Here is a 72,089-nt window from a genome sequence, read left to right as displayed (position 1 = left end):
AAAGCCCTCGCAGGTAGTCACGTAACCGAGGCACGTTCTTGCACTGGGAGGATGTCTGAAAATCGGTTTTGTACAACTGACTTTGCCTGTGGAGGGATCTGCGCAGCACTTGACCCCCCCAAAAAAGAAATCTGACCGTATATTGGCTTAAGGGCTCACGGCAGTAACGCTGGCGCTCCGATGCCATCATGGGATATCTTATGAGAGAAAATAAGACAGTTTGAAGCTGTCCGTATTGGTGCTGCCTTTCATTTTTCTTTTGTAGAGAAGAATTTGGCAGACACAAAAGAAATACTGCGCGTAATAATAATAATAATAATAATAATAATAATAATAATAATAATAATAATAATAATAATAATAATAATAATAATAATAATAATAATAATAATAATAATAATAATAATAATAATAATAATAATAATAATAATGTCAATAATCAATCAATCAATCAATCAATCAATCAATCTTTATTTTTCGGTGCCCAGGAACAACCCAAAGGTCTTTGTGCTGGTACACCATTCACACGCACAAAATGTAAATTTGTCTTCCACAAAGGAAGACACTCAGGGGAGGTAATGCAGCAGTCAAATCGATAGAAAAAAAGACATAAACTAGGCGTGACAGCAAGCATGAAGCAAAAAAGTGAAAACAAGAAAACAGCGAGAACAGCGGTAAATGAAAACAGCTAGAACAGGCAACAGACATATAAACAACTAATGAAACAATAAACGAAGAGAATGAACACAAGATCGACCGATAACAGCCAAGTACAGCATATAGCAAAATACAAACAAGAATAAAGCCAATACTAATATGAACGAATAAGAAACCTCTCAAATACAAGCTAGAAATACAATCATACACAATAAGAAATGTAATTAGTGAACGCGTTACAGACAATCAGGCGTGAGTACACAGTATTAAAGAAGTAACATTAATGAAAACAAGTAGACGTGATGAACAATTAAGGAGAAAAAAAAACAATATAATACCAGTGCAAATGCACAAGTGTAGTAAAGTCAAAATGCATGAAAGGGGAAGTTATGTATGAGAAAAAGAGTGCTCAAAGTGGAACGTCACGGACATCCAATATAAAAGAAGGGAGACAATTTTCGAATATATCAAGGTGAGGACAAAGAGAATTGAACAACTTTTGCATTCTGTCCAGAGGGGAGAGGTAGTGCAGGAGCGCAGAAACTTGGAATGGTCTGAATTCCCTTATCCTCTTTCGCGGTACACGCAAAAGGATACGCGCTAGGAGCTGAGGGCATAGAATGTGACCATGAAGAAGTTTATACAAGAAAATTATATCTGCCCTCACGCGACGGCAGCTAAGAGAAGGAAGCTGCAGTGAGTTACTCCGCCTGGGACGAGAGCTGGAAGTTTTGCAAGAAAACCGATGTTGAAATATGCGTAAAAACTTTAGCTGAACTCTGTCGATTTTTTCACAGTTCGACTGGCAAGTGCCGTTCCAAACAACAGACGCATATTCCAAAAGCGGCAAGCATATGGAGAGGTAGAGCTTTAAGAAAGGAAGTGGGGCTCGAAACTCTCTCGAAAGCCTGCAGATGAAGCCAAGTGTACGCATAGCCCGCAGAGCAATGTGTAATAATAATAATAATAATAATAATAATAATAATAATAATAATAATAATAATAATAATAATAATAATAATAATAATAATAATAATAATAATAATAATAATAATAATAATAATAATGTTAATAATGTTAATAATAATAATAATAATAATTGGTTTTGGCGAAAAGGAAATGGCGCAGTGTCTGTCTCATATAGGTGCGGACACCTGAACCGCACTGTAAGGGAAGAGATAATGGAGGGAGTACAAGAAGAAAGGAAGAGAGAGGTGGCGTAGTGGAGGGTTCCGAATTAATTTCGACCACCCGGGGATTTTAAGGGTTTTTGCCTTTTTACGTCCCTTCGGGAGTAGAGAATATATTCAGAATATTCAGCGCAGGAATTGCTTGGAGTCAGATAAACTTAATTTATATGTTATTACTTAGTCGCCAATGCAAGTAATTGGAATGAAATGTGGCTTACTCAATGAAGCCAACTTAGGACTTTGGAGTACGAGTAGATACCTTGAACTGAATGCTGTATATGGGCTTGTGTTTGCACGAATACGATTTTAGCACTTAATTATAGGATGTAATTTATAGATACCAATTCCGTACTCTGTATAATGCTTTCCACTCACGTCTTCGCGAATGTCCGGACCCCGTAGAGTATCTGTTACGGGTCCATTGGACATTTTTGGAAATGTGGTGGAGAGTTTGAAGGATGCTTCACTCCCGCCACCGGTTGGCCCGGTATTGCACTGCCTCCGGGATCGGCATTGTCTTTAGCGCGTATTTACTATCCTGTATTTCTCTCCCATCTTTCAACTCTCCTACTATCTGCACGTGGTAGCGATTGTGGCTCGTCTTGAGCCAGTGAGCAGGCCTGTGCTCTTTCCTTTTCTTTCTTCCTGGCAACAACAGACAGACAGACGTTCTGGTGTTCGAGAAACCGGTTCCCATTGCAGGAAGAGGTAATTTTATATTTCTTGTTGATATTGTCTTTTTTCTACAACTAATAATAGCTAATAATAACTAATCATAATTTTATATTTCTTGTTGATATTGTCATTTTTCTACAACTAATAATAGCACTACCATGCATGGGCTATTACAGAGAATCAGTTGCCATTATAAAGACTTGCTTCATCCACGTCGAACCGAGCCCTCTTGTAGAGGGCGATTTTGTTCCCTTTGTGTAGAAACAGAGAAAAAGTTTTATCATAGATAATATGCTTACGAGAAGACTGAATCCTCAATTTCTTGTTGCCGATATTTGCACCATCAAATTTCCTACCATGGTAACCATTCCCTTGCAATAAAATAAGCCCCGACGTCAACGCTAAGGAAACCAATTCCCCGGCTGCAGCGCCTTCCTTAGTCCAATCTTGCTACATTGTGTTCTTGTTAACTAATGTTGGTCTGAATAAAGTTTATGCAACCCTTACGACTACGAAATTGGAGTAGGCTGTACCAAGCCTACGACTAATCGCAATGAAGGTATAGATGTGTCAATAGTTGTTATAAACGTTTCGTTTTGCTAGGTACTACAATCTTGCCCTGACAACCTCCTGGGAAACTCAGCGCTATCGTAACCACAATAGCAAAAACCACTGGTCTGGCCAACTTATATCGTAGCCACGTGACACTGATTGTTCCCAAAATATCAGAAATTGCTGCATTATTATTATTCTTATGTTTTAATCTGGCCGTTTCTTCAGGACCTAAAAGAAACAATTCCACCAATATCTTAACATGTGGAGGCCGTTCTTTGCCAACAAATGCCCAGAAATCTATACGATCGCTTAGTTTACGAAAGCAATAAAAAATCTAGAACAAATCCAGATAACTTGGCCCCTTCCAAATATATTATATTATGGCGGTTTCAGATCAGTTTTCGTTCTAGTTTTTTAAATGAGCTCGCTGAAGTTGCTCTGATCAGTTAAAACTTCTCTAGACGGAAGAGAAGAAAGGGAATTTTAATGAAAGACAGGCGGAGAGGTCGGCCGGTGGTAACAGGGCCCTGGCCTGCTACTCCACACAGGGGAAAGGGAAGAGGAGGAAAAGGAAAGTGTGAATGAAGTTCTCTAGACGGAGACCACTAGGCGGCATATATGTTTGTGACCACACAAAACGATTAGACAAAAGTGCTTTTCCCATTTATTTTCTAACTTCGAATTTATTAAAATAACTTGTGCCACATTTGCTTCAGAATTACATGAAAGGAAGAACCCAAGCAGTGAGCGTTTCATGCTTGCATTCTAAGAAAATGCGAACTAACATAAGTGTGGCTTTAGAGATCATACCTCTTCCACTTTTGTTTATCATTAATGTTAAGGACATGCACAGTTATACTAGTTGCATACATTACGGTTATGAAGCAAGGATAATCAACTGCAAAAAGTGTTTAAATAGCGTATTTTCTGAACTCAGTGACGACTGAAGTTGCTTGCTGGTATGGCGTCATGTTACTCCATTCTATATAGACACGTCAAAAGAAAAAACTAGAGATACTTAGATCCCAACAACACTGAACTGCTCCTATTCCTTCAATCGTTCCCTTTCGTGCCTAAGCAATACTACAGTGGGTAATAACTATGATAAAAATCGCTCGTTGTTTGTTCCATTGTTTGTTGGCATCTGACCTAGCGCGAGCACTTCGTCCCGCGGCATTGTCCGCTCATCGCTGTCGTCTATCTATTACAAATTATTAAACATTCTCTGTAGTTTTTAGTAATTGAACATCCAATTACTTGTGCTTTGAGCTCGATTGTAATCACAAATTTATTCCACACAGTAAACGCAAACAATGATTTATTATTGAATGCGAAGCCTTTTGAGAGCATGCCGTACGTTCACACAAAACGCAGTGCTTACTTTATATTTGGCCCCTTCCTTTGGATATAAAGTAATCAAAATCATTAAATTTAAAAAGAAGCATAAAATATTTTTCATCACCCACCCATCAGTTCAGGCATTCATGTACTGGCAAACTCTGTGCTGAGGCGCCGCTTACGCAATCCACTTTCACACTCTGCACATTTTACCAAGAAACCAATAAGGGTTTGATCTTTTAGTTCACACTGTCAAAATGTCCAAAATATTGTCAGAGATTAGAAGACGGCTTGGTGGGTAGTGCATCGGCACGGAGCACTCACGCTAGGCGCACCGCCATTAAATCATTTAATCGCCATCTGTCATGTAGTCCTCTCTTCACAGCATGCCGTCACGTAAGAATATTACTGAAATATAAGCCTCAATCAGCGCCGAAATTTGCGAAAGCCAATCTTGCTATCTTATTGGAAGCAGATAAACAAATCACTTTGGGAAACTGTTTCCTCAATGTCGCTTGCTAAACACTGAAGCCATCAGGCTTGCTTCTAACCAAAATTCCTCTAACGATGTTTCAAAAACTATGGCAAAACAGGAATCTTATTTTTGTCTATCGCCTTCTGAACACCCTTCCTTTGGATATTATGTCATCAAAATCATTTGAATTTAAAAAGAAGCATAAAATATTTTCATCACTTGGGTTCTTAGTACATTTTCATAATTATTGTGTTGTTTGGTACAACACTATGCGTTGCTCATTACTGAGTCTCTAACAAAGCACTTGCTTCTATTTCCTGTATTACTGTCTCCTTTACAAATGTGTTTATCAGAACCTATTTTGTTTACCAGGTTTGTAAAATTTTTCTTCATGTCGGTAAAAGTATTCTGTTCCAGAAATTACTTGTTTGGCCCTTTGTTCCGTTACATTGGTCGCAATTTCTGTGTTGCAGTATTCTCATACATTTTTGATTCAAACATCTTATGTCATTTTTTATTTCTCCTAAAGCAAGCTCATAACAGTCCACTCTGAGACGTCCTTTTGTGTATTAGATTGCTCGAAGACTTCAGCATGCTTACAAATATGAATTATGTTTATTGATTCTGAAGTATAACTGAGTTGTGATGTGCTTCCCTGATGCTCGCACATATTCTTTATTATACTAATAGCATTGAGGCTTTAGCTAGCATATTTATAAAACTTCCTTTATATACGCTTCGGCATAATCGACAAAAATTCTTTTTTCCCGAGTGTAACGAGAAAGTTTTTGCTATGCATTAAATGCAACATTTCACAAGATGGCAAACACTTCTTGATAGGATTTTTGAACACACAGCGCCTGTGGCACCGTCATCAGGTAAATATCTGCTCGGGTGTTCGTGGAAGAAAACTGGAACTGCTGCTTCACTGGGTTCGCAACTGCATTATAAGAAATTGGCAATTTTATCCAGAAGCCGTGAATATTTGATGCACTTTCGATTACGACGTGTTCTCGAGAATGTATTAAATTTACAATAAAGAAACTTAATTTAGTAGAAGGCACTGGAGCGTAACACAAGTCGATGCCACAACATTTGACATGTTTTTAGGTTCAATTTATTTCGGCGAGACGCATTAGTACTATGCAAAAGACAGGACAATTTTCCTTTTCCTTGGTGCGTGAAACCTGTTGCAGGATTCGTGGGCAAAATTTGTTATGTTGATACTACGCTTCGAGCCAATGGTAGAGAAGTATGGAACAAAAATGCAGAATAATTAGATCTGTTACCAAGTGCAAAGCTCAATTTACAACAAATTGCCGTCTCTTCTAAACTTTGATGTTCATTTCTTGTCACACAAATATGATTGCCAATTCCTATACTTGCCACTTAATGTCTAACAGTTCAGAGGTTAGCTGCTCACAGCAGCATCTCTGTCTATTTGTGCGTATAATACTGTTGCGGACTTAAGGAGCTTGCAGTATTCTTCTATGTTTAGACCTGCTCATAAAGCCGCTAATTTTCTTTGATTGTGACAATATATTAATAACGCGCACAGTTCCCAGACATATGAATTGCACGTGAAGTTGATGCAGGAGAAATGCTGCGCTGATCGTTTTCTGCGTTTTGCCGTTAACATCTAGTCTTTCATATTTCCTCTCAACGGAAGAACATTCGTTAAGTTTTATGTACTTCTAAGAGAGTATCATTCGTTCGAGTTGAGAGTGACAAAGAAGCAATATATTTTCATGCAAGCTTGAATTATGCTCACAAAGCTTTCCAAAAGGCTCGCCTGCACTGGTACTTCGATTCTAACTTCTACTGGTGGGTAACTGACAACACTTTCCGTTAGAGGTTTAGTGAATACCATGTACAAACTGGTCAAATTGCATGGATTTGTTCGAGCCTAATTTTTAACTCCCTGGAAATTTTTCATATATTACTTCATAACACTTTTCCTGTGCCCTTTTTAATCTATGCGAAGCATTGTCCGAAAAGGGAAAGGTATCTCTGGTTAAAAGCAAAATCATTAGCACGACTGTGCCGAATTCTTTGCACCATCCTTATGCTAATATATACACTTAATAATGAAGTCTATTGCTCACATGTTCTAGAAAAAATTGTATTAGCTCACTCTTAATATATTACAGGCCACGTGACGTTTACAATATACTGCGAGTGCAACGTGATAGTGGTGGAGATGCAGACATGAGATGCTGTGTCCCCGGACCCCTTCTAGAATCCGAATCAGCTCATCCAGCGCCGACAAGCTCCCACCTGTCTTCACTCCAGTAGACCGCAGAAGCCGCCTTCTGAGACTGGCTCCTTAGTCTCCTAGTTAGGTACCCTACTCGAAGAGGCTCCTAGTATCCACCGCCTAAGCCACATTCTCTGGCGCAGGTAAATACACCTCACTTAACACTCAATTGCAACTGACTTAACGGCAACCACTTTCTCTGGCGCCGCTCTTGAAGATGTCGAAAACTGGCTTGGCAGTTTGAGAATATGCTGAATGTTTAGTTTAAGCTGGAAGACACCGCTAAGACATACTTCAAAAGCAGAGGCCGATCTTCAATGCTTGGATAACTTGCACCAGCGGGTGCGGGACATGTTTGCTAGCACGGACTGCAGAGTTCACGCACGCCATTTTCTGCAATCCAGAATACAAAAGCCAAAAACGGTATCACAATGTTCACCAGGGAGACGAGGTGTCTTTTTCGGTGCACTGACGTCACATGACGTTGGATAGATGTATATATGGAAAATGATAAACCCTCTGGGACCACCCTTTGAAACGGGGTGATGGCAATTGCCACCATAATTGACATTTGGTTTCATTAATTTTTTTCTTTATAGTTCTTTAACGGTGCATAAATGTACTTTATATTCGTGATTTCATTAAATACGTTTCAATACTATATTTCTAGCAGTATGTCACCCGTCTCATTTTTATCTTCCAATAGCTTTTTACTAACTTCCACTGCAGATTCATTCATATCACCATTTCTACCTCTAAACCCAAGGGCCTTAGGGAGAATTACTGTGCCTGCATCGACATGCGGATAGATACGAGGACATTCGAGAATAAGATGTTAAATTGGTTTTGCAGCTTTACCACTCACAGATCATGTGTCTTCTGGGCTATATTTTTTTTCTGTAGCTGCGCGTTCTAAGACACCCTAATCTAGCTTGAAAGAGTAGGAGACTTCCTCTTAATTATCATATAACTATTCCTCCCTGATCTGCCGTTATCAATTTCGGTGTATTTCTATACGTCTGCGTCTTTTCCATTTAACTAATCCAGTGTTTACATTCTGAGTTTTTACTTGTCGGTTAAAACTCTACTTCTCGTATTTGTGTCGTGCACACTTATTTGCTAGTTTCCAAGCCCTTTTCCTCGGTTGTGAGTCAGTGCTCTTTCTGTACAGTATTTGTATACCTTAGCTGGCCACCTGTTAACGTCCAATTTCCTCAGGCGTTGTCAAAAATATTTTACTCCCACCTTTCCCTGCTTCCAACGATGCCCAGCCTATATCGCCCTTTACTGCTTCCAGTAGCCCACGAAAAATACATTACTCCAGTCTCACACGGCAAATTGGCTCTACGAGAGCGTGAAAAGTTCAAAGACGGTAAACACATATTATTAACAGGGACGGTGGTTAGCACAGGCTCCGAACTTGCTTCTGAATTGAAAAATTGTGAACTCGCAATTTGTTGAATGATGGGTAAGTTTATCACTTGAACAGGGCAGCAGCCAGTTGCAGAGAACGAAACTTGCAAGCTGTGGGTTTCATACACCTCTGTTTCTCTGCTGTGTTGGTCGCTGTCCTTTCTTTCAAGCCAGTGTAGCTCAGTGGCCACGGCGTTCGGCTCCTGAGCACAAACTCACCTGACCAAATCTCTGCCGCACCTGCTGCAAGTAACGCGAAGCCACCCGTGCTCTGCACGATTCCATTGAACAGCAGAGAGACGTAGGTTGCCGAAATAGTGCGGGGCTCTCTAGAATACGGTGTTTGAAAAACCGCATGCATCTTTGGGAAGTTAAAGCACGGAAACCATGCAGCGCTCTACTCCGTTTTAATTTCACCGCCACTTATATAGGTGTGACACTGGCAGTGACGCCAAGACAGGGCGACGATTTCTCTCCTCCAACCCCGTTTCCCGGGAAACGCACAGACGACCGCATTTCGACGAGTATCATCGCAATAAAATCAATCGCCATGAAGCACATTCGTGTTAGGTTTCTTGAATTTATTGTGGCGTGTTGGTAGGTGTCGCAGATATACGCCTCACGAAACAGTTTTCAAGATTACGACTTTTAAACGGAGTTCTTTACCAACGAAAATAAAAGGAAATAAAGAGGCTTCCGTGAGTAGGAGAAAGTGCACGAAAAAACAAAACGCTCTTCATCCACTTATTTCTGCAGCAGCACCGAACTGAGACTACTTTCTTGCGGAAAGAACGCAGGTCGCTGCCATAAGGCAAAGCACGTAGCCCGGTTGAGCAGAGCGCAGTAGTGGCGTTCACCCGACCTCAAGGAACTGCCGTATCGGCCTTTGCGAAGGCCATTCCTGGCCCCCATTAAACGTTTTATTGGCTTCTCCTCACTTGGCTTCTCCCGTCCTGGTTTGGAAGGGAGGTAAATAACGGCAGCTGGAATTGCGTGTTTGGAATTATACGGTACTATCTAGAGTCAGTAGCCACGATAAATGCAGCAGTTCCGAGAGCAAGTGGTATGAGAGTGGCTGTGCCTGATAAAAAAAAACGGCGTAAATTGCAATTTAATATGTTTTCAGACACTGTTATCTCGGGCTTGGACGGGGCAGGTGGATACAAGACTTATTCTTTATAGCGGAGTCACCGAACAAAAAGATGTTTGTGTGATTATCTTTTCTCTGTAGATGGAACTGGCCTTCACCACTGTTTTGACAGCATCATCGTCATCAGCCTGACTATGCTCACTGCAGTAAAAAAATCATCTCTCATACCTCTCCAATTAACCCTGCCCTGTGCTAGCTGCGGCCACGTTACCAACCGAACTTCTTTATCTCATCCGCTCACCTAACTTTCTGTTGCCCACGCTACGCTTGCCTTCCCTTCGTTACCCTTGGTTACCCTTGGTTGGTTACCCAGTCAGTTACCCTTAACGTCCAATTGTTATCTTGCCATCGCATTACATGCCCTGCAGACGCCCATTTTTTTCTTGATTTCGACTAGGATTTCGTTAACCTGCGTTTGTTCTCTCATCCACTCCCGCCCGCTTCCTTTTCTACATCTTTACACTTATCATTCTCCTTTCCGTAGCTCGCCGCGTTGCCGCTAATTTAAGTTAAACCTTTTCTCGTTCCCCTCAACTTTTCTGCCCCGTAGGTGAGTACGGTTAAGATAAAGCTGTATATACATTTTCCTCAAGGGACACGGGTAAACTGTTATTCGTGATCTGAGAGAACCTGCCAAATGTGCTCCACCCCATCTTAACCTTCTAAATATTTCACTATCGTTATCCACATCTGCGGTCACTACCTGCACTAAGTCGGAACATTCGCCACTTCCAACTCCGCGCTACTAATCGTTAACTGTTGTTCCCTTCCGAGACAGGTATTATTATGGCTTTCTGTGTATTTGACTGTTTTAACACTGCCATACTAATCAGACATCCCTGTCAGAAGCTACAACGCAGGGGTTAGTATTATCCTCTATTGTACTCTACTCGTAAATATGTTCAAAACTGCGAAAGAAAAAAATGCACATACGAACCCTCAAACATTAGCACGAAGGACTGCACGTCCACTGCTTCTGTTCTTCATAATTAGGCTGTGCAAACTATGTTTTTTGTGAAAAGAGAAGACAATTACGCAATAGCGAAGAATACACTACTGCAACTCGCCAAGCTGCCCATCTTTCTGGGGAAGTCAAGTAATCTTCGAGAGGAAAGTGAATAGCCTCTAAAACTATTTAAAGGAGGCTTGAAACAAGAAAATGAAGGAGGCGATAGCTCTACAACTTCTTCTGGCAAGCTTCCACTACGCGCAAAGGTCAGCGAATAGCATTATTCAAAACTATGAAGAGCACTATTTGACACCGCCTAGGCCAAATGCCTCAAGGCGTTATGAATTCCGGTTGACAGAGATAGATATCAGTACGCTACGGCGTATAATAGCATGGTGTAGTTGAGAACAAGCGAAGCTCATCGATCTGAGCTCAGATTGCATCTAAAACGAATCTTAACGGACGTGGGAGTTAGTTACCAAGAATAGTGTAAAACTGCTGAACTGCCGAAAAGATTCTGAACCTCATTTACACTCATGTTAAAAAGCATTGAAGCTTATTCCGACCTTTAATGTAAAGCTCCGCCAGCTTTCTCGCATAGCACTGTTCTCACAAAGTTGTTTTAATTACGCCCCGATACAATGAGGCGGCAGCGGCGGTCCGTGCTTTGGTTCCCAAACCGCGCGCCTAGTTCCTACGCTGCACGAGACAGGCCATGGCTAATTAAAATGCACAGAGAAGTTCGGGTCAGATGCGATTCCACCCTCGCGTAAAAGAACGCAAAAAGTAAATACAAATTAATTGCTGCTTCATTCTTCAAGCCCAGAAAGGATCGCAGACGTTGCTTCCACTGTAATATCAGGGACAGAAGTGCGCAGAACGCAATGTCTCTGGCTCAGATTCATCGCTACATCAGCATAGTCACCTAAAGGTCCGATAATGACGCGGCGATTTGGAACGCCAAGATATGCCCGTATAGAAGCACCTGCTGTACCTCCCGTGGGCTTGATGCGTGTACAGCCTCCACGTAGAGTCGTGGAGCTTGGCATGTTTCCCGGCATAATCTGTTCCTCTGTTAAGGTTTCAGCAGCCTGCATTTCTTTCTGGATTTAACCACCAGCCTGCTGCTTCACTTATCAATCCGAATTACTGGAAAACCGTTCCAAGGATATTCTCAGAGGACCGCCTCTTCTTGCAGCAATGGACACGACGATACAAAAATATATCGGCGGCAGCGCTGTATTGTTTGCGGGTTGTCGTGCATCCTGGGCACATCTCTTCCCAATAGTACAGTCGCGGCGAAAAAACATTAGCAGTAGTTACGTGTCACCGGAGAGGCAGATATCAAAGTTCGGTGCTGCGGTTACGAACATTTCGTTAACGAAAGTTCAAGGAATGTTCGCGAAGCATGGCACTGCGCCAGCCGCACTGTGCGATTTTTTGGCTCCGGTGACGTCACTGTCCTAATCTTTTTTTTCTTTGCGACAGTACCTACAGTCAAGCTTTTGCGCAGTCACCGCTTTGTACAGCACGCAAATAATGTGCCGTACGTAGCTTATAAGCAAGCCGAAGGTTCCTCACTTGCTTTATTAATCCGTCTAAGGAAAACTAAAATCATCATTCAAGGGTTGCTAATTGGCATGAGGTCTTGGCCACTGCTCGTATTCTTGTTTTTTTGCGTAATGGGCCAGCTTACAAGGCTTCAACGTTCGGGAGTGCTTCGTTCCTTTGCTTTCATGGATTAAATACACATTGTGCTAAGACCGGCGCAGCTATTATGTTTAAGCTCTTCGGCTTGCTGAACCGTCGCCACTCGAGGAATCATCATTGGAACCAGAGTACACACCCTAAAAAAATAGTCTATAGAAAGTCTATAGACCTCATATAAACTCTATTTCCTTCCTATAGATTTTTCTTTTTGTCTATTCATAGTATATAGACTGTCTATAAACGAGAGTCTATTAATAATAAAGTGCATGGCCATAAGCCTATAGATTGTCTATAGACTGTCGATAGGATTTGTATTGAGTGTAGACTGTTATCTAAAGTTTGTCTAAAGAAAGTCTATAGACTTTATAGATAGAAGTCTATGAGCAGTCTATAGACTGCCTTAAGTTTTTGTAAGGGACCACAGAGGCCTGCCTGCTTGCGTCTCATGTTCGGGCACGCGTTTGTTGTGGGCAGCTGTTGTGTACCCACAACGGGTTCCGCGGGAGGCCCAGCAGCCCGCCATTTCATCGCGTTCATAAAAATAAAACTCCAAAAACTAAAAGAAACTGCTGAGGCTTAGAGACAGCGTTCTTGTACAGAATAACCTATCGCCTTTTTGCGCGCAATGCATGTCACACCATTTTCAACGCACATACGAACCTTCAAACATTAGCACAAAGGACTGCACGTCCACTGGTTTTGTTCTTCATAGTGTAACGTGAAGATGTGCACACCAAAAGGGAAAAAATATATTTACAGGGAAACAGCTTACAGCCACGCAGCCGAACAACCGGGCACGCGAAGCCCCGCCGCAGAAACGCACTTCGTCCTCTTCGCGTTCCAAGCGCGAGCGCACCAAGCACGAGCGTTCCAAGCACAAGCACAACCGTAGCATAACTCCCGGCGGCAAAAGCACCGTCCCGGTGCTAAGTGGATGATGTAGCAGGCGTGTGGTACGGTTTGAGACGGACTACATGAACGACGTCAGTCAAAGGGCTAGTGGACGACGTCGGAGCATGAAGAGGTGTAATCTCGTAGGTCACGTCGGTCACCTGACGGAGAACTCGATAAGGGCCACTGTACTGACGTAGAAGTTTCTCAGAGAGACCTACACGGCGAGAAGGAGACCAAAGGAGGACGAGTGAGCCCGGCGGATAGTGTACTGGGCGATGCCGGCGGTCGTAAACTGACTTCTGGTAGGTCTGAGATGCGGTGAGCCGGTCTCGTGCGATTTCACGGGCCATAGTTGCTCGGGAGATGGCGTCACGTGCATACTCTGAGGTCGAGGCAGTAGAACTCGGTAGTAATGTATCCAATGGCAGCGCAGGATGCCGACCAAACAGAAGGTAGAAAGGAGAATAGCCGGTGGTATCATGCCGCGACGAATTATAAGCAAATGTTACATAAGGCAAGGCAACGTCCCAATCGCGGTGGTCGGGCGAGACATACATGGATAGCATATCGGACAGAGTCCTGTTGAGGCGCTCGGTAAGCCCGTTCGTCTGGGGATGGTAAGCTGTAGTGAGCTTATGCTGCGTGCCACAGGACCGGAGGATATCGTCAACTACTCGGGACAAAAAGTAGCGGCCGCGGTCCGTCAGCAATTGGTGTGGAGCGCCGTGGTGAAGGATTACGTTCTGCAATAGGAAGTCGGCGACATCGGTTGCGCAACTTGTTGGTAACGCACGCGTGATAGCGTACCGGGTCGCATAGTCGGTCGCGACAGCAATCCAACGGTTGCCGGAGCAGGACGTCGGAAAAGGTCCGAGAAGGTCGAGTCCAACACGGTAGAATGGTTCGAGAGGTACGTCAATAGGCTGTAGAAGGCCAGCAGGCAACGTTGATGGTCTCTTCCTGCGTTGACAGAGGTCGCAGGAGGCAACGTAACGCCGAACAGAGCGGTACAGACCAGGCCAAAAGAAGCGGCGTCGGACCCGATCGTATGTGCGGGAGACGCCGAGGTGGCCTGCGGTCGGTAGGTCGTGTAGTTCCGCTAGGACAGATGAACGGAGACGCTGGGGCACGACTAGCAGGAGCGGAGGTCCGTCAGGACGAAGGTTGCGGCGGTATAGGACGCCATCCTGAATGACGAACAGTTGCAATGAAGGATCTCGGCTGGCACAGTTGAGTCGATCAATGAGAATACGCAAGGAAGAGTCTTGTCGCTGCTCGTCCGCGATGTTAACCAGATCGGAGATAGCGAAGAGGCACGGGCCGAGGTCGTTGTCTCCAGGATCAGGCGGCTCTACAGGGTGCCGAGACAGGCAGTCGGCGTCTTGATGGAGACGCCCTGACTTGTAATGAACAGTGTAAGAATACTCTTGGAGGCGCAACGTCCAACGTCCGAGCCGGCCTGTGGGGTCTTTCAGTGAAGACAGCCAACAAAGGGCGTGGTGATCGGTCACTACGGAGAATGGACGGCCAAACAGGTACGGTCGGAACTTAGCTACAGCCCAAACAAGAGCTAGACACTCGCGCTCTGTAATTGAGTAATTTCGCTCAGCTGTAGAAAGGAGGCGGCTGGCATATGCAATAACGCGTTCTTGCCCTTGGTGACGTTGGGCTAGCACGGCGCCAATCCCATAACCGCAGGCGTCTGTGCGAACTTCAGTCGGAGCCGACGGATCAAAATGGGCCAGAATAGGTGGGGAGGTGAGTAAGTCGACTAGCGAAGAAAAGGCCTCCTCTTGGGCAGGGCCCCAGGTAAAAGGGGTGTCTTTCTTTAGAAGGTCGGTCAGGGGGCGAGCGGTGCCGGCAAAATTTTTGATGAAACGGCGGAAGTACGAGCAGAGGCCGACGAAGCTGCGCACATCCGTAGACGACTGGGGAATAGGGAATTCCTTGACGGCTTTAACTTTAACAGGATCCGGGCGGACACCAGAAGCGTCGACTAGATGTCCGAGAATGGTGAGTTGGCGGCGACCGAATTGACATTTCGACGAATTGAGCTGTAGCCCGGCTCTACGGAAGACAGAAAGAATGCTCGCCAGTCTTTCGAGGTGCGTGGTAAACGTGGGCGAAAAAACCACAACATCGTCGAGGTAACATAGACATCTGGACCATTTAAAGCCGCGAAGCAAGGAGTCCATCATTCTTTCGAAGGTAGCTGGCGCATTACAGAGACCGAAGGGCATAACTTTAAACTGATATAAGCCGTCCGGTGTGACGAATGCCGTCTTTTCGCGGTCATTGTCATCAACAGAGATTTGCCAATACCCGGACCGAAGGTCAATTGAAGAGAAAAATTTGGCTCCGTGAAGGCAGTCCAAAGCATCGTCTATTCTTGGGAGTGGATAGACGTCTTTTTTTGTTATGTTGTTTAGGTGCCGGTAATCAACACAAAAGCGCCAGCTGCCGTCCTTCTTTTTAACCAGCACAACTGGTGAGGCCCAAGGGCTCGACGAGGGCTCTATGATGTCTTTACTGAGCATCTTGTCCACCTCTTGCTGTATGATGGTGCGTTCTGTACTGGACACTCTGTAGGGTCGTCTGTGAATAGGAGCTGCGTCACCGGTGTTGATGCGATGCGTGACCACAGATGTTCGAGCCAAAGGGCGGTCATCGAAGTCAAAGATGTCGCGAAAAGACGACAGAAGATACCGAAGGTCGTGAGCTTGCCCTGGTAAGAGGTCAGCAGCAATCATTTTTGCATATTCATCAGGTGGTGGGACGTCAGAGTCGCGGCAGTTCGACGAGAGTGGGACGCTTCTCACGGCCGATACGACGCATTCGGCAGCAGGGCACAGCGTGGTGAGCGACATACCTTGTGGGAGCGGCTGAACGTAAAAGGCAAAGTTGAGAACCGGAAGGGACGCTTGATTTGCCGACATGGTGACAACTGTATGCGCAAGGGCAACACTGCGTGTAAAGGGCACATCAGGAACCGGAGTAATGATGTAGTCACCATCGGGAACTGGCGGGACAGAGGAGAAACGGACATAAGTGGCGGCATCGGGGTCCAGGCGGACAAAGTCGGCGGTGCACAGTCGGTGAACAATTGGATCCGGTGGCTCTGAAGGAACAGGTAGAGCGAGCTGAACGATGCTTGTGGCGCAATCTATAAGTGCGGAATGGTCGGTGAGAAAGTCAAGGCCGAGAATGATGTCATGAGGGCAGTGTTCGAGGACAGTGAAGAGCACAGAAGTATGGCGGCCGGCTATTGAAACACGAGCAGTACACATTCCGACGACAATAGACATACCGCCATCTGCAACACGGACCACAGTTGAGGGGGCAGGAGTGAGAACTTTCCTTAGGCGACGGCGAAGACGAGCATTCATGACTGAGACGTGCGCTCCAGTGTCGATCAGAGCGGTAACAGGGACCCCGTCCACGTCGACGTTAAGGATGTTCCGATGAGCATGAAGCGTTAAAGGAGGGTTTTCTGGTCGGGTCGTCAGAGCAGCATCACCCCCAGACGCTGCAGCCATCAGTTTTCCGACCGGGAGCGGGCATATGGGGCCGGCGACGAAGGGCGGCGAGGTCGGGGCGATGGAGATCGACGGCGCTGAGGTGACGACGAACGGTTGGTAAGCGGGGTCTGAGCGTGGTGGCCAGAAGAGGTCGTTTCCGAGGGCGAGGGAGAGCGGCGGGAATATGAAGAACCCGGCGGGTAGCGGCTGTAGGTCGAGGACGGACGGCTTCGGCAGTGTCGAGATATGTGGCCAACTCGGGAGCAGTTAAAGCAGATGGGCCTGTCATCAGGTGTTCTCCATTCATCTGGATTGCGGCTGCGTCGAGGGTAGTATGCACGTTCAGAACCGAGCTCCGGGGACATGCGGCGAGCATATGGGGCACTAACTGAGCAAACAGGTTGAATCCCAAGATTGGCAAATTCTTTGCGAACGACAGCCTGTATAAGGGATACTGCTGGAGTACTGTCTGTTGCGGGTGGATGAAACGCAACGGGGGACATTGCCTCTACTTCTTGGCGCACAAGTCGTGTCAGGCTCTCAGATGTCGGCAGACGGCTCGGTGGAGTCGAGTCTACACAGGACGACGTCGCAGTCGTATTCGGCAACCGCGTGAACTGCGGAGAAATTCGGCGGCTCTTCGCTTGTTCGAACCGGCGGCATTCCTTGATGATTGCGTCAACCGTTCCGCAGTCCTTGTATACAAGAAGGTTAAAGGCGTCATCTGCGATGCCTTTGAGCACGTGACCTACTTTGTCGCACTCTGACATAGTGGCGTCGACTTTCATGCAGAGAGCTAATATGTCCTGAATGTATGATACATAGGACTCTGTGGACGTTTGTGCACGGCATGCGAGCTCCTTCTTCGCAGCGAGCTGACGCCCGAATGGCTTACCAAACAGGTCACAAAGCTTGCGCTTGCAGAGATCCCAGCTGGTGAGTTCATCCTCGTGGGTCTCGAACCATACCCTGGCAGTGCCCGTCAGGTAGAAGATGACGTTGGCCAACTTTAGGGTCGGGTCCCACCTGTTGTGTGTGCTCACGCGCTCGTACATTGCGAGCCAGTCCTCCACGTCAACGCCGTCCGTTCCGTTGAAGGTCCCAGGATCTCTCGGATGGGCAATGATGAACGCCGGGTTGGCGGACGCCGACGGAGCGGCCCCTTCGCTGGTCATGGTTGAAGAGCCGGCGAGCTGACGACCGCTGCGGAGTTCCGTGCCTGCTGTGGCTGTACCCCGCACCTCCACCAATAATGTAACGTGAAGATGTGCACACCAAAAGGGAAAAAATATATTTACAGGGAAACAGCTTACAGCCACGCAGCCGAACAACCGGGCACGCGAAGCCCCGCCGCAGAAACGCACTTCGTCCTCTTCGCGTTCCAAGCGCGAGCGCACCAAGCACGAGCGTTCCAAGCACAAGCACAACCGTAGCAATATTTAGGCTGCGGAAACTAGGCTTTTGTACGAAGAGAAGAAAATAGTGCAAGAGAGAAGAATACAGTGCTTCACCAACCCACCAAGCTGCCCATCGTTTTGAGAAAGTGAAGTAATCGTCGAGAGAAGAGGGAAAAGCCTCTAAAAATAATTAAAGGAAGCTTGAAACAAGACGATGAACCAGACGATAGTTTTCTAAATTCTGGCAAGTTTCCGCTACGCGGAAAGGACAGAGAACAGCATTATTTCAAGCTATGAAGAGCGCTGTTGGCCACCGCCTAGGCCAAATGCCTCAAGGCGTTTTGAATCTTCTTTGACGTTGATAGATATCAGTACGCTACGACGCATAATAGCACGGTGTAGTTGAAAAGAAGCGAAGCTCATTGGTCTTAACTCATATCGCATAAAAACGACTCTGAACGAACTTGTTTATTAGTCACGTGGAATAATGTCAAAATATTAAGATTCTGAACCTCATTTACACTCAGGTTAAATAATATTGAAGCTTATTCCGCACTTTAATCTAAAGCTCCGCCATTTGTCCCGCATAGCGCTGTGCTCACAAAGTTGATCTAATTACGGCAGGATTTAATGAGGACGGGGCGTCGACGAGTGCTTTGTTTTCCAAACCGGGCGCCTCGCTCCTACGCTCAAGCGACCGGCCATGGCTAATTAAAATGCACAGAGAAGTTGGAGTCAGATGTGATGCCACCCTCACGTAAAAGAGCCCAAAAAGTAAATACACAGGAATTGCTGCTTCTCTCATCAAGACAGGAAAGGATCGCCGCTGTTGCTTCAAATCTAGTATGGGGGACAAAAGTGCGCAGAACTCAATACCACTGGCTCAGATTCATCGCTACGTCACTAGAGTCACCTAATGGTCTGATAATGACGCGGCGATTTCTAACGCCAAGATATGCTCATGTAGAAGCGCCTGTTTTACCTCCCTTGGCCTTGGTGCCTGTATACAGCCTGCAAGTAGGGTCTAGAAGCTTGGCATGCTTCCTGGCATATGCTTCAGCTCTGGTAAAGCATCAGAAGCCTGCATCTATTTCTGCAACTTATCACTAGCCTGTTGCTTCGCTCATCAATCTGAACGATTGGAACACTGTTCCAGGGACTTTCCCAGAAGGCCGGCTGGTCTAGCAGCAATGAACACGGCGACTAAAAAATATACAGGGGGCAGCGATAAATTTTTTTTTGCGGGTGGTCGCGCATACTGGGCACATCTCTTCCAAATAGTACATACATCCACGCTTTCGCGCAGTCCCCGCTTGGTACTGCACGCAAATAATGTGTGCCATACGTGTCTTATAAGCATGCGGAATGTCCCTCGCTAGCGCTTGAAGCGACAGCGCCTATCCGGTCTAGCGTGTCTTCTTCATATGTCCGTGTTCTATTGCGTTGTGTTAATCTGTCTAAGGAAAACCAAAATCCTCTTTAAAGGATTGCTAATTGGCAACGAGGTGTTGGCTGCAGTTAGAATTTTTTTTTGCGTAATAGGCCAACTTACCGAGCTTAAACGTTCGCGAATGCTTCATTTCTTTGCTTTTATACCATAAATACACGATGTGATAAAACCGGTGCAGCTGTGATTGTGTTTTTGAGCAAATTTGTGCAATTTTTTCTGAATTTAATGAGGCCGGAAAGCGTTAAACGAAGGATGCAATGACCCCCCTACCTACTAATCGCAGGATAACCACATATGAAGCAAACCTTTACATTTTGGTGTCACAGAGTGACTGAACAAAGCAGCTATTAGCTAGTTAAAAATATGTGCAGTGTGTATTTTTCCCACACGCACTTTTGCTAAGCCAGCACCATTTGAAAATGTAGCAAAGCCAATAAGAAAGTCACCGGTTACCGTCGTCCTGCGTCCCTCTCTGTGTCTGCGTCCTACCGCTGGTTTTCTTCTTTAGTACTATATGTACCAACTGGCCCAGCTCTCTGCCCTACTGAGAGGGTTACGCGATTAAAAATGCAAGCTCAAGCCATTCGCCATCGGCATGAATAGTCCGACTAATTTTGCTGTGTATTTCAACAGAGTGCGCAGGTAACTAAAAGATGGACCCAATGTGCTACTAGATAATGCGTCATATGTGTAAGTCGCAAAATATATATGCTCGTGCTTCTTATTTTGGCGTGTTTATAAAAGTTTATTTGTGGTAAAAAGAAGGGTTCTCTTTCGTATTGCCCGCTATTATTGTAAATTTACAAGCTTTTTTTTAGACTGCCTTTATTTTGGAGGCAGGTCATCGAACGTCTGATTGAAATGCTGCGCCGATCATGAAAGTTTGCTAGATCGAACTATTAAAACGGCAATTTCATGAATATGTTCCTGAATGGGCACCGTTCCTAACTTGTTATTGTCTGCTTTAAAATCATAATAGAGCTGAGCGTACAATAAACTAGACGGCACTGATTTGCGGACGGTTCAGATGTGCACACGCTACTGTTATTCCACTCTGTTATCCGCTGACTGCAACAGTGCTCTTCAAAACTGCTGCACTTTATGAAGAACTGCGCAGTATATGCCGTAGAACTCGATATCGTTGTAATCGTAGGCATACTCGACGACAAGGGGTCTTCGTCAATTTGCAGTGTTCGTTGGGCATTTTGGCTCAGGACTGCTGAAAAGTCATTCCTTGAGGAATTATCGAGGAATCAATGCCAATGACGACGCCGCCGTATTTTATGCAGAACGGGATTCTTAAGGTTTGGTGTTTAAAGGAAGTGCTTCGTTTACGAGAGATTGCATACTTAAGCCGAGCGCAGCTGAAAAAAAAAAGACCACTTAGCGAGCCTGACGGGAATATGAACGACAATGTTGACATATCATGTGTGTGAAAAGAAGTACAGGTGAATGTGCTTGTGGGAGCTTGAAAACTCGCATTCAGGCGACACCGGGTTTTGACATTTATCAGCAGGCGGCAAAAGGCATTATTTTCTGATTGCAGGTTTTGAGCCATAATAGAAGGGGACAACTATTGCAACATGCTCCGTTTGAACACATGCCTATTTACAAGTACAGCTCTGAACTTCAGTGTGAATCTTTTCATCATATGGTTAAAACGTGCTACAAAGAGTGGCACTTATGCTAGAAGTTGGTGTTAACGACTATGGACTAAATGAAAAATTTACTTTCAACAGAAAGGTCTGCCATTGAGCTACCCATGGTGCCTATGTGGGTGGCAACAAGGAGCTTTGGGAAGCCACTTGTAAAGGTTAGCACGTGTTTCATGCAAAACAAAAAAAAACGGCTGTGTACAAAGAACAGTTCATCCTTTTCGCAGTGCTGACTGGCAACAAGATCTGAACAGAATTCTATTCTGAAATGCGCATAGAATGTTGGGCAGCATTAACTGTACGTACCACATATTGTCGGACATATTTTCAGGACTCCAGACTTTTGCAATTCTGTTGCGGTGTTTTTATTTGGTTTGTTTTGAAGAACTTTATCTGCGCATTGAAACACGTATAGAAAAGCGAGAGTTTTGAAGAAGACGTGACAAGCAAAAATGTAAAGACTCCAAATAAAACATCACGCTTGAAAATACCGTGGCATTGCGAAAGCTGACTGCTGCGCCTTTTTTTCGCATTACTAAAAATTTTCTGGTGGCATTTGTGAAGGGTGATGGAGGTTTGAAAAGAAGAGAAATTGGGCCCGCTAAGACGAAGCGAGCGAGAATTTTCTTAGCAAAAAAGACGATACTTTTAATGTTCTTTTTTTCAGACATATTGAATTGGAAAGTTTATTTTGGCACATTTGTGCATGCAGACATAGATTTATCTGATGCGCGAAACCTAATTCCCGCATGCGAAAGTGATCACACCCTTTGGACGACGTGAGGCGGACGCAACCCAGGCTGAAAACCGCATATGTAAAAACTTTGGTGAGATCTTAAGTCTTTCGAAACTGCCTTGAATAAAACTGAAGAGAGACAAACAAGTTGAAAATGGTCAATCAATTTTATTTCCAGAGAAAACCTGCAATGTATAAACGGTTTTTACTTTAGTTATGCAGACAAGTTTCTGTTGGCAAGCTTAATGCGAAGCCAATAGTCGACTTTACCGGCAGCAGCAATCACTGACCTGCGGACCGAACAGTTCAGTCAATGGCCCTGTTAAGTCGATAAGGATGAGGGGGCCTATGTCTGCGAAAACGCGACATTGTCATAAAAGAAGACGTCGATGACGTTGCAAGGTGGAGTGACGCCACTTAAACGGGAAATATGTGGCCACACCGCAAATGCCTAGTCAGCAGTACCTTACCCTTTGAAGTTAGGTCAGGGTATTTTACAGCGCGCAGCTACAAAAACTAATGTAAGCAAGATGGTGACACAGGTGCCATGTGTAACAGATCTCTAGAAACGATAAATGATCTTTTTCAAGAACTGGTGGTATCCATCCGGATGTCGAAGCCGGCACAGTCACTCTCTCTGACGCCGTAAGACTTAGACACAACAATGGTCATGTGAATGATTCTGCGGTGGAAGTTAGCAATAAGCGACTGAAACTGAATCTGCAACTGTTCCTAAAGGTTAAAAACTTGGCTTGCCTTATATATAGTTCCCGAGATACAACACATTATATTGCCCGGTGAGGCGTTTCCGGCGCAGAGACTATGGGTCTCCAAAGTTTCCCACAAGCGCGGTACTGGTCACGTTCAAATCTGGGGGCGATCTAGAACCGAATGGCGAGTCGCAGCTTGCGTGAAGTATCACCCAGGCGTCGAACTGTCAGCCGACAAATACCGGGGGTCTATGGGAGCCGGTCGGCCTTGCAAGCCTGGTCCTTTTCGCTGGCATGCTCGGGCCCAGAGATGGCCAAGACACGCTTGTCGGGCATTGTGCTATCATGGTCTTCACACGTAATGTAATTAAGTATTAGTTGTCTCCCTGCAATTAATCGCGATAAAAGAAAGGTTGACATATAAAGGAAGAGTCTTTGACTGTTTCCTGAATTGCGATTTCGAGCACTAGATTGCTCCACGGCAGCTGGCAATGAGTTGCAAATATGTTTATGAGGACTGCAAATTCTTTAGGATTAAGGTATACTCTGAATGAATTAATTTCATATTTACGAAAGTACACTTTTAATACACTGCCAACATGTGAATGCAAGTCCCCGAAAGGCGATTTCGGGCATTACGGTGGGAGATTGCTCAGGGGCTCCGATCTCGGAGAGGCTGGCAAGTTCAGCGGGGAGCGGGGAGCGAGACAAGGCGTCGGCGTCCAGATGTTTGCGGCCCGACCGGCACACGACTCGGATGTTGTATTCTTGAAGACGCAACGCCCATCGCGCCAGGCGGCCGGAAGGATCTTTCAAAGAGGAAAGCCAACAAAGGGCGTGATTATCCGCAACGACGTCGAAAAGACGGCCGTACACGCAAGGGCGAAACTTTCCTAAGGCCCACACAATGGCGAGACACTCTTTTTCAGTCACGGAGTAGCGAGACTAAGCCTTGGTAAGTGTGCGGCTGGCATAGGCAACGACATATTCGTCGTATCCATATTTCCGCTGAGCGAGCACTGCACCGAGACCAATACCACTGGCATCCGTGTGAACTTCAGTCGGGGCCGCCGGGTCGAAATGACGCAAGATGGGAGGTGCCGTGCGGAGACGACGTAAGGTGTTGTAGGCGTCGTCGCAGGTGGGTGACCAAGCCGAAAAATCGACATTGGCGCTGAGGAGCTGAGTCAAAGGGGCAGCAATTGAGACAAAGCTGCGGATGAAACGCCTCAAATAAGAGCAAAGCCCTAGGAAGCTGCGAAGTTCCTTAGTGGTGGAAGGTTGAGGAAATTCAGTCACGGCACGAAGTTTCGCTGGGTCAGTGCGTACACCGTCTTTCGACACAACGTGACCTAAAATTGTCAGTTCACGGGCTGCAAAGGTGCATTTTTTAAAGTTTAGCTGCAGGCCTGCGTTTGTGAGGCATGTCAAGACGTCCCGGAGGCGTGATAGATGCGTTTGGAAGCTGGGTAAAAAGATAACTATATCGTCCAGGTAGCACAGGCATGTCTTCCACTTGAGGCCACGCTAAACGGTATCTATCATTCGCTCGAAAGCAGCAGGAGCGTTACACAGGCCGAAAGGCATGAGGGTAAACTCGTAGAGGCCGCCAGGGGTCACAAACGCGGTTTTGGCACGATCTGCAGCTGCCATTGGGATCTGCCAATAACCAGAGCGCAAATCAAGAGAAGAAAAGAGCTCCGCGCCTTGTAGACAGTCCAGGGCGTCATCAATACAGGGCAGAGGGCAGACGTCTTTGCGTATGATCTTATTAACACAAAACTGAACGGAGCCATCCTTCTTTTTGACGAGGACAACCGGGGAAGCCCAGGGGCTGGTTGAAGGCTGAATAACGCCGCTCTGAAGCATGGTGTCTACCTGTTCTTCAATAACTCTTCGTTCAGCGGCGGAAACACGATATGAGCGCTGTCGTAGAGGGGCATGGGCGCCGGTGTCAATGTGATGCTCGACAGTCGACGTGCGCCCCAAACCGCTTTGGTGGCAATCGAAGGACGAGCGAAACTCCTCAAGTAGCGCAAGAAGCTGGGTTCGCGGAGTTGGAGGTAGAGTGGCGTCGATGGAGCGAAGGAATAGGTCGGTCAACAATGGGGCGGAAGTAGGAGTAGGTGACCTGAGGGCGTCCATGGTGACCGGCGGTGATTCTGCGCCAGCGTCGGGATGGTTGAAAACAGAATCAAAGAGCTGCACGGTGCCGACGCATTCTCCACGGCGCAAAGTGAAGGGGCTTGAATACGGGCTGAAGACCTACAGTGCGGTGAGTCCGGCGGAGAAAGTGAGGAGGGCATAAGGCAGCGGCAGGCAATGGCGACGCAGAAAAGTAGGAGACGGCGTGAAGAGGACACTGGCATCGCGAACACAAGCACAGGAGAGAGGCACAATCACGGAAGAGCACGCAGGAATATCGGTACTGTCGGCGACAAAAGCTTTAGCAGGAACAGGGGCACCGAAAATTTCACTCTCTGGCACAGGATTCGGCAACGTGGAGAGCGCTACTTGAGCTCGAGCACAGTCGATGACCGCGTCATGAAGTGATAGGAAGTCCCTGCCCAAGACGATCGAATGCGAACATGACGGCAGAACGATGATCTCAACCAAATATAGAATGTCTGCTGTGACTACTCGAGCAGTGCACGCTGCTAACGGCTGGATGAGGTGCGCACTTGCAGTTCGTAACGACAAGCCAGGAAGGGGCGTCTTCACTTTCTTCAAAGATCGGCAAAGCGCTGCATTCATGACAGAAACCGCAGCACCGGTGTCCACAAGCGCCATCACAGATACGCCCTCTACAAAAACTTCAATTGAATTGGCGGCAGACAGACAAGGCCTTTCAAATTTCGACGACTGCGCAGTTCTCGCAGTACATTCAGAAGGTGCCAAAATCTTATATATATATATATATATATACATATATATATATATATATATATATATATATATATATCTATATATATATATAGATATATATATATATATATTAGCAGACAAGGTAAAGGAAATGAGGGGCCCGTTTGACAAATTTATGAAGGGAGCCAACAGTCACCGAAACCAAGGTGCTTAGGGGAACGTTGATTTTTTTTTTCGATGTGTTATGCTTATCGGTGAGATAATAATACTTAGATTAATAAATCGCTTTACCTTTACCTTGTGTGCTAATAGCTTAACGAGGGTCTCGGTTCTGGCAGTCTTGATGCCATAGGTAGCATAAGAGGGCTCTCGCACAGTTCCCGCCCTCGCCGTTAGATGACGTTCCACGTCACGCTCGCGGTATTACAGGACGTGCTACGTCCACCGCTATGGTCGAGGGTGGCGCTGGTGAACACTCTCATGGCTCGCTTGCACCCAGTAAACATAAATACCCACGAGGGCAGCAGATTGGACAGCCGTCGCCGTAGCTCAGTTGGTAAGAGCACCGGACGCGACATTCGGAGGTCGTGGGTTCGGATCCCACCGGCGGCATGCTTGTTTTTTCTGCTGCTTTATAAGTAATTTTCTTTAAGCGATTTATTAATCTAAGTATTATTATCTCACCGATAAGCATAACACATCGAAAAAAAAATCAACGTTCCCCTAAGCACCTTGGTTTCGGTGACTGTTCGCTCCCTTCATAAATTTGTCAAACGGGCCCCTCATTTCCTTTACCTTGTCTGGTAATGGCTTAACGAGGGTCTCGGTTCTGGCAGTCTTGATGCCATAGGTAGCATAAGAGGGCTCTCGCACAGTTCGCGCCCTCGCCGTTAGATTACGTTCCACGTCACGCTCGCGGTATTACAGGACGTGCTACGTCCACCGCTATGGTCGAGGGTGGCGCTGGTGAACACTCTCATGGCTCGCTTGCACCCAGTAAACATAAATACCCACGAGGGCAGCAGATTGGACAGCCGTCGCCGTAGCTCAGTTGGTAAGAGCACCGGACGCGACATTCGGAGGTCGTGGGTTCGGATCCCACCGGCGGCATGGTTGTTTTTTCTGCTGATTTATAAGTAATTTTCTTTAAGCGATTTATTAATCTAAGTATTATTGTCTCACCGATAAGCATAACACATCGAAAAAAAATCAACGTTCCCCTAAGCACCTTGGTTTCGGTGACTGTTCGCTCCCTTCATAAATTTGTCAAACGGGCCCCTCATTTCCTTTACCTTGTCTGCTAATAGCTTAACGAGGGTCTCAGTTCTGGCAGTCTTGATGCCATAGGTAGCATAAGAGGGCTCTCGCACAGTTCCCGCCCTCGCCGTTAGATGACGTTCCACGTCACGCTCGCGGTATTACAGGACGTGCTACGTCCACCGCTATGGTCGAGGGTGGCGCTGGTGAACACTCTCATGGCTCGCTTGCACCCAGTAAACATAAATACCCACGAGGGCAGCAGATTGGACAGCCGTCGCCGTAGCTCAGTTGGTAAGAGCACCGGACGCGACATTCGGAGGTCGTGGGTTCGGATCCCACCGGCGGCATGGTTGTTTTTTCTGCTGCTTTATAAGTAATTTTCTTTAAGCGATTTATTAATCTAAGTATTATTATCTCACCGATAAGCATAACACATCGAAAGGAAAAAATCAACGTTCCCCTAAGCACCTTGGTTTCGGTGACTGTTGGCTCCCTTCATAAATTTGTCAAACGGGCCCCTCATTTCCTTTACCTTGTCTGCTAATAGCTTAACGAGGGTCTCGGTTCTGGCAGTCTTGATGCCATAGGTAGCATAAGAGGGCTCTCGAACAGTTCCCGCCCTCGCCGTTAGATGACGTTCCACGTCACGCTCGCGGTATTACAGGACGTGCTACGTCCACCGCTATGGTCGAGGGTGGCGCTGGTGAACACTCTCATGGCTCGCTTGCACCCAGTAAACATAAATACCCACGAGGGCAGCAGATTGGACAGCCGTCGCCGTAGCTCAGTTGGTAAGAGCACCGGACGCGACATTCGGAGGTCGTGGGTTCGGATCCCACCGGCGGCATGGTTGTTTTTTCTCCTGCTTTATAAGTAATTTTCTTTAAGCGATTTATTAATCTAAGTATTATTATCTCACCGATAAGCATAACACATCGAAAAAAAAATCAACGTTCCCCTAAGCACCTTGGTTTCGGTGACTGTTGGCTCCCTTCATAAATTTGTCAAACGGGCCCCTCATTTCCTTTACCTTGTCTGCTAATAGCTTAACGAGGGTCTCGGTTCTGGCAGTCTTGATGCCATAGGTAACATAAGAGGGCTCTCGCACAGTTCCCGCCCTCGCCGTTAGATGACGTTCCACGTCACGCTCGCGGTATTACAGGACGTGCTACGTCCACCGCTATGGTCGAGGGTGGCGCTGGTGAACACTCTCATGGCTCGCTTGCACCCAGTAAACATAAATACCCACGAGGGCAGCAGATTGGACAGCCGTCGCCGTAGCTCAGTTGGTAAGAGCACCGGACGCGACATTCGGAGGTCGTGGGTTCGGATCCCACCGGCGGCATGGTTGTTTTTTCTGCTGCTTTATAAGTAACTTTCTTTAAGCGATTTATTAATCTAAGTATTATTATCTCACCGATAAGCATAACACATCGAACATCGAGCACATAACACATCGAGCATAACACACACACACACATATATACACACACACACACACACACACACACACACACACACACACACATATATATATATATATATATATATATATATATATATATATATATTCACAAGTTTGAAACGTGATCGAAGCATACTTAAGGTCAGACATATTTTACAAATTTAAGAACATATTTCAAATACCGAGCATGAAATTTCAAGATTGTATTTCTTGCATACTATAATGCGTCATGAATGCGAAATATTTTTTAAATGCAACATAAATATCCCGCCGCATATTCCAAAGGTATTGATTTCCGCTAATGGCTGACATAAAGCCTTTTTGAGATCAATTGCGACTATCACCACTCTGTGTAGTAAATATAAAGAAGGTAAACAACGTATGATGTATAAATCGAAATAGCTAAATTCTTCGTTTTAATGACCTGAAGAGACGCAAGGGCTTTGTTAGAATTTAATTCTTTTGATTCAGTTAGACCGCCTTTCACTCATTAACGTAGCACAAATCGCAAATAACCCAGGTGTGTTTTGCGTTTCCCTTTCAACGAAACTGGGCCGCCGAAACCGGGATTCAACCCGGGTTCTACTTTTAAGTATCCGAGCGTTCTACCCACTCATCCACTGCGGCAGGGTATTAATATTGACGCCAGCGCTCGTGCAGACGAGCGCGCCTATCAAGTAGAAGAAGAAGAAGAAGAAGAAGAAGAAGCGCTCGTTCAGGGCTACGCCGCTCCTGAATCTCAGCCGCTTTACTCGAACGTGACTCTCGGCTGTTTTAACGCCAACGTGACCTCTAGTGGAGGTGCTGGGTCGGCTTTTATTGTACCGTACGCTTACTTCAAGCTGCAGTTCAAGCCCCGGAGAAATACCTAAGGTAGACACGCCAGTTCACAAGGCAGTCGCCGATTGCAAGGCCTATACCTCCCGAATTTGGACTACTCACTGCTTCTAATCCACAACGAAGGGCTCCCACAATGAATCCTCCAGCTACAGTTCCACCGGTCCTGCTCTACCACCAGCGAGAGCCACCGCATTTCCGCGGCCAACCCCACGAGGACGCCGAAGACTGGCTGGACCAGTACGACCGGGTGGCCATCTACAATGGCTGGGGCTCTGACTGCAAGATGCGGCATGTTTATTTCGCCCTTGAAGACTACGCGGGGACCTCGTTTATCGACAACGAATCTGGCCTTCAAACGTGGGATACCTTCAAAACCGATTTCCTCCAAGTTTTCAAGGGTAGCACATTACGCAAGGAGAACGCTGACCTGCTTTTGCGGGCCCGACATCAACTCCCCAGCGAGAGTGTGATGGTGTACGTCGAAGAAATGAAGCGGCTCTTCCGACGTGCCGACCCAAGCATGTAGGAGGAGAGGAAGGTCTGCTTCCTGATGAAAGGGGTTAAGGAGCAGCTGTTCGCCGGCCTGGTTCGAAGTCCTCCAGTGACTGTAACTGACTACGTAAAGGAGGCGAGCTCCATCGGGAAGTCTCTTGACATGAGGGCCCGACAGTACGACCGCACAACAGCATCACTGCACACGGCCACTGTGGAGGGAGCCACAATAAACTGGGCAGAATCTCTACATGACATTATTCAATCCATCATGCGAGAAGAACTGGCGAAGCTCTTTCCGGCTAAGGTGCAGCCTCAGGTTGCCACACTTGCTGATGTTGTTCGCGAGCAGATGCGACAAGCTTTAAGCACGAGCACAACAATACCTCTCCCAGACCCGGTACAGCCGCAGCACCCTGATCTGAGCTACGCCGCAGTCACACGTCGTTTCATCTCGTCCCATCCGAACCCACGTTATGACGCACCTGCCTCCGCCGCAGTACATGGAGTCAGCCTCTCCAGCCGAATTCTTCACAGCGCCTAGGACGACGCAGAACGGATATCTGGAGAGCGCCTGACAGTCAGCCGCTGTGCTACCATTGCGGTGAGACTGGATATTTTTGGCGCCGCAGCCCATACAGGGAAATCGACCTTCGAGGATTCCCCGCCGGCTGTCCCCGTCCGACGTGTGGAGAACGACCGCAGGAGATCGCGGACTACATCTCGCAAGCGGATTCGGTACAGCGCCGCTTCTTTTGATCACCATCTCCGTGTCGCTACAGTTCCCCAGGACGAGACCAGTCTCGGAGTCCCCGTAAGAGAAACTAGATGCAGCAACCTCAGGAAGCGCGGCTGCTCAACGACAAAATGTGCAAGATCCTCCATCGCCGCAAGACAGTTCACACACAACGCCGAATTCAGTAGCCCTACCGACGACTCATCAGCCAAAGTGCCGCAAAACAAGCCGATGTCCTCAAGTACCGCTCCGTAGCCACGACGCCTTTCAGGATGCCGGACTCCTTCGACGTACTGCAGCCGAAACTGACTGCCTCGACATCCCCAAAGCAAGACGCTAGCAACAGCCGACTTAGAGATTTCGGTCGACGGCGCCGATGTAACCGTACTGGTTGATACTGGCACCGATTATTCTGTGCTCAGTGGCAAATTTTTGTGGCACAGAAAAAGCTCACAACCGCTTGGAACGGCCCACATATGCATACTGCATGCAGGGGCCATTTAATCACACCAACGGGGAATGTGCATGTCGCGGGTAACCATGCAAGGCTAAAAATTCCAAGGAACGTTCGTAGTGCTAGCCGAGTGCTCCCGGGACGTCGTACTCGGCATGGACTTTCTGACTGAAAGCGGTGCCATGATTGATCTGCAATCGCAGTCCGACAAGTTCTCGACCGAAAATGCCATATTCGTCGATAGCGTTCTTCCAGCGGTGCTGCACACTCTAGACGAACACGTGACCGTGCCTCCACGTTCCAGTGTGGTCTTAACCGTCGGCTCAAAGAACATTCGGCATATTGAGGGTGTCGAGGAAAGCAAGCAGTTGTTGCTTCTGGACAGAGGACTTTCCGTCGCCTGCTCTGTTGTCTTCCTCGAAGCTAGCACGGTCGACGTTCTTCTCACAAATTTCAGCAACGAACTCCAGCACCTTAACAAGGGAACGACTGTAGCGTATATTGATGTTCATAGTGAAACTCGGTGTGTGCAACGTTTGACGACTGCTTCAACAACTGAGCCTAATAGGCCTGCTGGTGTTCAGTACAACATTAACTCAACCCTGCCGCTCGAGCAGCGAGACAAAGTGCGGGAACTGCTCGATCGCTACCGTGGTGCCTTCACGTCGTCGTCCCGCGTCGGGCGGACGCATATTGCGAAACATCGCATAACTATTGATGAAAATTTTCCACCACTCCTCCAGTCACCGTATCGAGTGTCCACTAAAGAACATGAGGCTATCCGCACAAAAGTGAAAGAAATGCTCGCTGACGACGTTATTCGTCCTTCTATGAGCCCGTGGGCGGCACCTGTCGTGCTTGTGAAGAAGGACGGCACCTTACGATTCCGTGTTGACTACCGTCGGTTAAACAACATCACTAAAACGGATGTGTACCCGCTACCCACAATTTACGACGCTTTGGATCGCTTATGCAATACCAGATATTTCTCCTCCATGGACCTGAAGTCTGGATATTGGAAAATTGAGGTAGATGAGAGGGACCGCAAAAAACGGCATTCATCACTCCAGAGGGCCTGTACGAGTTTCAGGTAATGCCATTTGGTTCTTGTTCGGCACCCGCGACATTCCAAAGTCTCATGGATACCGTTCTTGCAGATTTGAAGTGGAAAACTTGTCTGTTATACCTGGACGACGTCATTGGTTTTGCCCCGTCTTTCGAGGAGCACCTGCGTCGCCTCGAGGACGTCTTACAGGCCATAACGCCATCAGGCCTTACTCTAAAAGCACAAAAATGCCATTTTCCATATGAAGAGTTAGTTTCTTAGGCCATGTCGTGCACTACTAAGAAGTCCTTGCGGATGCCGAGAAAACGTCCGCCATTGCCAATTTTCCACCGCCGCGTGACCAGTAAGAAGCTCGTCGATTCCTCGGATTATGCGCGTATTACCGCCGCTCGTGGAGAATTTCTCTAAAATTGCCTCATCCCTTACTGATCAGAAAAAGGCGCATGTACCGTTTAAGTGCGAACCACCACAACAGATGGCATTTTAAGAGCTTCAACGACGCCTGCAGTCTCCCGCTGTAATGGTGCACTTTGATGAGCTTGCAGGCACCAGGGTCCACACCGCTGCAAGCAACGTTGGTCTGGGCGCTGTCCTAGATCAAGTTCGGCGGGACCAGAGAGAGAGAACAACATAATTGAAAATGCCTCCAGAATCGGTTAGGCTCCCTCCACGCAGGAAGGATAGCTTTTACCGAGACGCGGCCACTGCGTCAGTCTCGTGCATTGTGCTCCTCGAGGTCTTGGTCCCTCGCTACTTCCGCGGGTCCGAGAGGGCCGCCACCCCCTTCCTGGGGGGGCTGATACCCTTCTCCTCGGTTTCGCTCGGTCGCTGCCTTTCTAGAGCTGCCGATACCTGCTGGACGGCCTTGAGTTGTGTCTCTTGATCATAGCTCCTCGTTGCAGGCTCTAGCTGCGGTGGGATCGACGTCTTCTCGCTGGCTTCTCGCAGATTTACACTACAGTGCCAAAGGATGTGAGCCGCGGTGGCCCTCTCCTTCGCGTACACACTCAGACACACGTGCTTAGCTAGCACCGGGGTAAGCAGGGACCCCGTCTGTAACTGTCTGCATAACACTGCCTCCTTCCGGGTAAGCTCCGGATGAGGTGGCGGCATAGTCTGTCTGTTCAGTCTGTACCATTTCACTATTTCATTGAAGGTGGTCATCTTGTCCTTGGCACTGCACCGCGACCAACACACCGAGTCGGCCGTGCTTGCAGCCGCGCGGTTAGTTAGTCCTAGCGCGGCCGAGTTGGCCGTCTCGTTGTGGTTCACGTTCCCGCGTTCCGACACGTCACTGCCCATGTGGGCCGGAAACCACTTGATCACCACAGCACTTTTGCCTCCGATGTCTTCGGCCTTGCGCAGTATGCGCGCGGCCTCACTACATACCCTACCCTTGGCGTAGTTCTTCACTGCCGTTCTAGAGTCACACAACACGGTAGTGCATCCGGGGTCAGAGACGGCCAAGGCGATGGCCACCTCCTCCGCCCGGTGCGCTTCTTGAGTCCCGACGCTCGCCGCGGTCTTCGTTGCACCTGTCGATGCCCCGACAACCACCGCCACGTATGCGCCGCTGCTCTCTCGATACTCCGCCGCCTCCACGTAGCCGGCGCCTTCTCTGGCGTGGAGGTCCACGAAAGCCCTGGACATCGCCAGCCTCCGCTCCTTGTCGTGCTCGGGGTTCACGTTCCTCGGCATCGAACAGACCATGAGCTTTCTGTTGATGCTATCCGGTATAGGTACGTCTTTCTGCAACGTGCCTTCCCTGGGCTCGAGGTCAAGGTCCCGCAGTATCTGTCTTCCGGTTCTCGTTTCAGAGAGACGCTCGAGTTGCGCCGTTCTCTGTGCTTCGGCTATTTCGTCCAGCATGTTGTGGGCTCCCAGCGCCATGAATCTTTTGGTGCTAGTGCTCCCGAGGAGACCGACTGCCTCCTTATACGCCTTGCGTATGGTGGCGTCTATCTTGTTACGTTCGCTCGGCCTCCACTTGTGGAAGGCGGCCACGTACGTTATGTGGCTAACTGCGAAGGATTGAACGAGCCTAGTCGGGCTCTACTTCATCCCCGCTTTTCTCTTGGACACCCTCCTGATGAGACTCATTGCCGCGGTCGCTTTTCCCGTGCGCTTGTTGACCGTTTGAACGTTGACTCGATTTCGCTGGATGAGCAGCCCGAGCACTCGAATGTTCTGGACCTCCGGTATTACTTGGCCTCCCGCCGTCTTGACCGTGATCTTGGGACGCTCGTACTTGACTTTCATATTCTTTGTTTTCCTGCCCGCTCCTTTCGGTGGAATCACCAGCAGTTCTGACTTGGCCGGAGAGCAAACGAGTCCAGATCCGTCCAGCTGCTCCTCGATGGCGCTGACCGCTTCTTGCAGCGTTGTCTCGATGTGCCCGTCGCTTCCTCCCGGTACCTATAGCGTAACGTCGTCGGCGTAGATGGTGTGCCGGACGCCCGCTACTCTAGCCAGTTTCTAGCCAGTTGGCCACACCGATCATCACGAGGTTGAAGAGTAGCGGGGAGATCACCGAGCCCTGCGGAGTTCCGACGCTGCCCAGATCTTCTCTTCGAGCTGCAGGTCTCCCGCGCAGATTTCGGTGGTCCGTTCCGTCAGGAAGTCTTTGATGTACTGGTACGTCCTCCTCTCCATGTTTAGCCTGGATACTTGGGCAAGGATAGCCGAGTGGCTTATTTTATCGAAGGCGCTCTTCAAATCCAGCCCGAGTATGGCTCTGTTGTCCTTGGTGCCCGTCGTAACGTCGATGATCTCGTTCTTCAGTAAAATCATGGCGTCTTGCGTCCCGAGCTTGTTCCGAAACCTGATGATAGAATTTGCGTAAAGCTCAGATTCTTCCAGGTAACGCTGCCACCTGTTCATGAGAACGTGCTGGAGGACCTTTCCCACGCACGAAGTGAGCGAGATCGCCCTGAGGTTCTCTATGTTCGGCGGCCTGCCAGGCTTGGGGATGAGGATCGTCTTGGGTGCTTCCCATTGCTTGGACAGCCTTCCTTCTTGACAGCACTTGTAGAAGTTTGTGAGCGTTTCGATGGCCACTTCGTCGAGGTTCTTGGGCGCTGTGTTGGTCACTCGATCGGGGCCCGTGGCGAACCTGCCACTGAGATACTGCAGGGCAACTCTGACTTCCCACGTCTGGATGTCTCGATCTAGCGTCTCGTTCTCGTTGCCTTGGTAATCCGGTTGTCTTTCCGTGGGGGTGCTCGACAGGTACTTGGAGTCCAAGCGTCGTTTGACCTCGTCCTTCCCGTGTTCGCAGATTGCGTCTGAAGCTGTGCCTGCATCTGCGCCATCATGTTCTGGATCGTGCTCTGTATGTTCGTTGTCATCTGCTGAACCATTTGCGCGAGCGCAATGAGGCGTTCGTTGGTTACCTTGCTGGTCGCCTCAAGACGGTCGAGTCTGTCGTCCTGTTTGTCGATTCTCTCCATTATCATTCGTTCCTTGGCGCCCTCTATGGCTCTCCTCTTGGGAGCCGGTCCCGCAGCTTTCGCGGCTCTCTGGTCCACCGCTACCTCTGGTTCGTCCTCGGTTATCTCTTGTTTCCTCTCTTGTGCGGGCTTCGGCAGCAGCTGCTGCTGTTGCTGTATCGCAATTAATGTCGTTAGCTTCTCGTTGATTTCCTTGATGGTTGCGTCCTGTTGCGCGATTCTCCGCTTTAGCTTCTCGTTCTCGTCTCTTAGGGCTTTTACCATCCCGTTCTCTTCTTGGATCTTCTTCGCGGCGTTTTGCGCCGGTGGTTGTCTCTTCTCTGCCATGTTTGCCTTGACTGCTTCGGCCCAGGCGATTCTCTTCCTCGACTGCGACTGTCTGTGCCGGCTGGCGCTCCTGCCTCTCTTGCTGTTGTCCCTCTTGCGGCTGCTGTCGAGCTGCCTCGAATCGCCGCGGGGTCTCTCGGCAGACGGCGCCCGCAGCGGCGAAAAGCTTTCCGGATCCGGTTGTTGCTGCATGGCTTCCATCTTGCGCTCCCATTGCCGTTTTTTGACCACGTACGGACTTGTACTTGTTTTTGCATTCCCTCTGGCCCGTTGGATGCTGTCCCCTGCAGAGCTTGCACTCGCATTTGTGATCCTCGCTGGGGTTCACGTTTCCGCAGCCGAAGCACACTCTGGTGTTGGGATTCGGGCATACGTCTCTTCTATGGCCGACCTGGCCGCATTGCCCGCACACGTAAAAGTGCTTGCGGTAAAGCCCGCACCTGACTAATATCGAGCCATACTTGACGTAGTTCGGTACTTTTTGTCCTGCAAAGAGTACTATCACCGTGGTTGTATTGCCGATTCTGTGCGCCTCCACCGCTAGGGGGTTGCGCGGGTTCACGGTGTTTTCGGCTATCTCCTCCGGTGTGTCGTCTACGGCTATGCCTCGGAAAACTCCCTTGACCATGCCGTCCGGCGCAGTTCGGTAGGCCCTGATTTCTTATGTCCTGTCTCCTATGTTAAGTGCTTTGACCTTTGAGTCGCCTATGGACACATCGCTCCTCTCTGAGGATTTGATCCTCGGCGCTTGGCCAGATAGTTTTAGAACTGTAAAGGCAACGCGAGTGCTCTCACGTTTTTTGAGCGACACGTTCCTTGTCTCGCGTTTGTGATGTCAGAAAGTGTTCCTTTTTTTAAGGTAGTTTTTCATCTGCCTCCTCCCATCATCATCGTCCCCCATCGTGACCTTCTTTTATCTCCTCTTCCCTTCCCCCAGAGCAGAGTAGCAGGCCAGATATTTATTTTTCAGGCCAACCTCTCTGCCTTTCTTATCAATAAACCCTCTCTCTCTTGACCCTAGAGTACAGCGTGGCACGCTTCTCGTCCGGGGTGCTGACCGCGGTGATGTTTTGCTGCGCGTTCTTGCAGACGGTGTCTGCTTTGGGTTCTTCCTTTGTTACTCGAGCCGCCATCATGATGGCCGACATAATTATTGAAACCTCAGTTCTCGCTACTTTGAGCCCTCCACGTGGTCTCATGACTATCTTGGTGTCTTCTTTCGGCATGTCTATCGGCATCATCGCCGCTTTCGTTACCGAGGCTGCAACTCTGTTAGCAAAGCTGGCCCTAGTCTTGGGTCTTGACTGGCGAGTAATGGTGGCGGACTCACCGTTTTCCTTGCTGGCCATGATCTGCTTGATGTGTTTGCGGGAGGGCGACCAGCCTTCGGCTTCTTCCAGTGTAATGTCCTCTCCGTGAACTTCAATGCACGTACGCCCACCGAGACTACCGATGCTCGGCGCTGACGCCATGTTGTCTCCCATTGACGTGGCCACTTCCATTTCGGACGGCATCTTGGTCCTACTCGTCACCGGGTTAGGCCTAGCGGCCGGGCCCGTCGCCACCGGTGGCCGTACTCGTGGTAGGCTTACGTTAGGCTTAGCGAAGAGTCCGCACCGCACTAGAGAAAAGTCCTCGTAAATCGAGAGAATCACGTACCGCTTGGTCAAAACTGGCACCGGTCGATGCCCCGCACCTTCGCGCACACTTTGGTACCAATTATATCACGGTAACGGTAAATTAACACTGCGTTAATTGGCACAATAGCAGGAGCCGATGAGAAGCCAGTCCGCTCCCGTCGGCGACTGCAGCGCCCCCCCCTCCCCCCGTGGGACCACGTGTCATCGCCTATGCGAGCCGCACACTATCGAAGTCATAAGCCAACTACTTTGCCTCTGAAAAAGAAGGCCTCGCCATCGTGTAGACAGTTTCGAACTTCCGACGATACCTTTATGGCCACTCTTTCAAAGTAGTGACCGATCATCGCGCACTATGCTGGCTTACCAACCTCAACGATCACTCCGGGCGCCTCGCACGACGGAGCCTTCGACTCCAAGAGTTCGATAGCACCGTCATTTACAAATCCGGTCAGACACACGCAGACGCCGACTGCTTATTTCGTGCCCCCGTGCAAGAAGCTCCGGACGACCCTGCTGATGACGATGAAGTCTTCTTGAATGCAATGCATGCCACCGATTTCGCCGAGCATCAACGCGCCGACCCCGACCTCTGCGACAGCATTCGTTATCTTGAAGGTACCAGCAGGAGAGTTCGTAAAGCCTTCAGGCGAGCTTTGCCGTCTCTCTGCATACGAAATGGTGTTCTCTTCAAGAAGAACTTCGCCGCCAACAGTAGGCAATACTTGCTGGTCGTCCCTGTGAACCTACGCGACGAAATTCTTCGCGCCTGCCATGACGAACCAGCTTCCGGCCACCTTGGTGTTACTAGAACATAAGCTAGGATTCAAGACAAGTACTACTGGCCTCGCCTGGGTCCTGACATTGCGCATTACGTCCGCACTTGGCGGGATTGCCAGCGCCGGATGGTGGCGCCCGTGAAGCCAGCCGGATTCCTCAAGCCCATTGAGCCGCCTTCACAGGCGTTTCAACAAGTCGGCATGGACTTGCTCGGGCCCTTTCCTACATCAGGCTCCGGAAAATGGTGGATAATAGTAGCCACTGAATATCTCACACGTTATGCGGCGACAGCATCTCTTCAAAGCAGCACCGACATCGAAGTAGCCCAGTTCTTTGTTTATCAAATCGTCTTACGTCATGGTGCTCCACAAATTGTGATTACGGACAGAGGTGCCGCCTTTTCCTCTGAGCTCCTACACTATATTTTAATTTTCAGTCACGCCAGTCACCGTAGGACGACTTCTTATCATCCCCAAACTAACGGACTCACGGAACGTCTAAATAAGACGCTTGCGGACATGCTTTCAATGCACGTGGACGTCGAACATAAAACCTGTGACGACGTCCTACCCTACGTCACGTTCGCATACAATGAAGCCGTGCAGGAAAATATCAACATGACACCATTTGGACTGGTTTATGGACGTCAGCTGATGACAACACTCGGTGCCATGCTGCCTCATGTCGACGATCAGCCAAATGACGACGTTGCGTCTTTCTTACAACGCGCCGAAGATGCCCGCCAGCTCGCATGGGTTCGAATTCAGGACCAACAGGGCCAGGACGTGCAACGCTACAACCTACGGAGGCGGCATGTGGAATACCACCGAGGTGACCTTGTCTGGGTTTTGTCTCCTATCCGACTACGCGGATTGAGTGAAAAGCTCTTGCGCCGCTACTTCGGTCCTTACCGAATTGTGCGACGCCTTGGAGCCCTGAATTATGCAGTCGTCCCTCACGAGACTCAACAACCTCGACGCCACCACCGGCGCGAGGTGGTGCACGTGGTTCGCCTGCAGCCCAACTACGCAATGACACCCTAACTCTTCTCGGGACCCCCTGCTTTCCTTTCAGCATCGGGTCGATTCTTTCGGAGTAGGGGGCTAATGACGCCAGCGCTCGGGAAGACGAACGCGCCTATCAAGAAGAAGGATAAGAAGAAGCGCTTGTTCTGGACTACGCCGCTGCTGCCTCTCGGCCGCTAAAATCGACAGTGACTATCGGCTGTTTTAACGCCAACGTGACAATATTTGAGAAATAATAAATGTTTTAGTTTTACTTTACTGCATCCTTGACAACAGCTTATCCCCCAATACCTCAAGCACTAACAAGAGGACTGCGTCGTTATAATCAGCAACTAGATTGTGTTTAACTTCCAAAAGAAATAATTTACCAGAATCTTTCACATGATTCGTAAGGATTATTTACGAACATTTTATTTTTAATATACCCCATATAATTGTAAAAAGCGAAATATCCGCACACCACAATTATACAGGAAAAACCCAGGCAGGAAACGATACATTTGTAAAAGTTCATTAGGGGCGTAAGAAAGGCATGCCTGCTGTTTGCTGTCCAATGGTGGGCCTTTGTTAGGCGAACTGGGATGGGTGCAATTGATGCACTGGGCAAAAATATGCGCAGAACCTGGAGGCATACTCGGATAGAACGTACTATGCGTTCAGGAATCCATCGCCGCAAATAACCGTGTTAGACCCTATGTTAGAAGCGTTGTTGAAGAACAGATAACCTAAGTTAACAATAGGGGCTTTGATTATAAATAAGCAGCGCTTCTTGCGTCATCGTGAGTACAGCGTCTTTTGGGAAAAAAGAGCTGACATGGCTTCTCTCTACAGTTGAAAGGAATGAAAAACAAATACAAGATATTTTGCGATACGGCTATAGTTTTGCATGATCGTACGGCTTTGTTTGGTGTTTATGGCTTACCGGTTGTGGATTTTTCTGCACGAAACAGAATAAGTATAAAGTCAAACTGTTTTTGTGCCGACTTCTGTGTTTTTTTTGCGTCTTCACACTATGCAGATTACCTCTCGGCGCTCTTTCGAGTAAAACTTAATGATGCAATGCTTTACTCTGATGCATTGTCGTGATTACGTTGCGCTTTAAACTTATTCATCAGGCAAAAAAATTAATGCGGTGGTGCCTAAGGAAAATTCCGCATGCCTAACATCTTCAACTGCCAGAATTTCATCCGAAAACCGTTATTTAGAACGAACGGTAATTTTCAGTATTTCTAAATTCACCCTAGATGCTCCGTTTAGGGCGAAATGTGCGTGGTTCCGAAACTTACAAAATTGTTTGCCGCTTGCTTTGCTTCGACAGGCATAATTTTATTTATAAATTTTGGCGAATGCGATCTGTTGCAATATTTTTGGCTCATTCGTGACTCTTGCAAAACACGTCATTGCTCTTTCGTAGCTGTGTGTATGAGACGCTTTTATTTCATGCTCTTATTTTGCGTAGGATTGCTTCCTGCTGTACGATCTAACTGTGGACTGTGCACAAAGTTCTTACTGTATGGTTCCGAGGAAGTGTCGCTGTTCAAAGCGATCTGTCCAGTAGAAAAGCATCAAAAGAACCCGCTATAAAAAGAAGAGAAAGATAAATGCTAGGTTGTGGTGGATGCCATCAAGCGAGAAGCGCTGGCTGACACAAGGCGGAAGTGAAGGCCAGAAGTGTTTTATCGGAACTATGTATATCGGCGCCAATAAGTCGCATCATTTCTCATGTGCATGTAGTTCCTAGATATGGGGGCATTTTCGCTTATGTCAGCCTATGAAAATCAATACTGACGCTAGCGTCACGTGCGGCAAATGAGAAGGGGCGGGGAGAAAATGACACGCAGTTGAATATTTGAAACGCGGGCACAATATAACCCTAATTTAAAACGAACCATGTATCTCAGGTCACTGTTTTTATGGCCGCTATAGAATGGGAAGCATATTGCATAGAAATAAAAAGTCGAAAACGATTATTTGCGCTTAAACTAGTTTGAACTGGAAAACCTCGCTGTGGGCGCCATTGCAGTAATCGACAACGGCTGACATGAAAAATATTGCCGGTCGAATAGATGCTCCCTGCGCTGCATGAAATAACTTACTAGCACCTCTAATTATCTTTACGCGCAACCACGTACCATAACCGATATCGAATGGGTTGCACCAACCCGCACTGGTCAAAAGTATCACTCTTACATGCAATTAACACATTGAATGTGATTAAATTGGCTTGCAACACGCGTTGTAATAAAAATAAATTCGTCGTTATGGCTCAATTGGTCAATTCTGGAGCATTAGCTTGACGACGTTAAAGCGTAGTTGCGGGATCCCTCCGTCTTGTGCTCACAAGACGGCGTGCAACAATGGGTGGCATTAAAATTGACACTGAATCGCACTGCACCAGGCAGTAAATATAGGGGTGTTTTTGCGTGGGCGACTTCTCCTAATCAAGCGGATGTGCGCGTGTTGGTGATTCAGAAACGAAGACCTATTGCTCCCACGTTACGGACGCGCATCTTGGAGCGACACATTTCCCGGCAGCGTGATGACAGCAACCACTCGTAAGGCGTTGCTACTACTAAACTGCTTCGCATAGAAGTCACTGCGGAGAGTGTTTTGGAGCAACTCGCTGCCAATCATAAGATGTCTAATCACGTTACTCGTGTAGTATAAAAAGAATAATTGTTAACTGAAAATTAGGTACAGTTGCTGTGATCAACGTCTTCGGCAGCAAAGCGAGCGTCACCGCAGGCTTTAGTTAGTCAGGCCGGTTTCACGGCATCAGCGGATGTTGTGTGCAAAATGATTGCCGGAGACCGAAGGTTACCCTTAAGTCCATCTAAGTTTACTTTCTCACGGTCTTTCACATTTCTAGCGCTGCAAATCATCCGTTCCTTCTCTGTGCGTAAACAGTGATCGAAGAGTGTCCTTTGGACAAGCGGCAGTTCCAGGGGCGCTGCGCGCAGCGCTTTGTGTCTAATGACCGGCGAAATTGAAATTCGATATAGAGCGCGCCTTTCCTATACAGTCGCATAGAGGTTTCAAAGGGCAATATGTATTCGATATCTGGAATAATTCGAAAATAGCCAGATTGGTTAAATTAGCACATGACTGTATTGCTAATATTATTTACATAATTGCACGTAACTATATTTCATATACAGGGCTCTACGACCACTATAAGAGACATGAAGTACAGACAGCATGAACGACTGCACTGTGTCTTACCAAATGCAGGGGCTTCTAATCAACATGCTCTCTACCTGGTTTTTGTTTGACTTCAAAATGAAGAAATAACACATTTCGCTCTGTTTTTTTCTATTGCGTCTGTGTGCCTGCTGGCATAATCGCGAACTACACAGTGGTGGGTGGTGGCGTTAAGAATGTGTATGTGGCCGGTCACCAACTTCTGCACTTGACACAATCATTTGGATAATTCCTGATTTACATTAATGATCTGCCATCTAACATTACATCAACCATTCGCTTGTTCGCAGATGACTGCATAATTTACCGCAAAATCCGATCACCTGCAGACCTTCTTGCACTTCAAAGGGACCTCGATCATGTAACCGCTTGGTGTTCATCATGGCAAATGTCACTTAACACTGAAAAATGCAAGTTAATGACATTCAGCCGCAAAAAATCTAACTCTTCGTTCAATTACATGCTCGATAACAGCTTAGTCTCTCAGGTGTCTTCTTACAAATACCTCGGTGTCCATTTTTCATGTAACTTGTCCTGGTCCACTCATATACAGAAAATAACAGCTAAAGCATCCCGGACCTTAGGATACCTAAAACGGAATCTTCATGGAACTCCTGCTACTACCCGTAAGCTCGCCTATCAAACATTTGTTCGTCCGCAACTCGAGTATGCATCATCCATTTGGTCACCTCTCCAGGCTTATTTAATTAACTCCCTTGAATCAGTCCAAAATCGTGCTGCGCGTTTCATCTCCAGAAACTATGACCGTCACTCAAGCGTCACAAACATTAAATTATCGCTCTCTCTTTGTACCTTGCAATCACGAAGATTAATTGCCCTAATCTGCTTATTTCACAAGATAGTCTATAGCACTAATCTTTCGACTCTCCCTCTTGCCCAACCTCACCGCACCTCGCGCCGCTTAAACAACCATCTCAGCTTCAAACGCCTTTCAGGTAAAACCGTTGCATTCAATTCATCCGCTTTGCCGCAGGCTATTGTTCACTGGAATGGTCTTCCGGAACACATCGTCAATATTCGTGATCCAGCTTCTTTTAGGACCGAAATAACAGCCATTTTTTCTAATTACTGACGCGTCAATAATTATTGTATAATGATGTTCTTACTGTTTAATGAGTACTAACAGTCAATCAGCATTATATAATCGTGTCATTCATGCTCCTGTTATTACCCCTATTTATGTAATCCCCCCCTCACACAATACTCCATGCTTGGAGCCTGTGAGGCAACGTGAATAAATAAATAAATAAATTAATTGTTTCTCTGCCACTGCTTCTTAAGACCAGGAGTGATTTTGACACCGATTGCTACTCATTTCGCGAGCCCTCAGGGTACACGTTGCGAGAGACGTCGTCCGGTGGCACGTTCGATCTCCTTAGGTTACCCAGGAGTGCCTCATGATAAATACAACAACGCGGGCACGATACAAGTAAATTGCTCCCATCACCAATAATTTCGAATTTTAGGCACGAAGGTGATGTGGCTCCATTAATCTTGTCCATCCATACTTGGGTATACAAAGTTTGGTCAAGCGTATATTGTTCTGGCAACATTACCATTTAGCTCCAGAAGGCTTCCTGTTTGAGCGAATGCTGGCGAGTCACCTGTCCCGGCGTCCTGTCAAACATTGCACGCAATTCTTCGCTTGCCGCAGTGCCATATCGAAAACAGCGAGACACACGTCGTCTGTACCAGCGCAAACCTATTCAAACGTTGCGCAATTTGATATCGAAAAAAAACTTTGCTGCTCGTATGGTCATCAGCACCAATGTTTTTTTTTTAAAAAAAACGCCACAACCATGTGTAGGTGGATTTCTTGCGCAGGAGATAAAACTTAACAACTATGTCGCAAGATAGGCCTCGTGAAACGCAGTGAAGGTGCAGAAGCTCGTTCTCGCCCGTCTGCATTTAGTTTATTTAGTTATTCAAGATATCCCTAAAGGCCCTCACGACTGAGGATATTACACAGGGGAGAGTACAGGCAATCGATCAAAAACAGAAAATAAACCAGAAAAAACAACAGAATGAAACAAAAACATTATAAGACATTTAAATAAAATGCACATTGGTAATTATTGATAATTCAGACAAAAATTAAAAACAAAATAACTAAGAAAAATGAACGCAGCATCAGACAGTGAAAAATAATTTCCTTGAATAGAACCTATGGAGGTTCATTGAAACCACAGCATTTAAATGAACAATGTGAATCATCATTAATAAAAAACAAGGCCAAAATACCCCAATGTATTGTTTGACACAATTAACACAAGCAGTTAAGCGTTAGTTGTGACAGACACTAATTTATTGCGATCAGTGGCAGGCGCGACAAGTGAAGGCAGGCTACGAATGAATGGGCGTGGGTAAATGTATGACATGACACGTGCGGGCTGTACTGCCGGAGCTCGCAGCACTCTTGTAAACAACACTGAGAAAAGGTTTCAAGAACTAGAAGCATCAGAAATACTTAAAAAGAAATAACGGCGATAAAGGTTGATATGTGTGCGCAGCCAGGGTGCAGTACCTATAAAGGTTACGGCGGACGGTCGTCTGGGTCAACGCCATGAACGGTCGACCCACACAGTCGAGCGTTCGCGTTATGAGGCAAGAGTACACTGGGAGTCTTCGGTTTATTTGAGCGGGAGCACCTGTGTGCTTCCCACGGTACTACGCATTAATGTGGGCTCTACACGTGGGCTTCGTTACTGGCTGTGATATCGAACGTGGCTGACCTTATCCCGAAAATCTAGCCTTGCAAGGAAAGAAAAAGCGAAAACGTCAGTTCATTTTGTGAGTTGATGAATAAAAGAACATTATCACCGGTATTTGAGAGAGGAAGTTTCATCGTATCGGTACCCCTATTACCAGAAAAGTTCGTTCCCTCCTCTTAATGAGAGAGCTGCGTAAGCACCGTACCCTGTGTTTTCAGAACACAATACGTAGAGGAAACCGTATTTCCTTTTCTGAATTCGCGCATAAAATTCTTGTGCTCAAGACCAATCTTTCGCAGCACTTCGGTGGTGGTTAGAACGCCGCATGGACTTGTGTAATGTAATGTTGGATACTTCTGAATGTGCGCAACAGGGTGCTGGAGGGTACACGTGCAAATAGAATTCGCCTAGTATACGGAGATATTGAATAGTGCGGGACACAAACCTAGAGTCTGTACGTGACAAAAAAAACTCTTCTAAATGGATGGATGGATGGATGGAAAACTTTATTAAGCAAGCGAGTTTGGACCGTGCAAGGTCTCAGGGCCACCGCACAGTCCTCACATTACGCGCACGTGTCCAGGCCACGTAGGGCAATGGCACTGGCACCCCGGTTCACACAGCGAAGTTGCGTGTCCGGGTCCTGCGACGCAAGGAGGGCCTCCCACTCCTCCCATGTACCGATGGCGGGCTGTCCCTGCGGGGGAGGATCGGCAGGGCAGCCGAAGAGGATGTGGTCCAGGGTGGCGTGCGGAGCTCCGCAGAGAGTGCACTCTGGGGAAACATGGCGGAAGTAGGAGAGACGCTGAGGGGTAGGAAGAGTTCGGGTCTGGAGTCGCCTCCAGAGGATTTGTTGGGAGTGGGATAGGCGGGGGTGGGGAGGGGGATAGAGTCGACGGGCAAGGCGTGCTTGTTGAGTTAATTTTGAAAACGTGTGTGCCCGCTCCCTCGAGAAACCCCGGCTGGGGTCGCCATTTGCCCGGCAAATAAGTCCTCGGGCTATGTTATCGGCGGCCCCATTTCCGGGATTGCCAGAGTGAGCCGGCACCCACACGAGCTCAATACGCCTATCGGGATTTAGGGTGCACATTCTCAATATCTGCCACGCGGGGGGATGGACGCGTCCGCGGGCGAAGTTATGAACGGCTGTTTTGGAATCGCTAAGTATATAAGCCGCATTGGTTTGGGCAATGGCTATTGCTATAGCTGTTTCCTCTGCTTCTTCCGGGGTACAAGGGGGGTCTATGAAATGGGTAAATGGGGGGGCTGCTGGATGGTAAGCCACAGCTACTGAACGGTCTGGACCACATGCGGCGTCCACCCAGCGCACATCCTCTGAAGTGCCATATTCTTTATGAAGAGCTTTGGCTCGCGCGACGCGGCGGGATTGATTGTATTCAGGGTGGACATTCTTAGGAAGGGGTTTCAGGATAAGCGCGGTGTGTATGGCGCGAGGGAGAGAGATGAAGTCTGTCGTGTGGGCCGGTATGCGAATTCCCAGAGAATCCAGTATATATCGTCCGGTTTCCGTGCCAGCCAGACGAAGGTACTGTGTGTAGCGATGGGCATCTATAAGTTCTTGTATAGTGTTGTGCATTCCTAATTTGAAGAGCCTGTCCGTGCTAGTGCTCTTTGGTAGGTTTAGCGCTGCTTTGGTAGCCATGCGGATTAGAGCATTGATCTTGTCTTTATCCGCACAGGAGAGGTTCAGGTAAGGAGTGGCGTAAAGAATGCGGCTAAGCACAAAGGCATGCAGCACCTTGAGATTGTCTGCTTCGTCTAGACCGGCTCATGAATGTGAAACCCTTCTAATAAGATGGATGACGGAGTAAGTGGACAGTTTTAGTGCTTTCAGGGTAACGTTGTTTTCCCCCGTGTCCTGTAAATGCAGGCCAAGAATGCGGAGGGTAGGTGTTTGCGGTATGGGAGTGTCATGCAGGTAGATCGTGATGGGGGAGGTAGGGACGCGCCGCGGGCGGATTATGAGGAGTGCCGACTTTGTGGGGGAGCATTCAAGCCCAATGTTTGCCGCGTGAGTAGCTATAGTTGTGGCGGCTTTAGTGAGATCGACTGCCAGGATTGCTCTGGTGTGATGTAACATGTCATTGAGGATAGCGTATAAAATCTGCAGTAGGGCGTCCTGTGCCGAGAGGTGGGCGCGAAATCCTACCATAGTATGGGGATATAGTCCATGGGATGCCATGTGTTGTGTGAGACGGGTGAGGATGACATGCTCAAACAGTTTTCCCAAGCACGAAGTCAGCGAAATGGGACGGAGGTTTTGGGCGTTAATGGGCTTATTTAGTTTAGGAATGAAAATTATTTTCCCGTGTTGCCATTCAGCGGGTAGCGCCCCCATTTTCCAGCACTCATTGAAGTAGTCGGTGAGAAGGGAAATTGAATGGTCATCTAGATTTCTGAGCATGACATTTGTGATTTGGTCCTCCCTAGGGGTTGAGTTTCGGAGCTTGATAAGGGCTGCTCTGACTTCAACCTCCATAATGGGGGCGTCGAGGGAGGGTTGATCGGGGCCTACATAGTCGGGATATGATACAGCTTGGCCCACAGTGGTATAAGTTGATTGTAGTTGGCGTAACAGTGCTTGATGATTTTGACGATTTTTATGGGTAAGTCTTTTGAGTGTAAGCCGTGTTTGCTTTTTAGATTGAGTGGGGTCTATCATATGCCGTAGAAGATGCCAGGCCCTGGTGGAGGAGATATTACCGCGTAATCCGTCACATAATTGGTGCCGGTTAGATTTACTGAGTGCGGCACTGTGCTCTTCTATTTGTTTCTGTAGTTGCGCTAATTTTAGCTTAAGTTTCCGATTTTGCTTCTGGGTTTTCCAGCGTGTGAGGATACTGTTCTGAGCTTGGAGTAGGTGCGCTAAGCGACTGTCTGCAACGGGAGTCTCGGGGGTGGCGTCTAATGTTTGCGTGAATGCCTGGACATCGTGTTTCAGCTCTGTCATCCATGTGTGGAGGTTAAATGGGGATTCTAATGTTTTGGCCTCTCTGTGCTTCCGAAGATTATCCCAGCTGGTAATTCGGACACGGTAGTTTTTACCTTTTTTGGCGAAATCAAGCTGTATAGTTATGATATAATGATCACTGCACAGGGCCTCATTTGTGTTTGTCCACACCGGTGTGGGAAGGTTGCGACCAAAAGTAAGATCTGGGCTTGTGTCGACGGTGACACTATTGCCAATTCTTGTAGGTGTGCTCAGATCATTATATATGGACAGGCCGTGCATCTGAAAGGTGTTGCGCAATTCCGCTCCTCTCTTGTTAGTGCGGGTGTACCCCCAGTCTACATGTGCGCAGTTGAAATCCCCTAATATAATGAGGGGGTTCCTTTTTGCAGCGTTTGAGGCGGCTTTAATTAGAGAATAAATCTGAGACCGGTTGCCTCGGAAGGAGGTAACAGTTGAGGATGAAGAGGGGATGAGATCTGTGAGTGGAGGGGATTAATTCTAGGAATGTGTGAGCTACCGGTGAGGTTAGTACATGACAAGTGTATGGTACAAAATGTTGGATATACGTGATAACCCTGGGGTTTGGAGTGGTGTCAGAGGGTACCAGAGCGTATCCTGGCAGCGATAAATTTGTGCCAGCATCCTGAAGTGCTACTATATCAGGGGGTGTGGAGGAAGCAGAGAGGAGCTGCTGCAGGGGGTCTCGTTTGCGACGAAACCCCCTGCAGTTCCATTGTAGGATGCTTAATTGGAGATTATTGCCCGTCAACTGGGCCATGCTGGAGAGTGGGGGTGGGGCGGAGGATGGGAGCAGCTATGGGGTTGCTAGCTGGGAGATGTGAAGACATTCCAGCAATTATTTGTGGAATTTGTTGGAGAATGGCAGTAGTTACTTGACTGATAATAGTTTCTGTAAGCTTAGTGATGGCGGCTTAAATGTAATTTTGAGTCTGAGCCAGAATAATGGCTTCGAGCTGTTGGGCAAAGGTTTGTAATTTAGAATCCATGTCTGGAATGTCTTCTGGTCTGCGTTTCTTTTGTGGAGGGGGTGTGGAGGGTTGGGGTGTAGGTGAATAGGTTTGGGGTGTTGGTGAAGGAGTGGGTGGAGAAATGGTAGGATGGATAGAATTAATGGCTGCCCTAAGATGCCTTACCTCTTCCCGCAGGAGAGCTATCTCTTCCTCCCGCTGTAAAGTATGGGGTGTACTGGTGTGTTTTGTCCAGGCTCGCTGGCGATCTTGATGAGGCACTAGCGGTGGAAAGTCCTTTGGCGTGGGCACTGGTTGCTTGGATTTCAGCGCGGTCTGTCTACGAGGTGGAGGGGTCCTGGCTTTGCACGAGCCGGTACCGGTAAGGTGGGAACCACCACAAAGAATGCAGCTTGGTGTGCATGGGGTCTCTTGAGGGGTGTGCTTCTCGCCACACCGCGGGCAGAGTCCAGCCTTCGGGAGAGGGCACACGTCGTACCTGTGTCCAGGCTTCCTGCAGTTTGTGCAGGCATCGGGGCTACCCTTGTATTTGGTGCAGCGGTGTACCACACACATATATTTAATTGTGTGAGGCACGGGACCTGAGGCAAAAGTTATTAAGATGGACGCTGTTTTCCCCATGCGTCGGGCCGCTGTAATGTTAGCGTCTGGGTTTCTGTACTGTAAGTCAGTCAGGATTTGCGCTGGTGTTTCATTTCAGTAGGCCCGGGAAATGACGCCCTTGACTGCCGCTGGAGGGGCCGCGATGTACGCGGCTACCGGGTATTGTTGTCCAGCTAAGGTAATTTGTTGAATTTTGACCAATGCCAGAGTTGTTGCCTCCGCTACCGTCGCCACTGTGAAGGTGTTGTTGGTTGGGTGGATTCTTGTGTGCAACTCGCCAATCACTGAACAGCTGAGAGTCGAGTGAAGTGCCTGCAGGATACTGGGAGCCGGGATCTTCTCCAGGGAGAGGCCGCCTCGCGGGCAAAAGACGACTCTGATGGTTCCCGCCGGCAGTGCGGCGAGTTGCTTACTTCTATGGACGACGCGCGCGTCATGCGTAGGAGCTGCGGCGTCTCCTTGAACGCGCTTCGGGTGTTCCCAGATGCAGCGTCCGGTGGCGCGCCGGCGTTGCTGGCGCTTGGTTTAGGTTGAACGGAGGCCGATACCGGGTGTTTTGGGGGCGAATTCGAATCCGTGGTCCGATTACGGTATGCATGGAGCACAGTTTTCCACTCACCAGGGTGGCAGTCCAAGGGGTTCAAGGTCTCTCCATCCACGGGCTCCTCCATGGTTGTTGGGGAGGGAGGAACGCGGCGCGCCGGCGAGGCTCGCCTCGATGAGGCGAGGCTTAGCGCAGCGGCGTGGCTGCCAGAGACATTTTCAAGAGGTAGCTCACCAAGGTCATTGGGCACATCCAAAAGATGGTAGCGATTGGGGTCCGTGAACCTTCCAGGATCCGTTGAGGGCCTTGGTGGGTCCTTGAATGGACTTAGCTGGGCACAGGAACCAGAAATTGGCGGAGCCGATAATAAACGCGTCCGCTCACTCGGGCCGCCTAGCGGCCGTTCCTCCTAAATGAAACACAAGCACACGAGTGAGTACCAGAGTGAGTTAGTAAACCACTTGCACCCAGAATACTTTCACGGACGGCGGCAACCTTGGATCCAATGTTTTCTCTTGCTATGGGCAGTCAATTTATGCAAAAGCGTTCTAGCTTTGATCCTTGCAATATTACCTGACATGATCTGTTCAGTTACTATATAGAACATCTTCTATCCCTGTGGCAACAGAGTTTGCAGTGGTTGGTAGATGGAATGCAGACGCCACGCACAAAAAGGCTGGCAGTTAATCTGTGCAACGCCTGGGCGGCACTGTTCTCTCCGGCAAACACTTTGTCGTTGCATGTCTCCTAAAGGTCCAGCCATGGATCCTCAAGTATTCAAGGCCATCATCTGATCTTGCCTATACGTCATTGCTGCTTTCTAATCTAAATGAGCAAAGACCTCTTAAGTTACCTCAACTTACCTGTGAAGCCGAAATATTGCAGGAAAGCTGTGCACGGCATATTTTCTGATATCACGACGTTCGACGCATGCAAAATGCAGCTTTTGCAGATGTACACTTGATAAGGCGAGGCGGGTTACATTCACATTGTATAGTTGTGTACCAGAGCACATGAATGCACTCACGGACGTTATTGAGCTGCACGGTGAACACGACACAGTAGACCACATGGCGAAATAGGGATGGAACAAATTAATTCATTGCTTGTGTAAATATAGAGGGTGTTGGAACGCGAGGAACGCCAGTTAGGAGCCGAGGCTCTCGCCTTCGCAATGTGGTCGGAGCACGGGCGGCTACGGCAACGAATAAAAAAAAAATTCCCTTCCTTTCACGAACTTGGCTCATTGACATTCTTATCAACTTAAGCAAATCTGGGACCATCACAAAGGCGGCCCACCTATCCTCTTCTATTTGAGACAAATAATAGCGTAAAACTCTCAGCATAGTTACTACTGTGTACCGCGCGAAGACCAGATGGCTATTTTAAGCGGTTAGTACATTACTTTTGATACATTATTACAAGGAGTATCTGGTACAGTGAAAGTGTTCCGACTGTTTTACCACTGGTGATGTCACTGTCTTCGGTCCGCTCAAGGCAGTGGTCTGTCATGGCACGTTGTAGGAATGTTATGAACGTTGTCGATGTATGCTGGCAAATAAAACTGGCGCTGTGCCACGCCAGAGGCGACGCCGATTCCGCAGAACCTGGACATGTGCCGTCAACAACAGCTGATAGGAACATATTTCCCTTCAGAAAGCAAGCAAAGATCTGGCGCATACAGCCAACAAAATGGCAGGTTTAACTTTTCCGCCTATCTCTTCACAAAATAGTTTGTTCTGTGGCGGCACCGAAAGGCTCCAGCAGTAAACGTCTGTTCTCAAATGATTGCATAGCGAGAAACGTATGAATAACCTGACTTTACTTTAAAACGTCTTACAGTATAGTTTCTTCGAGCTCACGCCGGTCTTAGACTTGAGCCGTTTGCTCTAGCCCTTGAACATGAAATTGAAAGAAATATCTATTTTTTAACACCCGTTTCCCAAAAAGAAATTTTTTCTTCAGAGGGATTTGGTGTGCAATGTAATGTTAAGACGACAGTCAAACGCCATGCCTAGAAAGGCAGCATGTTCGGAGATAGGAATGCTATGATCTCCTAGGTAAACGTGGGAGCTCGCGATAGCTTGCTTGCATGAAAGTGATTTTTTGGGGTTTAATTAGAGCAAGCTACTTTGACACCATAAGCCAATATTCGGTAAGTCAATCTTTATTCTTTATATTATGCGCGTGAAATCATTGTCCTCAATGTATATTGCGGTATCATCCGCGTAAAGTATACAACTTGTGTCAGGGCAGCATGAAGGTAATCATTTATGTAAATGAGAAAAAGAGGCGGACTTAAAATGTAAAAGGGCGGCGCTCCTAAACTAAAATTGAAAGGATGAAATAGCATTTCTTGTAATAAGATAACTTTTATAGGATTTGTCGGATAACTGAGCGAAAGGAATGAGGCAGATTCATCGATTTCTAGGGATTCTAATTTCATGTATTGCACAGTTTGGCTAATTGCCTCAAATTCTTTCGTAATATCTGATAGTACAGCACCGGCAAAGGACCCATAATCTATAGTCTGTTTAATTCTCTATGTGATTTCAAATAACATTAGCCTTGTGGGTTAATTGTGGTGTAATCCAAATTTCATATGAGCTAACAGTTTGAATTTTAGGAGAGTGCTCAGTATACGAATAACAATACGCCTTTCTATTACTTTATTTAACAAATATATTATGGTTATTGGATGGTAGTCAGATAGGTTTTCTTTGTCGCTTTGCTTGAAGCTAAGTATCACCTAATTCTGTTTAAGTTCGCAGGAAATCAACCAGTTCCACATTATTAATTTCAGAAGGAACATTAGAAAGCTAACGAGGACGTACATTTATTTTAAAAGAATGTATTGCATTGATCCCAAAACCGGTATTTTTTTAAGCTACAAATTACCATAACGGCCTTGTCTTGTTAAGTAGAGCGTAAGAACAAAGAATAAAGTATCTGACAAGACTCACAGAATCTGCTTGAAAGCTACGAACCGCAGCCTCCCCCCCCCCCCCCCCAAAAAAAGGATAAACTAAATATATTAGGAATGCCGACATGACTAGTTAACCCACACGCGCCATCAGAATTTTTTGTTATGCCAGTTTTGTTTTGAGCTAGTTTCAAGAATTCCTTGTGAGTTTCGCAATTCTTATGAATGTTATTTCTGTTTCTAAGGATCTCATTTTTGGGAGTACTGTTGTTTGGTGCGTTTCAGCAGTGCAGAGATAACAAACGAGCATTCATGAAAATGCTGTTTTGAGCGAAGGTTAAATGGCGGCGTTTCAAATTTTTAACGAGTTTGTTTTCTTTAAGCTATTCAGCTCAGTAGACTTTTGGTGGTCCATGGTTTCCGAGGAATTGAATACCAAGGAGTAGTCGGAATTTCACATGTGCTTTTGGTACTTATGTCTTCTTGAGATTCGAGGCAAAATTGGTGAACGGTTACTGCTGAACGATTCTCGTAGTACACTATCTCAGTTAGTCTCTCTTACTATCTCAACGAATTGTTTTTTTAGTCAAATGACTGCTTGTATCCTTCTAAGAGGGCTTCGCTGGCATTTGTTTAAAAGAAAGCGGGGTAATGGCCGGTGTCGTCAAACTAGAGTAATCTTGCGATCTGTGGCGAAATAATATTTGACAATGCATTCTCGATTAGGGTGCTAGAGATTTTAGGAGCATTATGTAGGTTAAACTACAGTGACTCCAATTCATTACCGAGCAGGAATTTAGTGTATAAAGAGCAAGAGCTGTCAGGAGAGTCTGTTATGGGTATCTTAATATCACTTGGGATGACGATTTTGTTCCTTTCTCAATACAAAGTAGGAAGAATGAGTTTTAATTCACAGCGAGAGTGTTCGTAAGATGCTGAAGATGAGCGATAAATGTAGCCGCGGTGATAGTGTTTTGGTTTGAAGCAAGAATAGAGCTGTCAAATTCTAGGCAGGCTGATTCGCATTTCTCGGTTTGAAACATCATATTATGACTACGTGTGTATCATATAGCGATGGAAACAAATACTGCAGATCCGCCGTGCCGATCAGTTAACCTATGACAGTATTCAGCGTGATAGCCAGGCAATGGAAAAAGTCTCTCATCTTTGGATGACAAGTATGTCTGAGAAAGACAAATGACTAAAAAGGATCGTCAGTGAGCGTTGAAAAGTTCAATTAGTCATCGTATTTCCCTGGAAACTTCGAGAATTTTTAGCTACAACAGACTTAAGAGTAGCAGGTTAATGAAAAAGGAGGCTTTTAAGCAATATAGTGAGCAGTGCACTAAGATGTAGCAGTATGCAGAGTACGGTTTACGTGAAAACGGACAGATCATAAATTCAAGATGCACAGTATACGCCACGTTCTTTGGTTTTTCTTTCCTTGATACGCGCTTTATCTACCACACACTCAGAGTTTTTTTTTCAGAGCTATTGCTAGAGCGGACGTTTTTTTTTGTCGCTGGTTAGTTGATCGTTGATGAAGATGGAGTCCTCATCGTTGTTATTAGCAAATAATTCGACGCGGCTCATAGCGATGCGTGCTTTTTTGTTGCGTGTTCTGTTTTTTTTTTTGGTGCGTAAAAAAGCCTGCTGTATAATATTGTCGGTTTGTCAAAGAACTCGGTGAGTGACTTCATTGTCAGAGCACGAAAAAGGGCCGAATAAACAATACTGTTTGCTTTGGAACCGGCTCGCTTGCCCGCATTTGGCCGCGCGCTATTGACCACTTCGCCGCCTGCCGTGAGGCGGCGTGATGTCACGCGGCGGAGCGATCGATAGCCCGCTGCGAACTACGCAGAATTGAGCCGGTTTCAAAGCGAACCATCTCGCGGATATACCCTTCCCACAACCTATTTTCGAACCAAGTTCTATGATTCCGACGCATCTCACACCCTGAGCCCACGGCACTCTTTTAATCTTAACGTTGTTTAACCTATTTATCCGGCCTCTGTTCAGATGATAGTTGTTTTAGTTTGGTTATTGCAACGTGAAATCTGCTTATTCTCTTTCGTGATGTCAGTTTGCTTGCTTTGCATTTCCTCATAGAGGACACTGAACATGGCAAGGCTACGTTGCACTGCGGATAGTTCAGTTCATCATCATCTTGAGATTGAAATTGGTTTTACTACGCAGTAAATGAATGTCTCACATCTCAATGGACACCCGAACCGTACTCAATTCTGCGTTAGTCGGCATTTTCACAGTAAGAAGTTTGGTACTTGTAGCAGTGGCTGCTGAGGAAATGCACCTAGAAGTTTTCAGTGCGAACCTGCTAACCTGCATGCTGAGCACAAGTCTGGGCTGTTCACTGCCGCCACCTCAGGTGCCCGATGAAGAGTGAGTGAATGAGTAAACGTTAATTGAAGTAGATGGTGGCTGGAGCGCATATGGGCGGGATCTCAGCAAAGCACTCCGAAGACTTCTGCCGACCTTCTGGCAATAATAAGGCGTGCTGCCTGTTCGTCCACGATGATTTCTGGTGTTCGTCCTTACATACGTAGCTCGTTCAGGGCGGGGAAGGGGAAGAAAACTGTTGAAGGTCGGTGCCTCTCTAGGCTTATTTCATTGGTGGTGAAAGATGCCTTTTCCACTGAGCTGTGTTACTGTGACCGCCACACGTATGGGCCTCAGTGAATGGGTTCTTGAAAGGTGAAACAGGCCAGAATTATCACCACAAGATAATGACGGCCGTGCACTGTCGCAAGCAGGGCTGCCTTATGAAAGTTTTTGAATGTGATCAGTAACAAGATGTGTGAAATTAGTTTCTATAGCGCAAGGGCAGCTCTGCCAAATTGCGCTTTGGCTATTTTGAGTACTACGCTCGAAATGCGGTCGAAGACAAATATTAAAAAAATTTCGTCCCAAAGAGCCCGAGCAACAGACCAGCTGCAAGCCCTCTCTCATAAGAAAACTGTGGGTGCCAGATAGCAGTGTGGGTCGAACACCGCGCGTCATCACTGCAGTGAACGTTGTATCAGCCAGCCGCTCTCTTAGGCGCTCATCAGTAAAGAAAATCTCTAAAAGCAAAAGCGGGCGTGAAGAAAGAAGAAATACAACGGGGTGTCAAGGCGTCGATGCCAAACGCATTTAAAATGAACCACAACAGGAAAATAACATTCCAAGGAAAACTTCCTCGGCGTCACGTCCTCTAAAGCGCACGACATGCACCTACTTGAATGCTGGGAAGGAGAAAATGGCTTAAATACATCACGACCAAATGCATCTGAGCTTGATAAAAAAGAATCAATCTCCTCCATATCTGGGCACGCAGCGAACAAAGCCCGCACCGAAGGTATTTGCATGGCTCGACTAAGAAAGTCTCTCGAGCAGAAAACGATTTCAGGCCACGGGCGGACGCGTACGTATGGCAAATATTCCCCGGCGGATGATGGCTGCGACTGTAAAATACGTCGCTTTTCTTCTTGTAGCAGCAGCTTAGGCCAGGCTGTCATAGGGAACATCAGACACGTTCGGGCATCGAAGCTCTGCTGCTTGCCATTCAACCTCCCCAACGAGGCTGGATTCCCTTCACTCGGCGATGCATACGCCAAGACGGGTCCCTGAGGAGGACGGCTTCTCTGTGAGGCTATGCACGTACGTTGCTTTGCGCGGCGGACGAGATCTGAGGCCGCGGTTCTAAAGGGGTAGTGAGAGTCCGAACTGTATCAGCTCCTTTCGGCAGCGGACAGAGTGTCACTGGACCGCGTCACGTCTACTGCTTTTCATGCACGCTCGCATACGTTCTTCACGGACCGAGGAAGCAGGCATCCGTTGGATGCGGTTTCTGTGAAGTGTCTGCCAACCGCGACTCTTAGCAGTTTCTTCCCGGTCGAACTCCTGATGATTTTTGGCTTGGTTCCACATCTCTGACGAAATTTAGGGACTATTTTTCAAGTTGGGCGTTATATGACATCTCTGACGAAACTTCAGAACTATTTTTCGTGTTGGGTAGTATTTCCAGCATTATGGCACATAAGCAACTAAGGCTATCATGCGCCCAACACGAGGACAATAGTCTATTTAATGATTTTACTATAGCTTTCTAATGTAAACTGTGTTTGAGACATTTGCATCCGTTCAACACCAAAAAATAGATGATAAATCAATCGGACTATGTTCGCCTACACGCAAAGTTTGGTAAAATGGAATGTGGTTAATTTAAAACACAGCAAAATGATCTTCTTCGTGTTTTCAACTTCCTGCTAAATATTAAAACGTGGTGTGCTCTTAGCTCATCTTAAGATTCACATAGTAATTTGACTTTTTTTGTCAGCTTGATTTTATATACAAAGTATAAGTGCCCTATAAAAAGGCGGCAGTGAATCACATCCTTGAAAACTTCCTCCTGTATGCTAGGCTTCCATTCACCTAAAACTGGCTTTTCCAAGTGTTGTTTATCTACTACGTCGATGTAAGCACAGCGCTACTAATTTCTTAATTTAAAATATTCTAAGTTCATGCAATCGTACGGCTTCCAGCCAGGAACCGTCTATGTAGGAGCTGCCTCTTACCCTTCCCGATCAGCGGTCGCGCTCAGCGCTGTCTCCAGCTGTCTGGAGCAGGTCGAGGCCAGCACTATTTTCGCGTCCACTTCCCTGGAGGGGGAGGAGGAGTCACTCGCTCTAACCGTATCTACTACCCCTGCCACCACCACCTTCATCAGCATCATCATCAGCCTGACTATACCCACTGCAGGGCAGAAGCCTCTCCCATGTCTCTCCAATTAACCCTGTCCTTTGCCAGCTGCGTCCATTCTTTTCCTGCAAATCTCATAATCTAATCCGCCCACCTAACCTTCTGCCGCCCCCTGCTACACTTACTTTCTCTTGAAATCCATTCTGTTACCCTTAAGGACCACCGGTTATCTTGCTATCGCAGTACATGCCCTGTCCAAGCCCATTTCTTCCTCTTGATTTGCACAAGGATGTCATTAACACGTGTGTGTTCCCTCACCCACTCTGACCGCTTCCGGTCTCTTAACGGTGCATTTCTCATTTTTCATTCCATGGCTCGCTGCGTTGTCCTGAACTAAGCTGAACCTTTTCGTTAGCCTCCACGTTTCTGCCTCATTGGTGAGTACCGGTAAGAAACAGCTGTTGTACACTTTTCTCTTCACGGATATTCGTAAACTGCCATTCATGATCTGAGAAAACATCACATATGCTCTCTGCCCCATTGTTACCCTTCTAGTTAATCCCCTGCCATGATCTAGATCAGCTGTCACTACGTGCTCTAAGAAGACGTATTCCTTTACCACTTCCAGCACCTAGCTGCCGTTTATGAGCTGCTCTTCCTTTGCTAGGCTGTTGAATATTACTATGGTTTTCGGCATGTAATTTTTAGACAAATCGTTTGCTCTGCCCATCTGACTCATTCATCATGATTTGCTGTTCACCTCCTGAGTGATTCAGCATGGCGTTGCCGTCAGCGAATCGCAGCTTATTATGGCATTCTTAATTAACTCTTATCCCTAGCTGTTTCCAATCCAGGTCTCGGAATACTTCCTGTAAATTGGCGGTGACTCTAAATCCGCCGCCTGCAACCTCGCCCGCGGTCGGATCTCCAGCCCAATGGCCTCGCTGCTCGCCTCCCTCCCGCTACACAACCACCCTATTCAATTAATATCGGTCACCGTCTACACGGGTCACCGAGGTAACGACGATGAAGCCCGCTTCTTTGCTCGAGGATACGTCAGCCGAGCAGGCCTGCCACCACGTGGTTGAATGTTTATGAGCGCAAGGTATCGTATCACGAAATCTACCACTGTCGCGATCAGCGAACCATCTACCCCCTCCTCACAAATCTCTGACTAAACCACAACAGGTGTGGTGGCATCAGCTTCAGACCCGTACGTTCCCATCCCCTGCTTTCTTAGCTTTGGCCCATCAAGGACTGCTCTCGCCAAAGGGTGCCTTATGTGGGGCACCAGATCGAATTTCAATGAATTTCTTTCAATGTTCGGAGTTTCACTCTCCGACTTCGAGCAATAGGAGGCCAGGGCGTCCAGCTTTTACCTGGCCGTTCAAAAGTGGCTGGCGGGTTGATTTTTGAGAGTCGCTGGGAAGCACCAACTTTAGCTCACAACAAGCTCCCAATAGCAGACCAGTCATATAGGATGTACACGTCTTAAGGCTCCCAATACTGCAGCACTAAACTTTTTTACTAGCACCACCAGCAGGCGGGACGCTTCGAGGACAACGCCGCCTACACTGTTCCGCGTGCACACGGCACATGACGCAGTTATGTACTTTTTGACTTCTTGATTGACTCGCAGTTTGTGCGGCTACTGTGCCTCAGTTCAATTGATTGTCATTGATTTTGAAAAGTTGGAATTGGAAAGCACAAAATTGCCTATAAAGGACCACTCCAACACTTTTCATTACTCTCATATTAATTCAAAAAGGAGCGTGTGACGGTAAATACTCGCGACACATTTTCAGACACTAACACATGCTGGGAAGCAGGATTTTAATGACAACGATGGCGAATTTGAATTGCGAAGAGCACAGATAGCGAAATATTATCACGGAAGGTAACATTTTTTTCTACAGAAGCTGCGATGAAAAACACGTTTCCTCCGGCATTTCAGAACAAAGAAGCCAAGCACCAGGTTAACGGAGCATATGTAATAATTGTTAACGGGGGAAATCTGGCGGCACTGGGGATCAAACGCAGCGCTTCTCACATACGGAGTTGCTGCAGACCAATGTTTGTAACAAAAGAAATGGAGGAAACTGGCGTATTTTTGGACTACTTTACGCACAGCAAAATTTTTAACCATCGATAGCAACGCTATCAATTCTCTATTGATTCTTTTTTTCTGTGAATTGCTAAATTTGTGATATAGAAGAAGCCTCTTTATTGCGTCCTTCAAGAGAAACAAAGGTCCTCATATAAGGTTCTGCGGTTAGTCTATTCCAGCGCACTCCTCTAAGCTGTTGCAAATGTTCTTCATTATAAGGACAAGGAGACCGAACCACAAGGCTTCCTTGTGAAGCTGTGTGGTATACAAATAAGAGATAATTTGGAATGTACTTCACACAAGACGCGCATTGGTTTAATACAGAAAAACAACCAGAACTCCCCATACTTGGGGACTGCACGTAGATACTTTTTCGAATGCAACGGTTAATATTGTTATCTTGCAGACTGGCTTGCCATGTACCGAGCTAAAATGAAAGGTTGGCAAGTGCTTCTTATCAGCTGCTTAAATGTAATTGAAGAACACATAGAACGGAAAATATAATGGCTGAAATTCTAACAATATAGCTAAAATTTTGCTGTGCAGAAAAAAATGGATGGTAACCATTTACAGCGCACTTAGTGTTTAGCGTTACAGTCACGTTTTTAAGCTTTTGCTCCAGTCACGTTTGTTACAGCTATTGTTACAGTCATGTTTTAATGATGCCAAACGATCTTTTTTCGCTTTCTGCAAGTTATTATATTTTATATCGCGACGCGTTTTTATTAGCATCAATTTTTTTTTATCTCTGGGCAAGCACATAGCTTTACATTTCTGCAGCATGACGCAAACAAAACAAAATACTCATTTTTTGGTCATGTTTAGCGTTCGCAACTGCAAATGAGCGAGAATGCGAGAAAACTTCCAGTAACAAATTCGAGGCCACTGCAAAAGAAAAAAAAGAGGAGCAAGCAAAAATGTTTAAGCACAGTGGAGCCCTGAAACAAAACACTGTATTCGTACTTAAAGTGCCTTTCGTATTTTTGTCTATCGGTCGCCGCAATTGCAAAGGTGCTGTTTCAGTTCGAAGGCCACAGACTGTACGTCAGTGCGTATATTTTTCAATGCGGCTCTTTGCGTAATTGTGCCGCCATGTAAATAGGTGCGGCACTTTCTGTTGGCCCATTTGATCATTTTTTCCGCAGAGCGCCTCCTCTGTAGGCATTCTGACGTCGTACCGCTAATCTTAGGTGCTTGTGATCAACTCCCTGTGAACAGCAGACAATTTGTTTGTTGCACCTCACTGCCAACCTCATCCATTTTCTCTTCTATCTGTTCATCCTTAATTTTCACATTTAGCATCTTGGATCTCAGATTTTTTGAAATATTTTTTTTCGTTGATCTGTCTTCTCAGTTCGTAATGATGCTTCTGTTGCACTAAACCCCATTAAGCGGCAGAGCAGCCTCTACAGAGGCTCCACACGCACACACGACGCGAAGGTAAACATGACTACCGTATGACAGGTACTACATCTGGAAAGAAATTTAATCTCACGTCTAAACACACCGATCGTAGGCGTTATGAATTTTCTAATCACATGGTGTAGCTACGAGTCCTGTCCAGATCTCATTTATATCTGTTAACTTTGCTGCCGCTACTCCGCCTATGGTGCGTTGCTTTTCATTTCTGTCCTTTCGTTGCTATACAAAGTAGGTCAAAAAACAATCTAGACTCGCGCGTTTTGTAAAGTATAATTGGACGCCAGTATAAATATGCTGCCTTTAAAAAAATACGAAGCAGAGAAGTCGAGAGTTACTGTCCTGCTTCTCAAATGCATTTATTGATGCAACACGATAGCGGGAATTAACTTGCGCACACATAAAAAAACTGCAGTGTAATAAGGAACGTCTTGCAGAGCACTGCGTCGCGAACAACCAGCTGTACAGTCCAGGTACAGACCAGAGGCTGCGGTCAGTCCAGAGCACGCACGAGGGACGGAGCGTTAGGCTCTTCTCGTCGTCTTCTTCGTTAAGCGCCAGCCTCTGAAGATTCCAAAGCCGAAGGCCAGTCTTACAATTTCCCCTGGGCGAAAAGACGTTATCCTGGCGGCCAAGTGCGATGTGACGACGGCCGGGGTCGCAGTATGGTTTGAGGCGGGTCGTGTGGACAATGGCGCGGACTCGGCGACAATGATCAGGGGATGACGTAAGGGGTTCGATATGGTAATGGACGGGGGATGTCTCCTAAAGAATACAGTAGTGTCCCTGGTACTTGCTGAGAAGTTTGGAGGAAAGTCCGTTACCTGAGGAGGGTACCCAGAGCCAGACCAAAGAGTCAGGAAGGTAAGCGGGAGAAAGTGCTGGGGGATCACGGGTGTTTTTCTGCTGCTTCTGGGCGTGAGAAGTGAAGGAACGGGCAAGCTGTCGGCATTCCTAGATGTAAGTTATGGCTTCAGAAAGAGTTGTAAATTCGGAAGCATCAGGGCGGTAAAGTAGAATGGTGTCCAATGCGCAAGAATGCTCACGGCTGTACAGGACAAAGTACGGAGAGAATCTGGTGGTGGCTTGAGCAGCGGAGTTATAAGCATATATGTGACAAAAGGGAGAACGCGGTCCCAGTTACAATGGTCGGAAACAACATAAATGGCCAGTATGTCGCCGAGGGTGCGGTTAAAACGCTAAACCATGCCATTTGTCTGGGGATAGTAGGCGGAGCTGGTGCGGCGAACGATTTTGTATTCCTGAAGGAGAGCTTCGACAACTTCAGAGAGGAAGGCCGGACCTCTATCACTGAGCAGCTATTTTGGCGCACCATGGCGAAGAATGATGCGATGGAGAATGAAGGATGCAATGTCGTGGGCTGTAGCGGATGGTAAAGGCGACGTTTCAGCGCAGCATGCAAGGTGGTCGTTGGAAACGATGATACAGCGATTCCCGTTTGATGTGCTGGGAAGAGAGCCGTAGAGGTAAATGCCAACAAGCTTGAAGGGCTGCGCTGGCCCAGGCAGCGGCTGCATAGGAGCGGCGGTATCAGTGAGTTGGATGTTTTCGGCGCTGGCATGCGGTGCAGGACTGAACGAACTGGCGGACATAACGGGCCATCCCACGCTAGTATTACCACTGTCGTAGACGGGTGAAGGTCTTCAAGAATCCGGCATGGGCACACTTGCGATCATCGTGGAAGGAAGAGCAAATGAAGGAGCGCAGATGTGTCGGAATGACTAGAAGCAACTTCTGACCATCTGGGAGGTAGTTGCGGCGGTAAAGAAGCTTGTCTCGGATGGCGAAATGGTGGGACTGACAACGAAGAGCACGGGAAGGAGGCCGAGACGATTGGCTAGATAATAGATCTAAGAGGCAAGTGATCCATAGGTCTTTGCGTTGCTCAGAAGACATATCAGCGGACTCAAACTTCAGAGAAGGCAGGGCGGATATACAAGACACTGCATCAGATGGCAGAGGAGAACGCGAGAGTGGATCAGCATCGGCATGTTTGCGGCCGGAACGATAGATAACGCGAATATCATACTCTTGGAGTCGCAGAGCCCAGCGTGCCAGTCGATCAGAGGGATCTTTTAAAGAGGACAACCAGTGGAGGGCGTGGTGATCGGTGACAACGTCAAAAGGGCGCCCGTACAGGTAGGGGCGAAATTTGACGATCGCTCAAAAGATGGCTAAACACTCCTTCTCGGTGACACAATAGTTGCCTTCAGCTTTAGTGAGTGTCCGGCTAGCGTAAGCGACAACGTATTCGTCAAAGCCTTGCTTGCGCTGAGCGAGTACTGCACCGAGGCCGACGCCGCTGGCATCGATGTGGAGTTCCATCGGAGAACGAGGGTCTAAGTGACGAAGAATTGGTGGAGTGGTCTGCAGGCGACGGAGTGTCGTAAACGCTTCATCACAGGCTGGCGACCAGGCCGAAAAGTCGTGGCTGGAAAGGAGCTTAGTCAGGGGGTCGATGATAGTGGCGAAATCGCGGACAAAGTGGCTGAAGTAGGAGCAGGGGCCGACGAAGCTGTGAAGGTCTTTTACAGAAAAGGGCTTCGAAAATTCGGCCACAGCTCGCAAATTAGCCGGGTCCGGTAGAACGCCATCCTTCGACACGACATGTACGAGAATAGTGAGCTGCCGAGCTCTGAAGGAGCACTTTTTTAAATTGAGTTGGAGGCCAGCGTCGGCCAGGCAGTGAAAAACAGTCTCAGGGCGCTGTAGGTGGGACGAAAAATCCGGGGAAAAGATCAAAACGTACGTCGTCTAGGTAAAATAGGCATGTGTGCCATTTCAGCACCCAGCTCCTCTACCACTTGTAATAAGGAACGTCTTGCAAAGCACTTGCTGCGTCGCGAACAACCAGCGGTGCAGTCCAGGTACCAGAGGCAGCGGTCAGCCCAGAGCACGCTCGAGGGATGCAGCGTTCGGCGCTTCTCGCCGTCTTCTTCGTTAAGCGCCAGCCTCTGAAGATTCCAAATCCGAAGGCCAGACTTACAGTAGTTTCGAGGGGAGTCTGTACGAAACTCTCTTATAAATAGGTCGCTTCTGCGCCCGGGCACTTCCATTTTTTATTCTATTGTTGTAATTTCCTACACATGACTTCAGTTGTGCCTTGCGATTCCTTTAACATCTGCTTCAGAAGCATGCAGCACCCGGTTCGCACACCAGGCACCATGAATTCACGTTTGCTAGATACAATTTATTTACGCCCTTGTACACAGCAGATCGGTTTAAAGCTTAAGTAGATATAAAGTTTTCCAGCGCACTATTGCCTCAGTACAGTACAACAGAGCGGCGGTTTAGAAGCCTCCACAGTTTAGCCCGGCTATATCGAACCCGGATATTTGGAGTTTTTGAGTATATAGAATGCAAAGATTATTTTTTGATAATCGTGTGTAAAGATGCAGGAAAGTCGCACTGTATATCTAACATGAATTTTGTTGGTCACTCGGAATATAGAACCTCACTTTTACTATCGGCTCTCTTCAACCACTTCTCGGCGTAAATGGGTCGGGATGCCCGGCCTTGGGCACCAGCTGACAGCGCTAGCGATGTGAGACCGCATGTCGAGGTGAACAGAGAACATGATTTACCATGACCATTTTCATAAGGCAAAGCTCTCCTAACTGAAATCTTATTTAGGGTTCTGGCCGTATATGTTTCACTGCCACTGCCGTTTCGGGAACCAAATGTAAATTTATTCTTGAGAAGTTGTATTGATGGTGTGCTCAGAACAAGGTTACACATATTAAAATAGGCAATGACCGGTTTCAAGGCAACGTTCGTGGAAGCTTCTACGTCAAGCAGGTTAGGCTTGGAAGCGCATAGAGTGCAGCGCGCTGCCAGCATATTGGTGGGCGGCTCGTGGCTGCAAGGGGAGCATCACTTGCTTGGGTTCAATATATATTCGCTTCCGTGTTACAGAGAAAACTACATTGTGCCATTCTTGATATATCCAAATATTTATATTTAACTAGTTCATGTTTTCCTTGGGATCGATATATCCGGGTATGATGGTAGAAGTGTCTGTGGTTGAAGGTTTCTTATTTATTAAAACAGAGTGAGTGTGAAACCGCGTTGTGGATGGGCAGGTTTCAACCGAGATCTTTTTGTTTAGCTGCCACATATTGTGAAGCAATTTGGATGCCAAACTTAGCGGTAATCATCCGATGCCACCGCTTTGAGGAGCATGTCACCCAGCCTCCAGCATTGACTGGTAGAGAAGCCTTCAGTTCTCTAGGGTAGAGGTTGTTCTATTAAATTCTCATGTTGAAAAGATAGCTGCTTCATTATTTACATATAATATGCTCTATAAAAGCAGATTCTTTTCATCTCTTGCTTTTTGATTTTATCAACCTTCGCAATCACGTACAATGGTTTTCTTGATGGAAAAGGACAATATGCATTGTTTCATCCCACAGGTGGTACTGGAACTGGTCCTTTGCTTGTTCCCCCAATGCATGCTATAAATTTGTGGTTCAGCCGTCCAGTCTGTGATGGATTTTTTCTGAAGCGCAAATGACCATCCTGTATTTGTATACACCGCAGCGGAGGTCGAGTGTTCGATCATCCGCCTAGCATGTGGGAGGTACGGGGTTCAATCCCCAGTGCCGCCGATTACCCGCCGGTGATACAATCTGTACAAGCATTCCCCAAGCCTGGTGCTCGGCTAGTAAGGGGTGAAATTCTTGGAAAATGGGTCTTTGACCTCACCTTGAGTAATCGAAAAATACCTTGTGCCATGGCGCTCTTTCGCCATAGACGCCCTAGCGCCAATAAAATCCATCCTCCTCATCATCATAATCGTATTTGTATACAGTGCACTGCGCGTACGCTTCATTTCTGCTTCATATTTAAACGCGGACATAAGGACGACGCTTCTCGGGCCTCCACAAACAGACAGGTAATCCCAGCCGCTTGCTGGAATACCTGTCTGTTATCTTATCTGTTATGCCTGCCTTTTATCCAAGTTATCTTTTGAATGCCCGTTTCGCTGCGTGCACCTTTACATGAAGTCTGTAAATGATGCTAATAATCACAACATAAGCAATAATAAAAGTTAGACATTAAAGGTTGACCAGTTCGTCTGTTCTCTACAAGGAAGTTCCAAATACAAGAATGAACTACTATGTTCTTTGTTGAGCATGCTCAGCAGCTTTATTTTTAATGCTAGCGCATTACTTAGCTAACTCTGCGAAAATCCCGCCATCGCAAGAAACCTGTGGGAGGCACGCAATAGACGTCATCACCGCTCCTGGAGCAGTACGCCACAGCTCTCCCCACAGCCTACCCACAGCGTGACTGAGGTGTCCACTGACCCAGTAAGCCAATTACACTTTCTCTCGCTTTTATGCATGTTAATAATTGCCTAGGTGAAAGCGATTTTTGTCTCTGACATGTCAGGAGATGGTCCTGAGACAAACGGCTGCGCAAATTTTGAAGCACATTTGACATGCACCACGCTTTTTGATGCTTATGTGAGCAAATAAATGAGCTCATTATCCTGGCAGCGTTTGCTCTATAAAGGTCCGTTGAATTCGAAGCTTTTTTCTTACTTGACACTCACATGAAGTATTGGTGTCTTCTGCTTCGTTTCAAAGAACCAACAATGAGTTATAACACGTTTCTGGGGTATTATCGTGTGCTTATACGGTATACCCATTGTAAGGCATGGAAGTCTCGCTCTTTTCTTGTGCTTTATTCATTAACTTTGATATTAGCGTATAAGGGCAGTAGTTTTATAGTTACAATGGCGTTGTGGCACATAACAGAAGCCAACACTCACCGAAAGCAAGGAGCATAGCGCGACGATTTTTTTTTGTGGTGTTCATCAATGGGAGATTAACAGCTTAATTATTTTTAGGATACCCGAATCTAATGCGGAAGAAGAGACAACCACATGCCCCAGAAAGATCCGAACCCAAGACCTAAGAATTTAGTGCCTAGTACTCTACCAACTGAGCTACCGCGACGGCGGTTCAATCTGCTTCTGGAGGGCAATATAGGGAGTGTGACCGAAACCTTGAGATTGCTCAACCGTGGCACGCTCGTCCATAGGAGCGTGATCGAACGGTGGGGGCGGAAGCCATACGAGAACCCACTTATGCCACCTATGACGTGAATATTGCCAGAATCTAGGCCTTCATTAGCTATTGAGCAGTCAAGGAAAAAGAGGGACTCGTTACGACGTACATAATGGAAGCCAGCAGTCACAGAAAGCAAAGAGCATTGGGGATGTCTTTTTCTTTTAATGTGCGGCGCTTATCAGCGAGAGAAAACTAGGGTAATGATTTTTAAAGATATCTGATTATAAAGAAAAGAAAAACGACCACCTGCCGCCGCTGGGATTCTAAGCCGCGACCTTCAAATTTCACGCCCGGTTGACATGGTTTACGCAAAAAGCGTACAGGCGCTATAATACGAAGACAAGCACACTCAAGACAGGACAGTCGCCTGTCTTCGTCTTTTAGCGCCTGTGCGCTTTTTGCGTAAACCATGTCAAGCTACAACCATCTAGCTCAAATGAAAGTCTTGCTGCATCACGTCCGGTGCTCTGCCAACAGAGATATGGCGACGGCTATCCAATCTGCCCTTCGGGTATTTATGTGCAGTGTAACCAAAAGTTGAGTGTTCACCAGCACAATCCTCGGTTTTACCTTTAAAATTATTTACCCTGTTTATCTGGCACTGATGAACACCACAAATTAAAAAAAAATTGAGATCACTGCGGTAACCCGCATTGGAGAAATGCGAAAGCACTTACGCCTCCTCAGCACTCGATCGTCGCCTCTATTTGCTCCCCTTTGCCTCTATTGCCCCTATTTGCCTGAGAATTTGTGCAATTCATCTAATTCCCACCACGCTTTTTTGCAAACTTTCAAATTTGACGTAGTGCGTTGGCTCCGCCCACCATTCTGCACTCGTGGCAGTGGACTTCCGGTGTTCCAGAGGTAGCCTAGCAAAACTTTCGCCTTAATAAAAAACATCCCTTGTGCTGCTTGTTTTCGGTGACTCTTGATTTCCGCCATATTATCATAACGATCCCCTCTTCTGCCATCACTAGTCTGCTTAATGGCTGTGTTGGTCTTGTAGGCGTTTGGAGGATGCTTCTCTTACTACTGAGTACATCAAGCAGATTAATTGCATAAGTTCATCAATGTTCTAGCTTAAATAGTATGCATAAAAGCTCTCAAACAAGTACTTTATTTCGTCGGAAGGCTCCTTTCAGGAGGTGCAGTTTAAATAAACATGGGCAGAATTTTTGTCATTTTTCACAGAGAATCAGCTTTATTTTTCGTGGAAAAGACTCGGCAATATCTGCTTAGCCACGAAGAACAGGCTTGAAATTACTGTGAGCTGATAGATGAGATTTCTTCGTGAGTATGGCACCAGCGAAGGCTTCCACATGATATGGTTAGAAAATACATCCATTCCATACATTTGTTGATGAGTAAAAGCAATTGTTTACCTGTGGGCAACGCCATACCGAAAACTCCCGCACTCTCCCAAGTACATGCGCATTGCAAGAAGTCAACAAATTAAACAAACAACGCGCCTAGAAAGTGTGACCAGTGCGACATAAGAGAACGCTGCATTGTTTTCATAGCGCAAACAGTGGTATTATAGCAGACGGAACCCATGTTCAGTTAAAATACGTTAAATATTCCATAATGAGGTACTTCTCACAATATGCCGTCCTTTCCTGATGGTTTTAGCCCTCAGCTGCGGATCCTGAAGACGCGGGTTCAATCCAGGCCACGGTGGTCGAATTTTAATGGAGGCGAAATTCTAGAGGTCCGTGTACAGTGTGGTATCAGTTCACAACACCAGGTGGTCGAAATTTTCGAAGCCCTTCACTACGCTATCCTTCTGAGCCTTAGTTACTTTAGGACGTTAAATCTCCATAAACCAAACTAAGCCTAAACCTGAGCCTTTAATTCGAGAAAAGAACATTGACGTATCTTTGGAATATTGTCACCGAAAGGCGGCAGAAAGGGAAGAAGGTCACACCCGGACTAGCAAAAGCAGACACACTCAGCGAACCAACGCACGAGACGTGGAAGACAAGGAAGACCAGCGGGTGCTGTCGCACCGCACGGCGGCGCCAGTAAATGGATAACAGTGTGGCATTAAACTGTATGCATTTTTCCCGCTCATTGACATTGCCAGAAGCAAAGCCGTGCTCTGAGCTCGCGTTTTTTTATTGCTTTAATCCCACTCAAAGCAGAGCTTGGCGACGGTTCACAAAATCGAAACGTAAATGAAATAAGAATGGAAAGAAATCGGAATGAATTATTTATATGACACTGGCCTAGACAAGCATCTGCATTCTACAGTCAGTGAATAGATATCTTTTTATTTCTCTCAAAACCTCACCTTATTTAAAAAGAAAGGAAGCTTGAAGATAATTTTCCTGTAATCAAACAACAGATGTTTGTGTTGTGTTGTGTTGGGTTTTATGACGCATAGGCACCTAAGCCCATCATGCGCCAAGCTCGTAAACAACAGATGTCACGGCAACAGCAGTAGCAGTGAAACATATTGACTAGCACAAAACACACAGAGACCAAAGAAGAGAGCAAGAGACAGGACACTCTTACTTTGGTCCCTGTCTTTGTTTTGAGCTAGTCAATACGTTTCACTGCCACAACCAACTAGCCTAAATGAAAGTTTTAGCAGTAGCAGTTCGTTCTCTCGTTGTTGCGTGTCTTTCGCGCTCTCCATATGACTAGATACACTGCTGCTGCTGTTGCTGCTGCTGTTGCTGGTAGGAAGAAAGAAAATGAAAGTGCACGAGCCTGCCTACGGGCTCAAGCCGAGACACGCTCGCTGCCGCGTGCTGAAAGTAGGAAAGTTAAAGAATAGGAGGGCAAAGATAGAAATGAAAGGCGCGCGCTATTTTGCCCCGGGTCGATCCCGGAGGCAGTGCAATACCGGGCCGACCCATGCCAGAGTGCTTCCAGCCGAGCACTACGATATTCCAAAAGTAGTCTTCATACCTTGGGTCCAAGGACCCGCAGCAGATAATAAATCAGCGATACAACGAAAAACTGAGGCGAAGCGCATATACATATAACCCCCGCAAGGCGACACCTCCTCTCCCTCTACCACAAGGGAGCACATCTGGTGGAGCGATCGGCGACGGCAGCGGCATCGATGGCGGCGCCACCTGTTGTAGCGCGGCTGCGGTGTTGCTAGGCAACGGCGGCTCAAGGTCGTTCGTCCGCTGCCGCATACGGCATGCGGCATATGGCTGCCTATATACGGCATACGGTGCGACGCGCCGAAATGGCTCGCTGGCAAGCGTAGTAAAGCTTTCGCTTTAAAAAGTGCCCAAGACTCAAATACCGGATCGAGCGGGTACAGAAAATAAACGTCGCTCTTATAGCAACTTCTTTATCAATCACAAGAGAGGGAGCGATAAAGCAGAAAGACAGTCGCAAGCGCAGTTTTATGGTTAATAGCTCATAAACTGATACAGGATGTAATGAAGGCACCAAAATTTGGTGAATATAAAAGCAAGACGACAGGTGCTACGCTACTGTAAAATATATTTGATAAAAATATTACACCACAACAAGGCAGCGCGCTACTCTCTGATTATGCTTCCTCGCTGGAACTCCGATGATTGGCCTTGAACAAGATTTATGAGAAAGCCCTTAATGTTGCAGTGTCTGTGGTCTCTAACTTCCCCAAATCAATTACAGGCTCCCTTGCTCTGTGGCTGGACACCACAGATCCATCAGTCTCATGCGTGTAGCCTGATACAGTTCACCCAGAATACAACGACCGGGTAGAAGTTAAATGATATTTTTCATAAGAGCACAATGTGGAAATCTGGCATAGAAAAACGGCTCTTAAAGAAAGAGCGGCAGCGCATTTTCAATATCCATCTGTAGCCCACTCTCTAACAATAAGGTTTAAAGAGTCCACACAGAAAGATGTCTCAGCGGGCAAACAAATGCAGCCGAAATCTTGGCGTGAATTCACTATTTGCTTAACCACATTCAAAATTGTCTTCTTGGGGTAAGTAAATGGCGCAGTATCTCTCTCGCAATACGGCGGACACCTGAACCGCGCCGTAAGGGAAGGAATAAAGTAGGGACTGAGAGAATAAACAACAAAAAAGGTGCCATAGGGGAGGGGTGCGGAATAATTTCGACCACCTGTGCATCTTTAACGTGCACTGGCATCGCATAGCACACGGCTGCCTTTGCGTTTCGCCTCCATCAAAACGCGGCCGCCGCGGTCGGGTTCAGTGTTTCAAACTGGTGTGCTGTACCACCGTTGCAGCTGGGCAGTGTAGCGGTCGTCCTGGCAGTGTTGTATGGGGCACAGTGAACGAGGAAACGTTGTAAAAAACGGCCATACGGAGCCGCCATTGTGAAACTCCTGCATTAATGCATGAAGTTAGTCATGCAGCTGTAGTTAAATTTGCTGCGTCGGGCCTCAAGCTGCCTCGTCTCCTGTGCCCGATCATATTTTATCTTTGCGCCAACTTAGTTCTAAACGTGCTCACCTACGCAAAGGTCAAAAGTTGTGAAACAGGCCAACGTATTTCATAAACCGAGCGCTCTATTACAGTTTGCTTCAGTGGGAGCATATATCCTCAACACAGGTTTCAGATCACCTGGATAACACTGTAGGGGTATCAGTGTCTTTAGAATCGTAGTTGATAGTCTCTACGGATGCATAGCCTCCGTGGGAGCCCTGTGATTAGAATCGCAAATCTAAGCCACCTGAGTGCAAAACTGTGCGACGC

The 72,089-nt window shown here is 47.2% G+C and overlaps 2 pseudogenes; both read right to left on the bottom strand.

Annotated features, from left to right (window-relative positions):
• Positions 1 to 32,657: 32,657 nt before the first annotated feature.
• Positions 32,658 to 34,787, bottom strand: LOC144100658 (uncharacterized; annotated as a pseudogene).
• A 287-nt stretch (positions 34,788 to 35,074) lies between these two features.
• Positions 35,075 to 37,197, bottom strand: LOC144102706 (uncharacterized; annotated as a pseudogene).
• Between the last annotated feature and the right edge of the window lie 34,892 nt (positions 37,198 to 72,089).

This window comes from Amblyomma americanum, chromosome 8, assembly GCF_052857255.1.
Source record: "Amblyomma americanum isolate KBUSLIRL-KWMA chromosome 8, ASM5285725v1, whole genome shotgun sequence".
NCBI lineage: Eukaryota > Metazoa > Arthropoda > Arachnida > Ixodida > Ixodidae > Amblyomma > Amblyomma americanum.
This window is presented reverse-complemented; position numbering and strand designations above follow the sequence as displayed.